Source organism: Lampris incognitus, chromosome 3, assembly GCF_029633865.1.
Source record: "Lampris incognitus isolate fLamInc1 chromosome 3, fLamInc1.hap2, whole genome shotgun sequence".
In the NCBI taxonomy this organism is placed as follows: domain Eukaryota; kingdom Metazoa; phylum Chordata; class Actinopteri; order Lampriformes; family Lampridae; genus Lampris; species Lampris incognitus.
The window spans coordinates 108,147,856-108,210,355 of NC_079213.1; the positions used below are offsets into that span (position 1 = coordinate 108,147,856).

Here is a 62,500-nt window from a genome sequence, read left to right on the forward strand (position 1 = left end):
GGTGACCTCAAAACGGCTGCAAGCCACAGCTCCAGAGAGCCACCGGCCCCGCAGCAATATACAGACTCAGTCTCCACATCCCAAAATAGCTGCCTGTGAAAGCTGTAAATATTTACATCCTTGTGGTGCCGACAGCGTGACTACAAATGGGCACACATATTTGGCAATTTCGGAACTCGTGTCATATTCAGGATGCAAAGTATGGTGGAGCCACGGTGCGCTTGGCTCCTCGTCGAAAGAAAGAATCACCCCTGAAAATGTGATTTGGGGGGACTTTGGGCACGGTTTTACCATGAGCATTTCTATATTGTTTTCGAGCAATGAATTATGCAGCAAGTGAATTTTTTGGATTAAAAACTCTCGAGTTTAACGGGGGGTTGATTCATCTTGATCTAAGTGCTGATCCAGTTGTGCTATTCGCACTACGCTGTTCACGACAGCCTATGGCTAAGTTCTTGGTGTGTGTGTGAGTGAGCGTGTTCTGTATATTTTGATATTTGTATATGCTGCACCGATTCCTGTATAACTGCACTAATACCTGTTGATATGCACGTTTATGAATGTTTTGATTGTATTGTCACTTTATGTAAAGCACGTTGTGTTGCCTGTGTATGAAATGTGCTACATAAATAAGGTTTGAGTTGATGATCACCATCCAAACATGGTGGTGCTTTAACAGACTGGCCATAAGAGAAGAATTTCTCTACAAGTGCATTGCCTTCGCAATTGACTGATCCATTTATTTCCCCAATAATGATTGTGCTCTGTTCTCTTTGGCCATGTTGTGTTATTGTTGAGGCTTGCTTGTTTCTGGGCCTAAGCGTAGACACAGACAAAAGGTAGTAAGGAGGAAAAATGGGTTTAATGAAGGATAAAGGGGGAATGGTTGCTGTGGTGGAGACGAGGGGCAGGCAGAGGGCAGGCAGGCAGATGAGTGAGCGAGCGGGCGGGCTGGCAGGCTAAAGTGGCATGGGCAGATAAGGAGGCATGCCGGGGAAGAGTGCACAGGGAATCAGCAGCATCTGATGGAACAATCTGGCGATGAGTTGGTGAAGAGCCGGGGTTCTTATACTGCTAGGTCGATGAGTCCAGGTGTGGAGGTGAAGCAGGAGCCAGGAGAGAGAGGGAGAGCCACACTCACTGACTGACAAGGGAGGTGGAGGCAGGGAACAGAAACACAAGGGAAACCTGGAGTCACGGCTGGAGCTGTGACAGTACCCCCCCCCCCTCAAGGGATGGCTCTCTCACGCCTCTCCAGGTGAGTCGAGGCAGAGAAAACCAAAAGGAGGGGTCAGTCCTAGCAGGGTGGGTGGAGCGCATCTGGAGGCAGGATTCAGGGAGCAGAACCAAGGCAATGGATGTCTTTTTTTATGTAACCAAATTTTATTTAACAATCCGCACGTATTATAAAGATTCATATTTTTCTTTTAAAACAATATCCCCCCATTATCCCCCTTAGCCCCCCAACAGTCCCCCTCCCTGCTCATAAAAACAAGATAGGGATACATAAAATCTGTAAGTACAATATCTAACAATAATAGTAATTGAATAAATTAGCTAAATACAGACACAAAATAATTGTAAAGCTAAATAATAAAAAAAGGAGTGGGCAACTGGTATTATACAAAGTCAACCTAATCCAAACCCAATCATGTCAACTTAGCCTAAAGCACTGCCTGCACCCCACAAAGTCACAGTCCAAGCTGTATGTACCCGTAAACTGTTACATCTGCACACACATATTTACCCGCTCATATGTACACCTAATGACCTATGTTCACAAAACTATATGCGTATGCATGCATACCCCACCCCCAGAACAATCCACAGTTATCTATACATCCAATCTTACTTCCAACAATGGGTATAGAATTGCATTGTCTCGAAGCGAGAGGGGAGAGGCTACCATTGTTTGTAAAAAATTTCAGCTGAGCCACAGACAGCAAATTTGATCTTTTCCGATTTCAAAAATGACATTAGGTCCCACAGCCAGGACGTGTTTAAGGGGAGTGAACTATATTTCCATGAGAATTTCACAACAGGCAATTAAAGAAGCAAAGGAGAGTATGTTAGCTTGTTTGGCAGTCATTCTAACACCCTCATCAGGGACACCAACGATAGCAACCTGAGGCGATGGGTCCAGAGTCAGTTCCAATATCTCCGATAACGTCAAAAAAAGACCTCCAGTATTCCACCAAGCTCGGGCATGACCAGAACATATGAGTCTGCTGGTGCCTGAGAGCATCTGTCACAAATATCAGAGAGGTTTGTATAGATCTTTGATAAGCTAGCTTTACTAAGATGGATCCTATGAAACACTTTGAACTGAATGAGGCTAAGCCTCGCACAGAAAGAGGATGAGTTTATTGCATCTAATGCAATGTCCCACCATTCATCCGAAAAAATGATGACCCAGTTCAGTTTCCCAATCTATCTTGATCTTATGCAGAGCAGGGGGAGTCACTGCTGATAAAAAATCCATCCATCCATCCATCCATTATCTGAACCGCTTATCCTGCTCTCAGGGTCACGGTGATGCTGGAGCCTATTCCAGCAGTCATTGGGTGGCAAGCAGGAGACACCCTGGACAGGTCACAAGGCCATCCCAAGCCCCCCCCCCCCCCCCACACACACACACATTCATACCTAGGGACAATTTAGTACGGCCAGTTCACCTGACCTACATGTCTTTGGACTGTGGGAGGAAACCGGAGCCCCTGGAGGAAACCCACGCAGACACGGGGAGAACGTGCAAACTCCACACAGAGGACGACCCGGGATGACCCACCAAGATTGGACTACCCTGGGGCTTATTGCTGTGAGGCGACCACGTTAACCACTGTGCCACTGTGCCGCCCCTGATAAAAAGTCATATATGAAATAAATGTGGCCTTTTGACAAATCAGTCACTGCAAGAAGATAGTCATGCTCGAGGCCGGTGGAGCCTGCAGAAATTCTAAGGTGTTGGATTTAGCAAAGTTATGATTTAGCAAAGTTACGAATTTGGAGATACCTAATCAAACCAGAGTGCTGAACGTGGAGCGTAATTGTGCAAAGCTAGCAAACAGGCAATCAACATAAAGGTCACTCAGGCAGGATAGGCCTTGTCTGTGCCAGGCGACAAGTCTTGAATCAATCTTGGTTGGTAGAAATAATTGATTGTAACAAGTAGGTGTATCTAGGGCAGAGAAGTCCAGCTGAACTTTTGACTCATTTGTTGCCGGATTTTCAAAGTGGTAATAACCATGGGGTTAGAGGAGTGCTGTCTACGTTTAAGTGGAAGGCTGCTACACACCAGAGCTTTTAAGGACGAGGAGTGAAAAGAGTTAGCTTCTAGTTGGATCCAGTTATCTGTATCCGAGAACGAGAGCGCAATTTTATGCATGTTAGTTGCCCAGTAATATGATTGAAAATTCAGTTGACTGGGCCCCCCCTGTGACCTCCCCCTCTGGAGCAGAGATTTAGAAATTCTTGGGGTTTTACCCCCCATATAAAATTTGAAATGATTGAATCCAATTGATGAAAAATGTGCTTAGGTAGAAAAATGAGTAAACATTGAAATAAGTATAAATATCTGGGGAGCACATTCATTTTAATGGATTGTTTTCTACCTGCTAGAGAGAGGGGTAACGCTGTTCCATCTCTGCAGATCAGTTTTCACTTTAAAGCTGTAAGACTTTCCTCACATAGGAAGTGGATGGTGCTAATAATATTAATTCCTAAGTATTTGGTTGGGGTATTCCCTGGGCCAACTAATTAATTGGAAAACATTCGCTTTTCTGTATATTTAATTTGTACTCAGAGAAAGTTCCAAAGGATTCGAGAGTGGCTAAAATACTATGTAGAATGGAACGTATTGGACCAGAAACATAAAGGAGCAGATCATCTGCGTACAATGATACTTTGTGCTCGACTCCACCTCTTTTAATACCTGAAAACTTATTAGCTTTAAGAGCAATTGATAGAGGTTGAATAACAATGGCAAAGAGGAGGGGGGGGGGTCGGGCAACCTTGGCATGTCCTGTGTGAGAGGGGAAAGAATTGTGATCGCTGATTGTTAATACATACACAGGCCTGTGGGGAAGCATACAGTAAGCGTATCCAGGATGTAAATTTCTCTCCGAACCCAAATTGCTTTAATGTGAAGTATAGATGACGCCACTCATCTCAATAGAAGGCTTTTTCCTGCATTGAGAGATATAGCCATATCAGAATCGGACAGGGGCGCTGGGGGGTGAGTGATGTTAAGGAGTCTCCTTATGTTTGTGTAGGAATGACAGTTTTTAATTAACCCTGTTTGGTCAGTGGAGATAATAGAGGGCAAAATACTCTCAATTCTACATGCAAGGACTTTCTTCTACAGTGAGAAGTGAAATGGGCCAATAAGAAGAACATAAATTAGAATCTTAATCCTTTTTAAGGATCAGTGAAATAGAGGCTTGGCTAAGTGTTTGCGGTAGTGTACCTTGTTGGAGAGAATCCGCAAACATTTCTAAGAGCAAAGGCGCTAACTCATTGGAAAACTTTCTATAAAATGCCACAGGGTAACCGTACGGTCCCGGAGACTTCCCACTCGGCATTAACTTGATGGCATCAGTTATTTTGCCAAGATTTAGCAGTGTCTCCCATTTTTCTAGCGTTCCAGACTTAATTGAGGAACACTGAACCCATTGAAGAAATTTAACATGTTAACGTCATCTTCAGGTGAGTCAGATTTGTATAGATCAGGCTCTGAAAGGCTCATTAATTTCAGAGGGGTTACTTGTCAGTGAACCTAAATTATTGGTTATTTGAAAAATGTGTTGTGAGGCCATCCTGCCCTTCAACTGATACGCGAGACGACATCCTGCCTTTTCCCCATGTTCATACAATTTCCCCTCTGCTTTAAGCAGCATTTTTTTCTGCATACCTAGTGGACAAAAGACCGAGCGCAGTCTGGAAACCAAGTCTCTTCTTGAACAGCTCAGGAGACTGCAACATGGAACATTGGCGGTCCAGATCAGCTATTCCTTCTATAAGCTCGTGTTGTTCATTTCGTGCCTTGTTAGTATGAGCAGTGAATGAGATTATCTTGCCTCAAGAGTTTCCCATAATATAGATGGTCTGGTATCTTCAGTTTTATTAGTCTCCAGAAAGAGCCCAATAGATGGAGTGATAAGATTAAACAATGTGGCATCAGACAGAGGCATGGAATCCAGCCTCCAGGAAGGACTATGAAGCGTGGAATCCAGTCTTCAGGAATGACTAAAATATAAGTCAAGTATCTCAGGGGAGTGGTCCGAATTAACTGCAGATGAGTATTCAGCTGAGGCCACAGAGGGAAGAAGTGCCTTACCTATCTATGCAGGAGTAAGAGTTATGGACATGTGAATAAAAAGAATAGTGTCTATCAGCTGGATGAGAAAATCTCCATGGGTCGACACAGCCACACTGATCCATAAAGGTAGCCAGAGCTTGTGACGTCACGGGTCCGTTCAAGCCCCTTACGTTCCAAGGAACCATTTTAATGGAGCCTCCCACTCTCACCGATCTGTTTGGGTTATTTGCTATAATAACAATCTGATAGCGATCTGGTCCGGCTGAGAAGCTGAATATATGCGTAAACCCAGTACAGCGCTGCAGCAAGAAGATAGTGACAGATGCATGTTGACACGGTGGTGACAGATGTGTGTTGACACGGCTGACTTGGATGTAAAAGGAAGCAACGACAAGAGAAAGGAAAAAAAGTCCCCCCCTGCCCCACACTCACACACATATGCTCATCTTCCAACCTACGATGAGCTGCAGGTAAAGCTACTTACTAACCTCCGGGATAACTGAGTGAGAGCGCTAATGAGCTGGCATATGAACGATTAACACACACCGCCAGGTTTCAAAGGGGAACAGGAACACAGCAGAGTAGCACGAGAATGTCAGAAAATGACAAAAGGTGGCTGACGTAGCAAAGCTGTCACAAGAAAATAAGCCAGACTAATCAAGACTGACACGGTGCCTTTCATATACGTGTAACCGGGTTAGAAATACCATACATGACGATAAAGTTGGTGTTCAAGACAAAGCTAATTAAGGTTAAACGATGCGTCATTAATGTGGTTAAAAAACACTTCCATAAAAGGAGTGAAACACTTGTTTCTGTATAGATGTGATGGAAGGATTAAGTAAACATAGCCTGATAATGAGCGTTATTATAAAGGGACTCGAGACAATAAAACGTTTATGTAGGTAAAAGAGAAACAGGACCACGTTATCAAAGCATTATTTGTTGTACAGTAAGTTAAGGGGCGGCACGGTGGCGCAGCGGTTAGCACGGTCGCCTCACAGCAAGAAGGTCCTGGGTTCGAGCCCTGGGGTAGTCCAACCTTGGTGGGTCGTCCCGGGTCGTCCCCTGTGTGGAGTTTGCATGTTCTCCCCGTGTCTGCGTCCTCCAGGGGCTCCGGTTTCCTCCCACAGTCTAAAGACATGTAGGTCTGGTGAATTGGCTGTACTAAATTGTCCCTGTGTGTGTGTGTGTGTGTGTGTGTGTGTGTGTGTGTGTGTGTGTGTTTAACTATCCTAATGTGGACCAAATGTCCTCATTAGGATAGAAAAACCAGAAACCACCTACCTTGTGTGGATATTTCAGAGGTCATCACAAGTAAAAGAGTGTATTTTAGGGTTAGGACTTGGTGTTAGGGTTAGGTTAAGGTTAGGGTAAGGGTAAGGGTTAGGACTTGGTGTTAGGGTTAGGTTAAGGTTAGGGTAAGGGTAAGGCATGTAGTTTGCGTGGTTACGGTTAGGGTTAAGGGTTAAGAAATGAATGTAGTCAATGAGGGGTCCTCATAAGGATAATGAAACGAGTGTGTGTGTGTGTGTGTGTGTGTGTGTGTGTGTGTGTGTGTGTGTGTGGGCCCTGTGATGGCCCGGCGGCCTGTCCAGGGTGTCTCCCCCGCCTGCCGCCCAGTGACTGCTGGAATAGGCTCCAGCATCCCCGTGACCCTGAGAGCAGGATAAGCGGTTAAGATAATGGATGGATGGGTGGACATTAAGTTAAGCGAATTAAAGAACCCAGGGCCCTTCCCCGATTAGACGAGGGATAAGTGGGCTACGTAAATGGAGGCACCGCCGGGATAGGATGTGTCTTGGGTTTCCAGTTGCACTTGGTTAGGGTAAATAACTTTATGACCACAGCCGTTTATAACAGAATCCAGGAAACATGCAGAGTCACACTGTGCTTGTAAACAAGTTGAAGAACTGGTGTTGAGGAGAGGCACTAGATGAGAGTCACGCATTACTGGTGATTGTCCCAGAGAACACAGAGATTGTGCAAATAGAAGACACATTGCAGACTATAAAGTGTCCTGGCTGTGTACAAGTCAAGGGAAGAACATTGAGTGAAATGTCAAGTGGAGTACTAGTGCTGTGCGAGTGCAGAGATAAAGCGACTGACTCGAGTGTCCCGGCGGAAGTGCTATCACCAGAAGGATCGACAGCATGGCCAGTCTTCATTGTAACTGAATGTTTGGGCGCTGAGGAAGACTTGAGCAGTAAATTGAATGCTCTGCTACAGGCTGAGGGAGAGTCTATGGATGATGTGCAGGTCTAAGGACAAGATGTTGTGCTGCTGTAAAGCCCCTTTAGGCAAATGTGTAATTTGTGATATTGGGCTATACAAATAAAATTGACTTGACTTTGCTCACGGCACCACAGCCAGCCTCCTCCTCCACAGAGTTCAGCCTTCTTCGTGCCATGGGTGACCTGTTACCCAAAACCAGCAAACCATCTATAGAGAGTGGAGGATATCGCCGCCTGCGAATCTTTTCAGGTACTGTGCCCACTCCAGCGGGGGACGAACTATTTGACCATTGGTTGGAGCAAGCGTGCCTGATAATTGAAGAGAGCGATGGCTCCCCAAAAGATAAAAGGAGGAGAATACTGGAAAGCTTAAAGGGGCCAGCATTAGAAGTGATAAAAGCAGTGCGCCTGTCCGACCCTGACGTTACTCCAGGAAAGTGCTCAGAGGCTCTCGAAAGTGCATTTGGACTTGGACTGGCAGAGTCGGGAGGTGATTTGTATTTCGCTTTCAGACTACAGCAGCAACAGCCTGGGGGAAAACTGTCTGATTTCTTGAGGAGACTTAGAGCGTTGCCTGTCAAAAGTAGTACAAAGAGGTGGTCTCCCAGCCAGGGGTATGGATAGAGCCCGGGCTGAGCCACGATTTAGAGGTGCAGTAAGTGCTGACTTGATGTTAATTCAACTACGGCTGACAGAAAGGAGGACTAATCCTCCAACCTTCCTTGAACTACTGCTGGAAATTTGCACAAAAGAGGAATATGAAGCTTCCAGGGGAAAACTAAAGCAAGCAGTGTGCCCAGTCCAGGCCATGCTTCAGGTGGAACACAAACAGTCAGAGATACAAAGGCCGAGAGCTGAGATTAAGGACATAAAATCAATGTTTGCAGCACTTGCCACCCATCCTCATCAAGACACCGAGGAGAGGAACGGAAAACTGCCAGTTAGCCTAGGACTAGTTTGGATTCTGACGTGGTAGCCCTAAAAAAACAAGTGAAACAGTTACAACGAAAGGTAAACTCAAAAGTGTCCCATCAGGCTGGAACTCCACCAACGATAACGACCATAAACACTCCAAACAGACCCGCGACTGACGCAGAAGGATCCTTCTGTTACCGCTGTGGGCTAAATGGGCACATAGCAGGGAGATGCAGAAATCCCGAGAACCAAAACAAAATAATTCAGAAGCTTATCCAAGCTCTCCAAAAAAAGCCAAAGCCAACAACCCACAGCCTCCTAATGATGCTGCACCAGAGGAAATGACGTGTACAGTTAGGAAGAGCGCAGTGCACACGTCTGAGCCGGTGGGCATACCAGAGGGCATAATAGGGCCGCCATCCTCGGGACCACTGAAAGTGAATGGGCACCTGTGTGGTGCACTATTAGACAGCGGCTCTCAGGTTAGCATAAGCTTGGTATCCTGAAGCCATATGTGAGGTTACAAGACATTTTCCTTAACGTGATGAAAAAAGAAAAAAAGAGGACGTGTCTGTGAATGCTGTCATTCATCCTGGTCATGGTTATCCAAAGGAATTGAATCGAGTGACTAGAGACCAAGCTAGTCTAGTCAGAAAGGCACGAACTGAGGAAGCCTCTTGGATGAGAGGCGAAATGTCTTCACGGATATATACCAAGTCCAGTTGCACTCGATTCAACTCCTTTGGATAAAAAAGAGGACATATGTATATGGACAACTATTATTCAGACTTATTTAACCATTTTTCCCCCAAACAAACCTGCTTTGTTGTGATGTTACTGAGCAAAAAGAGTTTTATTGGTGGCGACAGTTTCATTCTCAGAACCGGGTGAAACGCTTCTGGTTTACAGACACTTGATGAGCATCTCTGCTTTGCATGTTGTAGTTTCTCTGCTTTATTCTCTCCATTATCAATTATCTCCAGTGTTTTTTTTCCATTTATTTATTAATTTTACATCAAAGACTCCACAGAGAAGGTAGGTTGTCATTCTCCATAACATTTACAGCTTTTTGGAGAAAATAAGTGAGGTCAAATGTTAAATTTCACATCTTCTAATTAGTTGAATGGTTGTTCATAAGGAGAACGGATTTGGTGAAAAGTATTATCATTATGTCATGTCTGTCTGTAAAATAGGGTCAGAAACCTCGACAAAGATATATTTGCGATTGTCTCTGCAGCCCGAAAAGTTGGTGAAAATATTTCCCCCCAAACTACTTTCAGTTGAAAAAACAAACAAACAAAATAAATAAATAAATAAAACAGCTGTGAAGCTGTCTTGGTAGAAATTTTCATCCCAGATAGCAAAATTTCTGTGGCCCGGACCCGTCCCACACTGACACTTTCATCCGGCCCACATACCGCCTGCAGTGATGGCACTTGGGCGGTCTGCTCCTGTTTGCCAGATCTGGGCCAGAACCAAGCCATAGCAATGCTGCATGTGCCACATATTTGCCAAAGGTGGCCCATATTTGTTTTGCGATATTTGGGCCATGTTCACCATTTACCACACGGGCCACTTCAGGGTCACATCCAGATCACATGTTGCCCAGAGCACCGCATCTTCGCCAAAAAAAGGCCCACATTTGATTTGGCATATTTGGGCCATATTTGCTATTATATATGTGGGCCACTTCAGGCTCACATCCATTTTGTCAGGGGCCAGAAGAAGGCCGTCAGTGCCGCATTATCGCCTGAAGTGGCCCACATCCAGATGCTATCTGGGATCCCTGCTGCTCCGCCGGTCCTCCTCTGGTTTGTGATGTAGAATTCATGGTCGTCTGAAATAAAGAGGAATGAAACACACACACACACACACACACACACACACACACACACACACACACACACACACACACACACACACAGAGGAAAGAATAAACTTGTTTAGCTGATGCTGAGGGGAGGGTTGTGAATTCTCATATTTTTCACCACAGAGGTTATTTGAAATGGAGGACTTGGCTTCCTCACAGTCACAGACTTCCTCACCTCCAACTTACTACCCGCGGACCAAGCAGGTCCACAGCATGATCAATTTCAAACGGCACCTCCAACAGGTTTACTTTAAACCGGAGATGTCAGCGATACGACCCGCCAGCTGGTTTCAGCCGGCCTCCGAGATGTTTTGGGTGGAAAGGGGAAAAAAATAAGGTGTCTGGGTAGCATAGCGGCCTATTCTGTTGCCTACCAACACAGGGTTGGCGGTTTGAATCCCCGCGTTACCCCCGGCTTGGTCAGGCGTCCCTACATACACAATTGGTTGTATCTACGGGTGAAAAGCCGGCTGTGGGTATGTGTCTTGGTCGCTGCACTAGCGCCTCCTCTGGTCGGTCGGGAGGAACTGGGGGGAACAGCGTGATCCTCCTACGCGCTACGTCCCCCCGGTGAAACTCCTCACTGTCAGGTGAAAAGAAGCGGCTGGCGACTCCACATGTATCGGAGGAGGCATGTGGTAGTCTGCAGCCCTCCCCGGATTGGCAGAGGGGGCGGAGCAGTGACCGGGACAGCTCGGAAGAGTGGGGCAGTTGGCCGGATACACCTGGGGAGAAAAAGGGGGGAGGGGATTATCCAAATACTCGCATCCAGTTATTATCAACTATGTACAATAAGCAAAGTAAGAGGTCTCCATGATGTGATACATGAATTAAAAGTAGCACTACAAACAATCTCCATCCACAGGAAGTAGGGAAAACCACGAGCTGCTGCATTTGCACGTGTTGGTCTGGAATCCTTCTATCAACGCCTGACACCGAATTACACAAAGATGACAGCCTTTGCATCAAAGAGCCTTTGTATGTTGGGACAACATATCTATGCAAGCGGGCTCTCTCTCGGCGATGGACATCAACAAGTCCAAACTGCACAATCGGTGTCAACGCCGACAGGCTGGTGAAAGTCAGAAAGTGCCAGCTGTCAACCAGCAAGTGAAAATGTAAGTAGCCTCTTTCTTTCCCAAACTCAGTTGCATTTATATTGCAGGCCACAAAGCCCACTGGAAGAACCACTCCTCCCCTCCCTCCCTCCCTCCCCCTCTCAAGTCTTCTTCTTTCTTTTTCCCATCCCCACTGTAGCGCACTGGATTCTACATATACTGATCCCAGGGCAGCTGGATTGACCACGGTATCTGAGCCAGCTGTTCTAGACAAATGTGTAATTAATAAATTACTCAGATATTCATGTAGTTATCGTTTTTAATAGTTGTATTAAGTGCATTCTGTGGCGCTTATGATGGGCTATCTGTTGATCTTCTCTACTTGAAATGTGTTCTTGTCAATATGTTGCATGGATAGAGAGGAATGCTTTCTGTCTGACTTCTATTTGTTGTCTTTCTTCTGCCCTATGTAATTTTATATTGTGTGTTATTTTCGTGTGCCAACAACGCAATTTCTCATTGATTGGTATCTGGAGGCCTTCTTGAATGAGTTCAAGTAATAAGTCCACAAGCAGCCTAAATATCCATGGTGTTGAGTCAAACTGATTTTAGCAAAACTAATCCGGCCCCCATGAGGCCTTATGTGAATAAATTCGCCCACCACCTAATATGAGTCTGACGAAACTGCAAGATGGCTACATACAGATGAGTGACATCTCATCTCATCTCATCTCATCTCATCTCATCTCATCTCATCTCATCTCATCTCATCTGACCATCAGCCGCTTCTTCGGGGTAGGGTCACAGTGGCAGCAAGCTAAGTAAGGAAGTGCAGACGTCACTCTCCCCAGCAATGCCCTCTAGCTCCTCCTGGGGGATCCCAAGACGTTCCCAGGCCAGATTGGACATGTAGTCCCTCCAGCAAGTTTTGGGTCTACCCTGGGGTCTCCTCCCAGAAAACCTCCAAAGGAAGCCCAGGAGGCATCCTAATCAGATGCCCAAACCACCTCAACTGGCTCCTTTTGACACGAAGGAGCAGTGGCTCTACTCTGAGCTCCCTCTGGGTGTGCGAGCTCCTCACCCTATCTCTAAGGCTGAGCCCAGACACCCTACAGAGGAAACTCATTTCAGACACTTGTATCTGCGCTCTCACCCTTTCAGTCACTATCCAAAGCTCATGACCATAGGTGAGGGTTGAAACGAAGATTGACTGGTAAATTGAGAGCTTTGCCTTCCGGCTCAGCTCCTTCTTCGCCACAACGGTCCGGTACAACGTCCGCATTACTGCTGATGCTGCACCAATCTGCCTGTCAATCTCCCGCTCCATCCTACCCTCACTTGTGAACAAGACCCCGAGATACTTGAACTCCTTCACTTGAGGCAACAACTCATCCTCAACCCGGAGGGAGCAATCCACCATTTCCTTGTAGAGAACCATGGCCTCAGACTTGGAGGTGCTGACTCTCATCCCGGCCATTTCACACTCAGCTGCAAACCGCCCCAGTGCATGTTGGAGGTGGTGTTCTGATGAAGCCAACAAAACCACATCATCTGCAAAGAGCAGAGACGCAATTCTGAGGTTCCCAAAATGGACACACTCCTCACCTTGGCTGCGCCTTGAGATCCTGTCTATGAATATCACAAACAGAATCAGAGACAAGGGACAACCTTGGTTGAGTCCGACATCCACCGAAAACATGTTTGACTTTATGCCAAAAATACGGACACAGCTCTCAGTTTGGTTACACAAGGGCCGGATGGCTTGTAGCAACTGCTCCAGTACCCCATACTCCCGCAGTACCCCTCACAAGTGCCCCGGGATACACGGTTGTAAGCCTTCTCCGAATCCACAAAACACATGTAGACTGGCTAGTCAAACTCCCATGCCTCCTTCAGCACTTCTGCAAGGGTAAAGAGTTGGTCCCTTGTTCCACGGCCAGGACGGAATCCGCATTGTTCCTCCTGGATCCGAGGTTCAACAATCGGTCGGAGCCTCCTTTCCAGCACCCTAGATTAGACTTTCCCAGGGAGGCTGAGCAGTGTGATGCCTCAAAAATTGGAGCACACCCTCCGGTCATGTATATACCTATTTGAATGATAAATGAATCATTGAACATTTAAAAAATTTTTTTTATAATCTGGCTCTTATTTTCATAGTTAAAACACGTGTAACACTCATATTCTGTGGCACCATAAGACGCCGTTGTAAAGCTGAGTGCAGCGGTGGTCCCAAATCCAAGATCTCCAAAATGAAGCCGGTCAATAAATTATTACTGATTTAAATTGTAACCCTAACCGAACCCTAAAATAACCCTAACCGATATGCACAATGTCAAAAACTATAATAATAAGACTCCGATTGTAAAAAAAAAGAAAAGAAAAAAAGGGATCATCCTTAACTCTTGAAACATAGAAAAAGCCAGTACCAACAACCTGTGTCATGTTATATTAGACATAAATAATGAAGAAATCAATGCAAGCTCTAGTTCTTATGAGGGATGAAATTCTTTGCACCTGATGTCAGATCATCGCTCATTCCAGTGCCTGTCCCATTATGGTTTGGATGGGCACGCTTTATACAGCACAATACAGCTTAGTGAAGTGAAATAATTGTAAAAGCCCAATGTTGATTAATGTACATGTATGAATGTTGGTTAATTTACATTGTCTCTCCCCAAATAAACGTTTGAAAAAAATGATAGTAAATGCAATCAGAATTGTCGTCCGATGCAGATTATAAAAGGGGCAAGCAACCATTGTGGAGAGAGCAATCCAAAACCATGGCCCAGAAAATAGACACAACAGATAACGTCTTTTCCCCCCAGAAAGATTGTGTATGATAGAGAAGTGCTAGCTGGGAAGATAGTAGTAAAACCCTCTCGCATTTTGAGGGGGTTGGTACAGCGGAATTGATTTGAAAAGCAGATAAAGGCAAGAGAATGGCAGATGTGAGCTGTTTCGAGAGTTTTCAGAAAATGAAAAATGAGTGACAAGACGAATGAGAAAAGTAAACGCCAAGTTGGGTGATGGCCAGGTTGCTGCAGGGAATGGTGAGCCAAGCAAGTGTCTGTAAGCTGCTAAATCAAGAGGCATGGGTTGGAGTACAGAGCTCAACCACGGCTCAGAGGAGGACTGGGCAATAAGTCAATATTGCCGTTTGTTGTCATTCGATGGTACTATACTAAGATCAAATTTGGTTTTTGTCATATCGTGAGAGACACAATGTTGTCATCAAAATTAATGATAGTGAGAGCTAATAACATTTTTCAGAAAATGAGGTCTGAAAATGAGTTTTGGTTTGATATTACACTTGACATTACCAAACAGTTCAGTGTGATGAACCTCAGTTGGGTTCTTAAACACGGTATTTTGCAGATCCAAGTGGATATTGTGATGTATGACGATACTGTGTAAAATCCCCAGTGATTGCGATAATATCAGGGCTTACGGCCATACCACGCTGATAACGCCTGATCTCGTCCAATCTCAGAAGCTAAGCAAGGTTGGGCCTGGTTAGTACTTGGACCAACCTTGGACCGCCTGGGAATACCAGGTGCTGTAAGCTTTGGCGCCACGGTGGCCCAGTGGTTAGCACTGTTCCCTCACAGCAAGAAGGTCCTGGGTTTGAACCCCAGGACGTCCCAGGTCCTTTCTGTGTGGAGTGTGCATGTTCTCCGCGTGTCTGTGTGGGTTTCCTCCGGGTGCTCCGGTTCCTCCCACCATCAAGAAGACATGCATATTAGGGTTAATACTCCTGTTTGTGCCCCTGAGCAAAACAATGGAAAGAGGAACTGGAGTTGGTCCCCGGGTGCTGCAGCTGCCCACTGCTCCTATACAATAGGATGGGTTAAATGCAGAGAACAAATTCATTGTAAGAACACAATGACAAAATAAAGTGGCTTCCTTTCGTTTCTTCTCCATAATATTTTCCATATCGCCCATTGAATAACAATATTTATACCGCACAATGAAGACAATCTGGCTCCATTATTTTTGTTGGGTTGTAAAGGCTGAAACGAGCGTGTGGGTACTTAAGATGGGGAAAGACAAAGTTGAACAAGGCATCAAGCTAAAATAAAACACATGAATGAAATCTGGTGTCTGAGACTGAGGCTGGAATGTGGCCAAAACAATCTTATCTGACAAGAAGATGAGGCAAAAGAGAAACGAACAGGCACATTTCAAAACGTATAGTATAGATAGATAGATAGATAGATAGATAGATAGATAGATAGATAGATAGATAGATAGATAGATAGATAGATAGATAGATAGATAGATAGATAGATAGATAGATAGATAGATAGATAGATAGATAGATAGATAGATAGATAGATAGATAGATAGACAAAGAGATAGATATACAGATAGATAGATAGATAGATAGATGATAGATAGATAGATAGATAGATAGATAGATAGATAGATAGATAGATAGATAGATAGATAGATAGATAGATAGATAGATAGATAGATAGATAGATAGATATAGACATACAGACAGAAAGTTAGATAGATAGATAAATATAGACATACAGACAAAAATTTAGATAGCTAGCTAGCTAACTAGATAGATAAATAGATAGATAGATAGATAGATAGATAGATAGATAGATAGATAGATAGATAGATAGATAGATAGATAGATAGATAGATAGATAGATAGATAGATAGATAGATAGATAGATAGATGGATATAGACATACAGACAGAAAGTTAGATAGATAGATAGATAGATATAGACATACAGACAAAAAGTTAGATAGCTAGCTAGCTAACTAGATAGATAGATAGATAGATAGATAGATAGATAGATAGATAGATAGATAGATAGATAGATAGATAGATAGATAGATAGATAGATAGATAGATAGATAGATAGATAGATAGATAGATAGATAGATAGATAGATAGATAGAAGTCAACAGATATCTATTATGGCCTGTCGCTGGCACAAGTAAGAAAGCTGGCTTACCGGCTTGCAGCCACCCACAGTATTGAAGTCCCCTTAAAATGGTCAGAGCTTCAGCAAGCCAGCCTCGACTGGTTCAGTGCCTTTCTGAAGAGGCACCCCATTCTCGTCTGTCTGCAAGCCAGAAGCTAGCAGCGTTGCTGGAACAACGAGTTTCAATAAAGAAAATGTAGGTTGTTTTTTTTTAACAACCTTGACCTTGTAATGCAGAGGCACAAACTTCAACCCCAGTGACCAGGGCCGTCGCAGGGGGGTGCCAGGCCCGGTGCAAACTTGATGTGTGAGGCCCTGCTCATTGTCATAAATGCACATGGATCCCAGCCACACGCATACAACTAGTATATTCAAGTTCTACTGCCCGTGTAATCTCGGTGCCATGTATTTTTAAAAAGTAGACTAATACATCATCGTGCACATAGTCTCAGCTATGACTTTTTACTATGATAGTCTTCCAAAGGAAAACAAATATTGGCTTTATATCATTAAGTAAGTTCAGCTGTCACTTTAGTTTGGCGGCCTGTCCAGGGTGTCTCCCCGCCTGCCGCCCAATGACTGCTGGGATAGGCTCCAGCATCCCCGCGACCCTGACAGCAGGATAAGCAGTTTGGATAATGGATGGATGGATGTTGAAGTATGACGGTATGTTTACGATTCAACATTTCAGGTCTATAGCCTGCATTTCATTCAGATTTTAGTCATTACGTGCATCCTACAGCCACGGTCACATGGACCCGCTAGCTTTGGACCCTTGCTCAGTCACCACATCTCTGAAAGTGTTGACACATTCATCCATTCGTGCAGCCAGCATTGTTTCCCCCCTCTCCTTCTTCCTCGCAGTGATCAGCGAGATGGCGCACGCACTACACAACATCGAAAATGACAACCACCTGAATAATTTGTTAGATTTTTTTCATGTGACCTTAACTATGCATAATGGAATTGACACACAGGCATCTAATTTTAGAAGCATGTTGGGTCAGGAACAGTCATAAAACAATTATGTATTTAAAAAAAGCCAAAGCTGCAGGATTGCAGGCCAGGCGCAAGGCCCTGCGCAGTCGCACACGTCGCACAGCCCATGTGACGGTTCGGAGCCATCTGGAATATGGACGAAACGGGAGTGACCACAGTCCATAGAACAAATAGAGTTGTAGCAAACAAATCGGGCCCCTCACCTCTGCAGAGCAAGGGACACTCGTGACCCTTGCGTGTGCAGTTTCTGCAACAGGGAACAGCATTCTGCCATATCTCATATTCCCTAGGCTGAACATCAGGGACCATTTCATAATAAATGGTCCTTGTCAGGCTGGGTGAAGGAGGAACGCTGCTTTGAATTTCCAAAGCACTTCGATGCATCCGCAAAGTTTTCAAAGGAGAGCCCATGCCTCCTCCTGCTCAACAAATATGAGTCGCATCTGTTAGTCAGTAGCCAACTATGCCAAGGAGAACGGCGCTGCTCCCATCAGCTGCAGCCACTTGACCGCACTGTGTACGGGCCTCTGAAGAGGCACTTAAATACAGCTTGTGATGGGGGGATGCTGACAAACCCGGGCAAAACCTTGTCCGTCTATGATATGCCTGGGATTGTCGCCACGGCACATCCAGCAGCTGCAACCCAGGCAAATATTCAGGCAGGGATCAGAGCAACAGGGGGTGTTCCCTTTTAACACGGACGGCTTTCCTGGCAAGGATTTTTGCCCCGTGCTACTTTACAGACTGGGCAAACCCAACCCCCCTGGGCTGCACTGTCACATGAACAATGCTGTGCTTGGACCCAGCAGCACTGGGAGGGTTTCCCCTGAGGAGCTGCGGCCTTTCCCCAAGGCTGGGCCTAGGAAAGTGGGAGGTGCTGTGAGGAGGAAAGGGAAAACGACAATTCTGACAGACACACCCGTGAAGAAAGATCTGGAGGAGGAGAAAGAAAATGCAAAAGAGAGTCTCTTAAAAAAAAGCCAAAATAAAAAAAAAACCCATCCAAAAGCAGCAAGAAACCACCCCAAAGCCCCAAAGCCCAAAGCCCCTGCTGCTAAAAAAAAAGGAGGTGTAAGTCATCATCAAAGCCAGAGAAGGAACAGTGTCTTGAGTGAGTCGAACCCTTCTCCAACAGCCAGCCAGGGGAATTCTGGATTCAGTGTTACGTGTAAAAAAATGGGCACACGAGTTGTGCACTCCCTGGCGTCACTCCCAGTCCAGTACCACTGCCAGAACTGTGATTCCTGTCTCTTAGAGTCAGATTTAGATCAGTCACACAAACTGGCCCAATCCCAGTACCCCCCCCCCCAGCCCTCCACCTAGTTTTGGAGTGCCCTCTACTGGGTGGTGGCCTTTCAAAACAGAGCTATACAGCTACACAAGGGGTAGTTTGAAATCTTTACCTAGGAAACAGGATTACCCCTTGTTACATCATTATCATCATCTTGGAATTTTATTAGATGACGGGTTTGTTCAGGAATCCCTGGAATTTTACAACACGGCTATGACATTATAGTACTGTACTATACATTCTATACTAAAGCCTGTTGCTCGCTACCATTATCCACTATTATAGAGACAAATCTGACCAAATTTGCAGGACAGAACAAGACAGATTAAGCTATTGACAATAGCCAGGAAGCATGTTTACATATTTCAGCGTCGTCCTGCCCACAGACATTTCTGTCCTGCACTCATATCAGACGAGCGGGGAAGTGCAGAACATTTTCTGCTGGATCATTTTTCAAACTTCGTACTCGGGACACGGAAATAACTACTGTCACTCACAAATTGTCGTTTAGACACACACACACATACACACACATGCACACGCACACACACACACACACACGCAGAAAGGGGGATAGAGAGACAAGGAGAGATAACAGTAGGCCGTAGGTTCATGGCTGTGCATTTTAAAACTAAACGCACACTGTCACATTACAGGGGCAATGTGCATCGTACAAACCATGCTATAATGGGTTTCTTATTAGCTTCATGAGTTTAATGTTTAAATATTTTTACTCAAATTCTACATTTTTTTAACAATAATTGTTTTGAACGACATTTTTTTTAACAATAAATTGTTTAATGTCAAATGTTTTAACAATAGTTTTCTTTTTCATGAACTTGTAACTGTTAATGTATTTTTGGTTGGGGTATTTTGAGCGCTTTAAAACTTATTTTGAACGATTAAAATCAATGTTTATATTGTTAGTTAGTTATTGTTATTTTGAATGGTCAATGGCAAAAGTAATTAGACACCCCTACTGATGAATTGCTTGAAAATGTTGTTTGGTTTTAAGAATGGGCAGATGTATTCTATTACATGTTTATGTTTTCTGGTTCGTGTTTGAATTAAATGTTCAAATTGTATCTATTGGTTGCTTCGTTATTTGTAACTATAGCGTTTTAACATTATGCACAGCATGACTCTAATCACGAATCACCTAATTAAAAAAACGTGTACAGTAAAACATTTATTTATAGCTGAGACCTAAAGCTCTCACGTGCTGCTGGTTAGAATATATTGTAGCGAATTCGGCCAGAATTCGCTACAATATATTCTAACATAAATGATGCCAGAGAAATATGGCAGAGAGTAAAAAGTGTGCCAACCAACCCTGGTTTCCCCAAGTTGTTCATAGTGTGAATGCGTTTACCACAGGTGTGCCCGGATGTGCCTGTGCCATCTAAATCATAATCATTAAAATGGATGAGTTAGCTACCAATTGAAAAAAAATCATTTATCATTTCTAACACTATTGTAATTAATTGGAAAACTCGACGCGACCAGCAAAAGTAAAACAATTCTTGTTCCTTGCGTCTTGTTTACCTTATGACGATGATTGGTCAGATCGTTTGAGTGGCAGTGCATTTAGCAAATGCCAGATCGCGAGCAGCCCCGCCTCTTTCACTCTGTATAGCCCGCGCATACGCCCATTTCACGCCGCGGCCATCTTGGATTTGAAAAAACCAAGTGGTGGGAATTTAGCCACGCCCCCTTCTTACTCAATCGGAAATCAATGCAGCCGGGGCCAGCAGCAGCAAACATGGTTTGGACTACCAACCTCGAGCACCTACCGTCATTTACCACAATATGAAAACCAAGCTGGATCTTTTCTTTTTCCAGTACTTTCTGCCTCTCCTGTGCCAGTGAGGAGAGACACACACACACACACACAGGGCTGTATTCAAAGAAGCTGTTTAATCACAATAAAATAAAAAATAAGATACATTTCATTTTTATACTGTACATTCAATATTTATACATTAGATTTTCCCATCTACCATATTTTCATTCTTTGTCCTTTAACTTTAACAAAACTGTTGGTTCATTTTAAACTAAAATATGTTTGGTCAACTGTCATTCTGTTGTAGCAATAAACTGGAACTGGCTACCAACTCAAATCACCAATTGTTTACTAAACTAAGATAGTGATTGCTCATCTCAAGGTGTGGGCTAAAAATGGGACTGTACTGAAATGAAGTTAAATATGTTTCAATCTATCTAAGGTTTGTGTGCACTATTTTCTTGTCAGCTGAATTTAACAAAGGTTTAAAGCAGTGGTCCCTGAAAATGTGTTAGGAGAGCACACACAGTCCACAGTTGGTTGACTGTTCCACTTAGTGAAAGGGGTATGACTCCATCAAAAATGTGGTACTCCTTTATGCATCTTATTGACCGTTCGACGTGTATTCTCAAGCCAGCAGTACTCTGTGTGTCTGTGAGCTCATCACAGCTAAACTGTCCACTTGGGCCTAAAAATGCAGGGATGACAAGTTTTACATCTATTTCATCGAGCAGGTCTTTGATAAGGAAGCCCTTATTGGCCATGACCTCATCACCTAACTCTAAGAGGTCCAGAACACCTGACCTCTTAGTCATCTCCTTATCAGAAATACATCCTGTGTATAGATTACTTACCAGGCTAACTGACCCTGAGGGAGTGATCCCAATTAGGGATTTCAGTGTAGTGTTACTTTTATAACGGGAGTATGTCATGGTGTTCAAAACCTTCGAACTAGCTGTCTCGATGCGGATCTCTGTGCAGTCTAGTATCACTCTTGTGTTTGGGTAGAATTCCCTGAATACTGGTGGCATTAGCTCATCTACTGCTGCTCTACTAGGCTATATTGGGGGGGGGGTCCCTAACATAAAGAGCAAATAGTTGGCCCACGTCGTACAGTTCCTGCTGACTGTGGCCGGCGACACATTGAATCATACAGATGAATCCAGAGCAAAAAAGCCCTGCCTCACACAGCACAAGAATAGGATAAACTGATCAATCAGCGATACATGCTCTGCATGGAAGCCAGACACAGAAATGTGTTCTAGGTTATGGCTGTTCCTTTGCATTTGAGTCCATCGCACCACGGACTCTGCAGTAGGCTGTAAAGCTAGGAAGAGTGCTTTGAGGGTGTGGTAATCCTTAAAACCAGTGTAAAACCTGATCAGATTGGGCGCACACTGGAAGCGTTCTAGACCAAAACGTTCACTTTTCAGCTTTTTATTTTCGTCCTCCAGGAAAGCGATGCGTTTCTTTACTGCGTCAAGCTGGTCTTCCACAGAAAGGGGCTTCACGTCGTAGTCATGATCAGGTAGAGTCGCCCAAACCTCACTGGACACATGAGGATATGTCATATATGTGGGAAGCAATATAAATCCACACATTTTCCTGTTATCAAGATGATGTGTCAGAACAGAGCTATCCACTATAGAAAGATTAGTGAATATATATATATATATATATATATATATATATATATATACACACACACACATATATACAGATTTATCTCTTTCCCTTCTTTGATAGGAGTTGCAGGATGGTACAAAGCAGTACGACATGTTGCTTCCAGCAGTGTTTTCAATTAAGTAAGAAGGGGGCGTGGCTAAATTCCCACCGCTTGGTTTTTTTTAATCCAAGATGGCCGCAGCGTGAAATGGGCGTATTGCACAGAGGAACAGAAGCCTACTTCCGCTAGCCAGGTACTTGTAATGTAGGTTAAGACAAGACTTCCGGTCAAAATGGCGACGTGAGCGGTTGACCCTTTTACAAGCTCCGAGACCCCCCCCCTTACAGCATGAAAAACTACTTTTGCGCTGAAAAACATCGGTTTACATCGGATCACTATTGGGCAACATGCGGACGGAAGTGGGAGAGACACAGAGCCGGGTTCGCTTGTTGCGACTGAAAAAGACGACGGCTGTACCGGTGGCTAGCTAAGCTAAGTAACTGGCTAAGTTAACTAGCTGGCACAAACAAAACTAAAAAATAATGATAATAATAATGAAAATGAAATCATGGCGAAACAAAACAGTTTGCTTAAGTTTGTCCCAGAAGACGTGAGGAGCAGGAGGAGGAAAGTTCAGCTCACGTTCAGACTGTCAGTCATCCAACTGACAGCTGACTGTCAGTTGGATAAAAACGGGTATCAGGGCGTCAGTGATGACGTACAGACTGAACTCTGACCCCGCTGTCTGGAAAAGAACTGACCGAATCTCGCTGGACCATAAGGAAACAACACCAAGACCCGCCGTGTCCTGCTGTAATCATCAAAAGTAAGCTAATTTACAATTCAGGACTGTAGTAGCCTATTTCAGTATTAGTGTATATTGGATGTAGTTTTTGTTGGGTGTACAATTGGATTTTATGCTGATGTGGTTCATGTGGCCGCCGTGCCAGGCTATGCTATGCTATGCTATTGTAAACTACTAATAAGACACGTTAGCCCCTAGCTAACGAGTCTGACCCCTTTAGCCGAGCGGTTAGTGACGTCGCCTTGTGGTGCAGTACACCCCGTATCGAATCCCGCACCGGGCAAGAAAATAACCGGTTACATTGGTGGCAGCGGTGGGATCCGGAAGTGTGCAGATCCTTAGAAGTCTCTTCGGAGCGCGGGAACAACAAAGCGCGGGGGCGCGCTTCCGGGAGAGGGTGACGACTGTAAACTACTAATAAGGTCTGACCCTTTAGCCGAGCGGTTAGTGACGTCGCCTTGTGGTGCAGTACAACTCGTATCGAATCCCGCACCGGACAAGAAAATAACCGGTTACAATATGCTATGCTATGCTATGCTGTTAGCGTATGTCTTGGTGCGTGTAACGTTGCCTGTGATGACGCATTAGGCTTGTATGATTTAAACTCTCGTGCGTTCAGGCAAATACAGGTGTAATGGGCAATTTGGGTTAACACGTGCGTTTCAGAACCCATCAAGTATGTTTGCACTTGGACGGGCTAGGCCCGCCCGATTTCCTCTGTGCCCACCCACGCTGTGATTTCCGCCTACGCCGTCGCCACAGAGAGACCAAGGAAATGTCAAGTCCATCAACATGTGATCATGCTGGCAGGCGTTCCGTTTCAAACAAAAGCGAGGCCAAGCGACCAGAAAGGTTGGCTGCACTTCTGCGGTGTAAGAAAGAGAAAAGAAAGGAGGTAGAATGGGAGTTATCAGGCGGATAATTGCACCCCGGCACCTCTTGAGAGTTTAGTGTAAATTGGTTACGTGGCCTCATTGTGTAAAGAGAAAGGTGAGGTGAATGTGCTGGAACATGCATGTTCAGCTTGTACTCAGAGATTGGTCGTTGTAGTTGTTGGGGAGAACACAGGGTCAGCACGGAGTGTCGAGTACGAAGAAAGAGAGGGAGAGAGGTCAAGTCCAGGGTCAAGTTCATGGGAATGCCAAGTGCATTCACCAGTGCAAGGGATTGGTCTCTTGTGTGCAGCTCTGCACCAAATCAAACGACATGAGCACAACATTCTTCTTGAAGGCGAAAAAATATATAACAAGGTGTTTTAAATTGACACGACCGCCCCAGTGACCTGCTAATTAAATAGCAAACCGTAGCTGGTTAAACAGGCCAGCGTTTTCCAGAATCCTGGTCACATTCTTTGAGAAAGCTTCACCACACCCGAGAATTTTTTTCGAAGCCCCCCTTTCACCGCCATCGTTTAATCAACACAGTGCGACACTGGGTATAAGTAGGCCCTATGCTGCGTGGCTTTGAGCAAAAAGCAAGGCCCCGAATTTACACACCGCCGGGCGAGGGTGGATTTGAATACTATTTCTTTGCCATTAGAGAACTGACAACTATGCATCCCCCTGTGTCAGAAAGCAGCAGCTGCCACTGATAAAGTCAAGTCTCGTGGCTACTATAGTTTCAACACGCACACAAACGCACAGAAACAATCACCACCTTCGTGTCAGTTCTGCAGTTCTGTGGAAAGAAAAGTCAAGGCTGATGGAAATTCCTTACTTACTCACAGGAGATGTATCACTGCATTTGCATTTGCAGTAGCACACAGCATTGTCGACAAGGTTAACATAAAATACAAATGAGGCCTCAAGGCAAGGCCCACATTCTACCTGGTCCAGGATGGCGAAGACATGGCTGAGGCTTCGATCATAAATGTCTATATGCAAACAAATGTCCTTTGTGCTTCTTCCTACCACTGTCTTCTTTAGGACAATGGCTAGTTGCTCATCTTAATGCAGGGGTCCCCATTTACTTTTCATAGCGGGCCGCTTTTAGGGCCACTTTTAAAACCACGGGCCACTCAACCTCCAGCAGCATGTTGTTCGTTAGTTTGTTTTGGTGTCGATACGTTGCAGGTATTATAATTTAAACGGAGATTTTTCATCTATTTTTCGATATATTACTAGTCTTACTTTTACTAAGAAATTAACTTTTTTTCTGTTTGGTAGGGAAATAAAAAAATTCTTCCTTCTGGCATTTCTCCAAAAATTCTCGCAGGACCATAAATCAACCAGTCACGGGCCGGACGTGGCCCGCGGGCCGCCTATTGGGGACCCCTGTCTGAATGGTTCCTGTCAGGTAGGGTTTCCCTGGTGAAAGGGATATGGCATATGTTGTGTTTTACGTCTTCACCGTAGCAGCCAAATGTGGAAGGAAATATCAGGTTGCAGCAGTCGGGGTTTCCATCCAAATGTGTCACACATTTTAACCGAAATTTCAGAAAATCGGTGAAAGTGAATACGAATGTATGCGTGTTTCCATCCGCTTCTTAGCTTATCAAGACAAGCAGTAGGTGGCGCTAATTCTCCAGTCAGAAGGAGGAGCTGATAGCCGTAACCAGACGTCTTTCGCCCAGAATTTCATCCGGTGTGACAAAACACCAGAAGCTGGCTTTAGCTTTGCCCTTGTCCAACATTTGTTCCTGCAGCTCTTGATACACGGGGGCGTTTCGTTGCTGTTTCCCCACCTAATATGGCGTTTGTGTTTGTTTCTTATATTTATTCAAGCATAGGCGGAAATCCGGGGGGGGGACACACAACCCCCCCCAGCCTGGGAAAAATATGATATCCCCCCCCCCCCCAATATTTCACCCCTGGTTACAGCACTACTCTTGGCGTCCCCCTCAGGAATCGCGCTTGAGGAACTGTCATGTCACTGTCCCCTCCAGAGTTGATATCAGATCTTCGCCCCTGTATTCAAGGGACGTTGCGGCCTCCTCATCGGTCCACACACGTCTGATGTTTTCGTCTGCCGTAATTTCCTCGTCTCTCCAGTGGAGCGGAAGCCTGAGTGACATTCAAGTCAGGTGATTTCTGTACGTCGTTTATTCACTGAATGTTTCCGTTGCACTTTTATCGATACACCAACTTTTCCACCTCCCCAAGTGTACAAACGTTTTTTGTGCAGTATTTCGAGATTTAAAAAAGTTTTTTTTTTAGTATTTCCACTCAGATTTTGTTATGCACAAATTGAAAATGCGCATAAAAACAGGTGAATGGAAACGCAACTAGTGAGATAGAAAAAAAGTAGCCAAGATGTTGGGGCTAACAAGCAGAAATGGCAGAACAAGCTGATTAAAGACCCTAAACTGACATAAACATCAGTACAGTAGCCTGCTATACTCAGGTTTAACCGCAATGTGTGTTTTTGTCCGGCAGTAGGAAAAGGTACTGACTGACATAAGGGCACTGACCATTTATTTAGTCTCCACCTCATTTCAGATGGATCTTTGGGATTTGGAGATATCACAGGCCAATGCAAATACCCACCCACTCACTACACACACACAAGCAATCTTCAGGATTGTAGCTTTACTGATTTAGCTGCTGTTCTACTGCAGATGCTTGTGGAGAGAAAGGGGGTAATTAGAAACAGCATCGATTGAACGGAGATCATTCGGACATTTTGTTTATGTGATGACGATGATGTGCAGCGCCAGTGTTGCAAACTGTTTGCACAAGCCAATATGCTGGCATGCAAATTTCACATGTGTACAGAGGATTTTAAAAGCTGCTCTTTTTAGGGCCTACTGTGCTCCACTCTATACAGCCCACTTGTGGCGCAATTATAGCCAAGCAAAAAGGAAAAAGCTGCAGGTAGCGTGTAATGATGCGTTCAGAATCTTGCTCAAGCTTCCAAGATGGACATGTGCAAGTCATATGTTTGTGACTAGTGATGATGTTCCCACTTTTCATACTGTGTTGAGGTATTTTATGTACAAATTCATGTGTCGATTAATTGATTCTAAGCTTGTAATTATAATGGTTTTAACTGAGCCTACACAAAGTGACACAAGGTACTCCTCTTGTTTCTGGAAACATTGGAGCAAGTGTCTGAATAGGTTTTAATCATTGTGGACTTGTGAGCTGCTGTTTTAGATATATTTTTGTGTTGTTGCCCTGTGTTATATTTTTGTTTGTTTTTTTTTAAATATGGACCTATGTGTCTGAATAAAGTAAGATTTGATTGATTGATGGTTACGTGTTTAAAAAAGAAAGGACTCGTGCAATGCTATGTCTACATCTAATTATTGATTTAACCTACTAATTTAATCTACTACATCTAAAATATGTGTAATTTGCTGTATGCTTTCATATACAGTTTTATTTTTAGTTGATTATCTAGGTCTCGTTAACTGTTAAATTGGGTTTTTTTTCCTCATATGTTCCACAAGCAATGCCGGTTGTCTTTAAAGTTTGGCATCTTTGCTTGGAGGATCTATAAATAATAATTATGATAGCGTGAACTTGTTTTTCAAGTAGTAACTCCAGAACATGTTGAGCATTATTGCTTCCGGTAACCAGTCAAGTATGAAATCTACCATAAGAGACGTTAAACATGCACTTGAACACTTGAATTTTAATGTCATTTCAGAGTTTTTATCATAATGGAAAAAAGGAAATTGCAGTTTACACAAGGAAGCCCCCAAAATAGGCTGAGGGATATGTTGATAGTCTCGCCCTGGTGCACCCGTAAGCTGTGAAATGATCGCTCGCTGGTTTAAATCTGGTTCATCCTGTTGCCCATTGTTACTGTGTTCCCTTGATTATATGACTGACCTTGACTATCAGATTTCATGTTGTGGCTGCAGTGTTAATCCATCTAGCTTTTTTTTGACTGACAAAGAGGTACGTTTGCTGTGCCTCTGCCGAAACACAGACACCCAGGTATTAAAGCGTATCTGGAGTACTCTAATATGTCTGGCAACTCTATGAATTATGAGACAACGTGAATGGACGTGGAATGAGATTCTCTAGCATTTGGGACAGTGACTACAGACGGCGAGGGGGTTTCCCATCAGGCCTGGCGAGCCAGTCGCCATTCGGGCATGTGTGATTCGATCAAACGTTATCTGATGAGACAGAGAGACAACCCACATTTAATCAGACTAAGAGGTCACTTTGCTCATTGGCCTTTCAAATCAAATCTCCGGAGAGAGCTATCCTCCGCGGAGCGTTATAGCCTCTGCTCGAGCAGTGATTTTATTTATTCATGTTTATGTGAGGTTAAGATTGAGTTTAGGATTAAACAATGTTCTGTTATTAGTTATTTTAAAAATGGAGAATATTGTTAGTCAATGTATAGTCATTATATGGGTTTTGGCCACTTTGTTTTAGTTCCCGAGGAGAGTTCCTGGTGGGAGCTTTTTCGGTGGGGGACGCACGCGAGAGAGAGTGGGCGAGGTTGAAGCGAGTGGTAAGCAGAGTTGCTACTGTTCCAGACTGTGCCGTTTGGCCGGAGAAATAATAAAGAAGTCAACGGAACCCGATCGTAATCGAGTCCGAGTGATTTATCTCCCCCCCCCCCCCCCGGAGACTGTGACGGAGACTATACGTGTATATATAGTGTCCCACCATAGGATTGCATTTCTATTTCAAAGGAATTTCACACTGAGTGCAATATTGGAGGAAATCTGTGCAATATCAAAGAAAATGAGTCTTTCTGAGTTCACGGAGAACAGCAAATGGTTTCATGGTCCAGCATTTGATTTGAGTTCTCAAGGCTAATACGGTATCTGTTATCAGCTGTGACATGAGTGACTCTCCCACCTCAACAGTTAGGGTTAAGAGAGGGTTGACACGATGAATAAAGGTTTAAGGAGATGTGCAAATTTAAGCATACAGCACAAACAAGCACTGTGATCGACCGCTGAAATGGCCCAAACCCCCCCCAAAAAACAGCTGGACTCACAATGCTCTTTAGCTAGCCATCAAGGGGCTGATCTTTTCCTAGGAAAGCTGTTAAGGTTGGTGAATTGACTAATAGTGACAACAAATACAGTAACAGTGGTTAAATTAAGTCTGGGTTAAGGTTAGGTAAAGGTTAAATTTAGGATTAAGGTTAGGTAGTGGTTTCTGTACTTCTTAAGACGTAATACTAATGTTGATAACTTGCCTCAGCAAGAACAAGCTCTGGGGGAGTAGAACAACTCTATCTGATTGTTTATATGCGTAAAAGCAACTGAAAAAAAACCCACACCCTCTAATCAGTCTGTGAAAGAAATTATTGTTATTTTTATTTTATTATTTTTATTAATTTAATTTTTATCTTTATTATCGTCTTTAACCCTGCTTTGAATTGTATTACTTGTTATAGGGACGGGGTTATGGGGGGGGTAGGGTGAAAATGTTTGCTGCACTGTGCTATTACTTGTTTTGATGAAATTTGCAAACAAAATTCAATAAATATATTGCTTAAAAAAAAAGGTTAGGTAGTGGTTAAATTAGGTATTAAATTTAGGTAGCAGTTAAATTTCGGGTTAAGGTTAGGATTTGGGTCCGGATTAATTACTGGTTAAGGCCGGGCTGGGGATACTGAGCACTCTCAATCAATCAATCAATCAATCAATCACTCAATAAATTTTATTGAACACATTAAAGAAAACATAAGCAATAAAAACAAATTTAAAAAAATCATCGGCAGACATACACGTGACAAATAGACAACTCAAATAATACCAATCACGTTCAGAAGGGGTAAGAAGAAGTTGAGAACTTTTCTAGTCCTACCCCCTTATACTATTCATGCATTGATAATAGAAAATGAAAGTTCAGTTTACAGACATCAGTGTCAGTCGTATCAAACTTATCAACCCATTTGGACAAAACAAAACACAAATTGGCAGTGCTCCATCTCATAATCGTTAAATATTTTGATTCTGTAGTCTTTTCAGTTCAGATAAAGCACCACATGCTTTCAACTCATCACTGCAGTTATTCCACAAACTGACTCCCTTGGTTTGATCCTTGCCTCGACCAAAATAAATTGGTATTGATATTAATGCTGATAAGTGATATTGCTGTCTTTGTCTAATTATGTTTTCTTGGAGAAAAATATGCCTGGAAGAGATGTCAGTTCCACCTTTGCCTGGCGGACCAACAACCACTTCCTTCTGACCGGTAGGAGCATTCAAGCATCAAAAACGCCTTTAAGTCATTTTCAGAGACTTGCAAAATTGAACCGTGTGTTCGCTTACACACAATCACCAGCCTTCGAACAAAAGTGATAACATCTTACAAAGGGTGAAAGCCATCGATGTTATTAGGATGTAGCGTGAGTTCAAAAAAGGAGAGATGCAGTAAGTGTTGGTCCTTGTGGCATATCGGCACTGTATTGAGCTAACACTCAGACAGATGGATCATAACATCAGCAGAGCAGCCCCAGTGCCATTGGGCTGGTGAGTCATCCCAGTGATTCAGTTTTCTTCCTCTAATGTCCCCTGCATGCGGCATTAAGAAACTAGCACCCACTCATTAGACACAGGCTGTCACGGAGGCGTATGGGATTCCAAGAGGCTGGATCGATGGCAGCTGCTGGTAAGTAGGAGGACACGTGGGGCATAATGTCATAAGGCGGAGAGAGGTGAAGTACACCCTAACATGGGTCAAAGTGGTGCATAATGTATTGTCTGGGAAATATCAATGAATATGCCCACACACTGATCAACGAGCGCCGTTACGGTTGGGAGAGTTTCCTCTCATTGGATGTTAAACAGTGGCAGGCCTGCAGTATGGGAGTCCTCTGATAAAGATGTAATACAGATTGAATGCAAGTGATTTTTACAAGGAAAGATACGACTAGATAGGCTGTCGAAGTGTTGACCGGTGATTCTCAGTCTGTGGGTAGAGATCCTCCAGTAGGTCGCCAGATAATTTTCTGAACATACACAAAAAAAGGTGTTTTTAAAAAAAATGGATGGATTTGAATGACCACCAGATAGTAGAGTCACCACTGTAAACAGCAATGCCTTCTCAGTGGGGATATGAATGGTGTATAGAATATGAACAGTTCGCCATTGGGAGGCTATGTACAGTGATGATGTTATCGTCATCACCGCCCTCATAGAATGTGAATCCAGGAGCAGGTTGCAGTAATTTTTCTAGCATGTTGTACAGCCTCCAGAATTATATATATATATATATATATATATATATATATATATATATATATATATATATATATATATATATATATATATATATATATATATATATATATATATATATATATATAGCATTTTTGTCCCCCAGAAACTGTCAATGGTGTTGATAGAAGTGCTCAACTAATGAGGAGCGGAATATATATATATATACACTACCGTTCAAAAGTTTGGGATCACCCAAAAAATTTCGTGTTTTCCATGAAAAGTCACACTTATTCACCACCATATGTTGTGAAATGAATAGAAAATAGAGTCAAGACATTGACAAGGTTAGAAATAATGATTTGTATTTGAAATAAGATTTATTTTACATCAAACTTTGCTTTCGTCAAAGAATCCTCCATTTGCAGCAATTACAGCATTGCAGACCTTTGGCATTCTACCTGTTAATTTGTTGAGGTAATCTGGAGAAATTGCACCCCACGCTTCCAGAAGCAGCTCCCACAAGTTGGATTGGTTGGATGGGCACTTCTTTGAGCAGATTGAGTTTCTGGAGCATCACATTTGTGGGGTCAATTAAACGCTCAAAATGGCCAGAAAAAGAGAACTTTCATCTGAAACTCGACAGTCTATTCTTGTTCTTAGAAATGAAGGCTATTCCATGCGAGAAATTGCTAAGAAATTGAAGATTTCCTACACCGGTGTGTACTACTCCCTTCAGAGGACAGCACAAACAGGCTCTAACAGGTACTATTTAATGAAGATGCCAGTTGGGGACCTGTGAGGCGTCTGTTTCTCAAACTAGAGACTCTAATGTACTTATCTTCTTGCTCAGTTGTGCAACGCGGCCTCCCACTTCTTTTTCTACTCTGGTTAGAGCCTGTTTGTGCTGTCCTCTGAAGGGAGTAGTACACACCGGTGTAGGAAATCTTCAATTTCTTAGCAATTTCTCGCATGGAATAGCCTTCATTTCTAAGAACAAGAATAGACTGTCGAGTTTCAGATGAAAGTTCTCTTTTTCTGGCCATTTTGAGCGTTTAATTGACCCCACAAATGTGATGCTCCAGAAACTCAATCTGCTCAAAGAAGTGCCCATCCAACCAATCCAACTTGTGGGAGCTGCTTCTGGAAGCGTGGGGTGCAATTTCTCCAGATTACCTCAACAAATTAACAGGTAGAATGCCAAAGGTCTTCAATGCTGTAATTGCTGCAAATGGAGGATTCTTTGACGAAAGCAAAGTTTGATGTAAAAAAAATCTTATTTCAAATACAAATCATTATTTCTAACCTTGTCAATGTCTTGACTCTATTTTCTATTCATTTCACAACATATGGTGGTGAATAAGTGTGACTTTTCATGGAAAACACAAAATTGTTTGGGTGATCCCAAACTTTTGAACGGTAGTGTATATATATATATATATGTACTTTTTTGTGGCTTTTTTTGTAGTGACCAGGACACATACCCACATCTGGCTTCCCACCCGCAGTCATGGCCAGTTGTGTCTGTAGGGATGCCCAACCAAGCAGTAGTTAACACGGGGATTCGAACCAGCAATCCCCGTGGTAGTAGGCAACGGAATAGACCGCTACGCCACCCGGACCACCCATAATATCAAAATTTTTCAACTGACTGTTGTTACCCTTTAAATAACTCAGAAGACGGCATAAAGGAATATTTCTGTTGTGTATATTTTTCTTAAGAGAGGAGAGACCCAAGTGAAAGAGTGAGCATGCATGTGTGTGATGTGTGCGCATGTGCACGTGTGTGTGTGTGTAGAGCAGTGGTTCTCAACCTTTTTGGGGTCCTGGACCCCCTGCGTATTATTGATCTACCCTGAGGACCCCTCCACCTGATCTTGGGGGAGGGGGGTTGCAATTTGATAGAAACAGTAGAAACTGCATTTTAAATTGCATTATAGCATTTATTCACTCTTTGGGGCAAAAATAAGAGCTTTCAGTGGTAACTTAGATTTAGTTAACAAAACAGAATTCTTATGCAGTAACTTTCAGATATATGTAACAACACAGAATATGTATTCAGTAACTTTCAGATATATGTAACAAAACAGAATATGTATTCAGTAACTTTCAGATATATGTAACAACACAGAATATGTATTCAGTAACTTTCAGATATATGTAACAAAACAGAATATGTATTCAGTAACTTTCAGATATATGTAACAAAACAGAATATGTATTCAGTAACTTTCAGATATATGTAACAACACAGAATATGTATTCAGTAACTTTCAGATATATGTAACAAAACAGAATATGTATTCAGTAACTTTCAGATATATGTAACAAAACAGAATATGTATTCAGTAACTTTCAGATATATGTAACAAAACAGAATATGTATTCAGTAACTTTCAGATATATGTAACAAAACAGAATTCTTACGCAGTAACTTTCAGATATATGTAACAACACAGAATATGTATTCAGTAACTTTCAGATATATGTAACAAAACAGAATATGTATTCAGTAACTTTCAGATATATGTAACAAAACAGAATATGTATTCAGTAACTTTCAGATATATGTAACAAAACAGAATATGTATTCAGTAACTTTCAGATATATGTAACAAAACAGAATATGTATTCAGTAACTTTCAGATATATGTAACAAAACAGAATTCTTACGCAGTAACTTTCAGATATATGTAACAAAACAGAATTCTTATGCAGTAACTTTCAGATATATTTAACAACACAGAATATGTATTCAGTAACTTTCAGATATATGTAACAAAACAGAATATGTATTCAGTAACTTTCAGATATATGTAACAAAACAGAATTCTTATGCAGTAACTTTCAGATATATGTAACAACACAGAATATGTATTCAGTAACTTTCAGATATATGTAACAAAACAGAATATGTATTCAGTAACTTTCAGATATATGTAACAAAACAGAATATGTATTCAGTAACTTTCAGATATATGTAACAAAACAGAATATGTATTCAGTAACTTTCAGATATATGTAACAACACAGAATATGTATTCAGTAACTTTCAGATATATGTAACAAAACAGAATTCTTATGCAGTAACTTTCAGATATATGTAACAAAACAGAATATGTATTCAGTAACTTTCAGATATATGTAACAAAACAGAATTCTTACGCAGTAACTTTCAGATATATGTAACAAAACAGAATTCTTACGCAGTAACTTTCAGATATATGTAACAACACAGAATATGTATTCAGTAACTTTCAGATATATGTAACAAAACAGAATATGTATTCAGTAACTTTCAGATATATGTAACAAAACAGAATATGTATTCAGTAACTTTCAGATGTATGTAACAAAACAGAATATGTATTCAGTAACTTTCAGATATATGTAACAAAACAGAATTCTTATGCAGTAACTTTCAGATATATGTAACAAAACAGAATATGTATTCAGTAACTTTCAGATATATGTAACAAAACAGAATTCTTATGCAGTAACTTTCAGATATATGTAACAAAACAGAATTCTTATGCAGTAACTTTCAGATATATGTAACAACACAGAATATGTATTCAGTAACTTTCAGATATATGTAACAAAACAGAATATGTATTCAGTAACTTTCAGATATATGTAACAAAACAGAATTCTTATGCAGTAACTTTCAGATATATGTAACAACACAGAATATGTATTCAGTAACTTTCAGATATATGTAACAAAACAGAATATGTATTCAGTAACTTTCAGATATATGTAACAAAACAGAATTCTTACGCAGTAACTTTCAGATATATGTAACAAAACAGAATATGTATTCAGTAACTTTCAGATATATGTAACAAAACAGAATATGTATTCAGTAACTTTCAGATATATGTACCAACAGAATTTTTATGCAGTAACTTTTAACAATGCAAACGGGAGCGAGATCTCTTATTAAAATACAATAAATTACACTTGTGAAACAGATGTAATTAGAGAAAAAAGTCCTGTTACCCTTTATAGTTTAGGTAGATAAAGGTCTCAGTCACATTTGAGTAAAATAATCCTATTTCTATACATGTCATAGGATCTTTTTTTTTTAAAGATATTTTATTTTCACGGACCCCTTGCAATTACACCACGGACCACTAGGGGTCCGCGGACCCCCGGTTGAGAAACACTGGTGTGGAACACGTCATTCTGCCCCCCGCCCATGGATCTCTCTCCCACAAGACATTCACAACACTGACTCTCTTTCAGCCTTCAAATCCCATCTCAAAACTCACCTTTTCAACTTGGCATATTCAGTCTGATCCACGCTTCATTGAGTTTTGCACAGATGATGATTTTATAATTATCTGTTGTGTTAACTTTTTATTGTCTACCCTGCTTTGTTTTGATTTATGCTGTCTGACACAGTGCTGCTTGTTTTTTAACTGTGTTCTGTAAGGTGCCCTTGAGTGCTCTGAAAGGCGCGCGCAAATAACATGTATTGTTATCATATTATTATTAGGTTTGAGAACCACTATTGTGAGGACTTGGTTAAATTTTATCCATAGATTTTAGCTGATGCTAGCCAGTTTTGAAAGCCCTTGTAGATTGTAGGGCGATACCGTATTTTGTGACAAACACTGTGATTTTTGTTGTTTTTACCCCGATGCCGTGTGTTGATTTTGCAGACGATGAGCATTTGGCTAGCGTGTTGCTTAGGCAAGGCAAAGTTACCAGACTCAAAGTGGTGGTGGGGGGGGGGGGGGAGCGATCCTGGGTGCAAATTAGCAAGAGCCAGCTATATTTTGAAAACGTGCCGCGAGGAAATCCTGCTCCCGACCTCTGTCCAAGAGCCTCGTGAACGCACAAACGGCTCAACAGCAAGAAAGGAGCGGCTTGCAAAGAACTCTCCTGATTGGCTGATAAGGAGCGGGTACAGAGAAGATTCGCTTGCCGTGTTAGCAACGTCTAGGGCGGCCACAGAGACCGGATTTTGTTTTTCCTTCTCCGTGCATGTACTCACTCGATAGCCGTCGGGATGTAGGAAGAGTTTGACTGAATATTTTAAAAAAAGCTGATGGGCACTTCAACCACAAGGAAGTCATGCTCATGTTTCTTTTATTGCTACAAGCCAACGTTCATGAATAATGCTCTAGTTTCCGTTTCTTACTCTGTTAGGTTTTACCCCTTTCCCCTGCGACTGTATCCGGCCAATTACCCTACCGAGCCGTCCCAGTTGCTGTTGCGCCCCTTTTGCTCACCCGGGGAGGGCTACAGACTACCACACGCTTCCCCAGATACATGTGGAGCCACCAGCCGCTTCTTTTCACCTGGCAGTGAGGAGTTTCACCGGGGGGATGTAGCGCATTGGGAGGATCACGCTATTCCCCCCGCGGTTACCCCTTCTCCCTGAACAGGCGCCCCGATCGATCAGAGGAGGCGCTAGTGCGGCGACCAGGACACGTACCCACATCTGGCTTCCCTCCCGCTGACACGGCCAATTGTGTTTGTAGGGATGCCCGACCAAGCCGGAGGTAACAGGGGGAATCGAACCGGCGGTTCCCGTGTTGGTAGGCAACGGAATACACCGCCACGCCACCCGGACGCCCCCTGTAGGGTTTTTAGTATGAGAACAGACATCACGATCAAAGGAGCTCCAGACATAACCCTCGAACACTTCGCGATATGTCAGAGGAAACATTACAGCATAAATACATCAATTACTTCCGCTGCTGCCCCGCCACATCATCATACTCCTCATCCATCTCAACCGAATTATAGCTGTGTTCCTCTCAGAAGAGACAGCATATACACAACACGACCTAAGCAAAGGGCAATTGGGCTTTTTGCCATTGTTTACACTGTGAAGTGTTGATAGTGTGATTGAGGACCATTTCCTCTTTGGCACTGAGAAAAAGAACTGTCGCCAGCTGCTCCCTCTCAGCACAGCTATGACCCTAAACCACGTTAAATAAGGTGCAACTACAACTGGAATAAGAAAATAAAGATAGAAAAAAAAATTAAGGGGAACGTTTTCTTGAAATACACCATTTACGTGCAAGTACTTGCTCTTGCTTAGTGTTTGTAATATCCCACAGTTTTTTGTGCTCCATAAATTTGTGTCTTTTTACTTTAACACATACATACCCTTTTTCCCACTGGCCAAAAAACCCGCTAACATCCACCTTTTTACAGGGTTTTTTGCAGGTTTTTTTGGCCAGGGGGTGATATAATATAGACAAAGAAGGCAAATAGCTTCATTGCAGTTTTGATCAGGTGTCATCAGTCCTGATATTGAGGAGAGATTGAGTTTGCAGGTCGTGGAGAGCCTGGAGAGGTGGAGGTATGCACTGGGGAGAAGGGGAATGAAAGTCAGTAGGAGCAAGACGGAGTACCTATGCGTGAATGAGAGGGAGGACGGTGGAGTGGTGAGGATGCAAGGAGTGGAGGTGATGAAGGCGTATGAGTTTAAATACTTGGGGGTCAACTGTCCAAAGTAATGGGGAGTGCAGGAGAGAGGTGAAGAAGAGAGTGCAGGCAGGGTGGAGTGGGTGGAGAAGAGTGTCAGGAGTGATTTGTGACAGAAGGGTACCAGCAAGAGTTAAAGGGAAGGTTTACAAGATGGTAGTGAGACCAGCTATGTTGTATGGTTTGGAGACAGTGGCACTGATGAAAAGACAGGAGGTGGAGCTGGAGGTGGCAGAGTTGAAGATGCTAAGATTTTCATTTGGGAGTGACAAAGAAAAACAGGATGAGGAACGATTATATTAGAGGGACCGCTCAGGTTGGACGGTTTGGAGACAAAGCAAGAGAGGCAAGATTGAGATGGTTTGGACATGTGTGGAGGAGAGATGGTGGTTATATTGGGAGAAGGATGCTGAATATGGAGCTGCCAGGGAAGAGGAGAAGAGGAAGGCCAAAGAGGAGGTTTAAGGATGTGGTGAGGGAGGACATGCAGGTGGCTGGTGTGTCGGAGGAAGATGCAGAGGACAGGAAGAAATGGATGAACCGCTGTGGCGACCCCTAATGGGAGCAGCCGGAAGTAGTAGTAGTAATAGTAGTAGTAGTAGTAGTAGTCGTCGTCGTCTCTCCTGATATCAGGATCAGGATAATTCAGAGGCACACCAAATGAGGGCAGAATTTGTTTTGTCTTTTGTGGCAGTTTTGATGGATGGCAATCCAGCTGGGATCAAAATGCCATCTATCATAGTGTTTGAATTTTTGTTACTGTGTGTGGACTCACCAGTTTGTACTCTTTTTGGTAACTCACTTATTAGTTCTGGTCTTTTTAAAAAAAAAATATATATATATAGTATATATATAAAATGCATCCTTCCATTGTCTGTATGGGCTTAATTCAATTCAGGATCATGGGGGGTTGGAGTCTATCCCAACAGGCATTGGGTGGATAAGCAGGCAGACACCCTGGACAGGTCAACAGTCCATCACTGGACATACACATACAATCACTAACACACCATTCACGTTATATGAGCAATTTACAGATTCCAGTTCATTTAAGACAACTGTCTTCGGACTGTGGGAGGACACCAGAGTACCTGGAGCAAACCCGTGTGAACATGGGGAGAAGATGCAAATTCCACACTGATGGAGGAATCAAACCCAGCGTGCTAGACAAGAAACCACTGTGACGATAAGAAATGTCAGTAAAATAATTTTGAACACCAACCCTAACCTTATAACTGCCCCCCCCCCCCGCCTCCATATGGCCCCTGAGGTTGTACAGGAATATTTCTGTTAGGTGTGATGTGGCTTGCGAGTCCATGTCGTTGGGCACCAAGAGTACGCGAGACTGAAATGAAATCCGTATCATATCAAGATTTGATCTGAGTCCAAAAAACCCCCAATTCCAAATGTATGCACATCGCAGCGATAGCTGGAGAGGGTGTCTGCCTCGTTTTCATGCAGCCCTGCACGCTTGTTAACCAGACACAGGGATAGATGGGAATTCTCCATTCCACGTGCGAATCACCTACTAAATAAGTCACAAGCTATGCGCGCCGGATGCTCAGCTCTGTTTCGTGATGCTCCACTTTTGAGTCAAGTCTGCGGTCTATAAATAAAGACGCCTCTTTCAGGTCAGTAAGCAACAGTCACACTCCATCTTCTCAGCCTTTGCGTTGCAGCGGTCCGTTGTCTTGACCTGCTCAGACCCACTGAGGCGTGAGTCATACGTCACGACTATAAAAACGGGCTCTCGTGTGCTGACCTAGGATGACCTTTGAGGTGCTGGTCAGAATATTTATTTGCAAAATGTGTCGGGAGCTCTCGCGGTCCTCTCACAAATCTGTATCCAGACTGTTAGTGGTGTTGTCGGTGTACCGGGTGGAGCGGTTTTATATTTATTGAGATTACACTAAGCGGATATGAGCAAGTAGAGAAAGCTCCACTACAAACAGTTACGACAACGTTGGCATTTGAAATCTGTGTTCAACCCTGTTTCTTGTTTGGGGAGTGGTGACTCTGACCGCGTCCGCATGCACTCCTCTACGTACTACTTACTAATATGGGTGGTCCTTCCCTCTTCACATAGAAGGCCTCCTTGACGCCCCGTTCAAACCTATCCTATCAAGGATGTGCACCTCCTCATCCTGGATCGCCGCTTTGCCGTGGCGGAGAAGCTTGCATGTACCAATGATCCCAAGAGCGATGCCATGCAGCATTGCACGATGGAGGGGGTGGCGATTCCTGCGGTCTGTCGAGACTGAAGATGAGCGACGAAATGTTGCACACCACTTGGATGAAGAATGATGAAACATTTCTCATGGGAATGTTGTGTCCGGATGAACCGAGTCACCTTTCCGTGATATTCGGATTCAAATTACTCAAAGGGTATGATTTAAAAAAAAAAAAAAAGAAGGTATTTTGGACCCCATTTGTTTTGCCTTTCTGCCAGCAAGATTGCTTAAAAACAACTGGATTGATTTCACCAGATTTGGGAAGCAGATGTGAACGGTCGATGAGCTTTTCAGTGTATGATCTGAGATATTGATTTATTTTTTTTTCCCGATGAAATCGCAGTTCATCAAACTGTCCGGCCTTGGCGAGGGTTTGTGCGCTCTGTTTTTGCTTATCGTCGATAATTGGCCGTATCCCCATCCCTATGGCTTCAAGTGGAACTTGACCTAACTTCGATCACCTTCGAACCCCGAGCGGCTGGGCCACGTGTGAATCTGTCGGGACTCGGTGACCCCGGATCCATCTCGGCACGCCGCTCAAGTGCTCCTACTATACCTTCGCATCGTCACGAGCTCGTCATGCTAGTTCTGGTTCTTATAGGTCAGGCGTGACTACGCATCCATCTTCCCGCTTATTTACATGCTTCATCATTCTCCATTCCACAGGAGGGTGAGGCTAACACTTGGGTTTTATTGAACGTCCCCGTGTACTGTACTTCGCAGTAAATGCTTACGCAGGCAAGGAACTGCAGCTGCTGAGATTCTCTTCCTGTCAGCCACGCAAACACACACACACACCAAGTTGAATACCCCAGCTGATGAGTTAGCAGGTAATAGTCTACACCCAGTCTGCAGCTGCATGTGTTTAAGGTTAGGCTGAATAAAGTGTTGGCTGACCGTGGTGTCCTATTGCTGTGCTGTTTGTGCAGGGGAGGCTGCGCCGCGTTCGAGTCGAGTTCGACCCCGCATAGGAGCTCTTCCTCCCAAATAGAAACCGTGAACGCCGTTCATCCAGAGGCCTGCCGCGTGTGGATTCTGCATTTCCTGTACGGGGTTCGAGTGTCGTCGTATTCGTGAATTGCCGCGCTCCGCTTTCATTTGTCCACTTCATGAAGCAGTCGATACAGACCCACTTTTCCTCTCCCTGAAATGCGTTGACCTTAACCGGCGGTACTGTAACTGCTTGTCACAAAGCGAACGTGTGACTGTGTATAAATCCAGCCGTTATCCGAACCGCTTATCCTGCTCTCAGGGTCGCGGGGATGCTGGCGCCTATCCCGGCAGTCACTGGGCGGCAGGCGGGGAGACACCCTGGACAGGCCGCCAGACCGGCCCTGTGTGTCGACACACACACCCGCACCCACACCCACACACATTCACACCTAGGGAGAATTTAGTCACCTGACCTACATGTCTGGACTGTGGGAGGAAACCGGCGCCCCCGGAGGAAACCCACACAGACACGGGGAGACCATGCAAACTCCACACAGAGGACGACCCGGGACGACCCACCAAGGTTGGACTACCCCGGGGCTCGAACCCGGGACCTTCTTGCTGTGAGGCGACCGCGCTAACCGCTGCCCAACCGTGCCGCCCCTGTTTAGATAGCCTACATCTTGGGGAAAAATGAACAGTTCACCAGCGTGTGACTGCTGTTACAAAGGCTTCTTCACTTTGTCTGGTCTGGGACTGCCCCAAGGTTTACAGTTTCTGGCAAGTTATATATATATAATATATATATATTTTATTCTCTGCACGGCCGTTAAGCAGACCCCGGGGCCCTCAGCCGTCCTGGGGGGTGGGTCTCCTTCACAGTCTATACACTGCTGGTTAAGAGGTGCTGTGCTGTTTCTGCAGTTACACACTCAAACTGTCCTGAATCGGTGCGTCAGTTTTTGACTGCCACCTCAAAGTTCAGTCTGCTTCAGTTTTCATTATGAGGAAGTGTGTGTGTGTCTGTGTTTGTTGTGTTTACAATACCGTGATTTGTTGATTGATTGCATATAAAAATAAACTGCATGGTTAATCAATGAAAGCATTGAATTAAAGTAGTGGTGCAAATTGAGCATGTAACCAAAAGTTGGCAAGACTCGTGTATAAACTAAATAATATGTGACCTACTTTTTGATGGCGAGTGGAGGTATTGACCGAGCAACTTCCGAAATATTTGTCTGATTTAGTTGATTGAAAAAAAGAAAAGAAAATGATATTAATAAAAAGACAATAAAGACTTACCTTACTTTGCATGTGCAAATTTCCGGAGGGACAGCACAACAGCTGCTGACAGTTGAAATGTTGTGTGTGGTGCCACTCCAACAGTTTATATTGTGCAGATGGTGTCTTAAATCTACAACAGCTATAAAGCTGACTCAGTTGATCAAGAACGTTGCTCACAGCAACAATTTATTTACTAATATACAGAGCTGTACAGTATAGTATAGTACAGTATAGAATCGTATAGTATACAATCGTGTAGTATAGTACAGTATAGTATAGTATGCAATCGTATACTATAGTACAGTATAGTATAGAATCGTATAGTATAGTGTACACTCATAGTATAGTATAGTATAGTATACAATCTTATACTATAGTATAGTATTGTATACAATCATATAGTATAGTATAGAATCGTATAGTAGTATAGTATAGTACAGTATATAATAGTATAGAATCGTATAGTATAGAATCGTATATTATAGTACAGTATAGTATATTATGCAATCGTATAGTATAGTATAGAATCGTATAGTATAGTATACACTCGTATAGTATAGTATAGTATACAATCTTATACTATAGTATAGAATCATATAGTATACAATCATATAGTATAGTATACAATCGTATAGTATGGTATAGTATAGTATAGTATAACAGCCTGACGTTGCTCTCTGGGAGCTGCCACTGAGCTGGCACACCGGGTTCATACCAGTTCTATACTGTGTAAGCAGCGACCTCTGGTGTCCAAACGGAGAAACAACACCGCTACCTTGCCAGATATGAATCACCTGTAGATCGATGATTAATCTGTCAATTAATCACAGTGTTTAATCTTGCTAAATATGTATATATATATTAAATTTATGTTGTTGTTGTTGTTGCTTTCCCCCCTGTGGAGCTGAGAGGGCGCACGCTTCAATAAATCATCATCGTTATCGTTATTGTCGCGCTTTAGGATAATAATGACGCTGTTCTCGAGGACGATCATCGCGATCGTTAATCACAGTGGCGATGAAGATCCTCGGGGTCCCTTCTGGCTCGGAGACATCACAGATGGGAGACCTCCGGCAGGTTATTCGCTCTTTCCGCCCCTTCGTCTGCTCGGGGCTTTTTCGCTCGTAGCACCGTGTACAAGCCCCTGACTGTGAGCAGCAGGGCGATGGCGGCAAAGTAGGAGGCGTAGACCAAGAACTGGCAAGGAAAGGGGGGAATTACTTGCAATGGAGACGAGTGTCTCTCTGAGATGCAGAAAAAACATACACATTCATCAGAATAATCAATTCGTGAATTCACCCAGTCCATTTATTCTGCTTCTGTTTTTCATACTCTGCTATGCACTTTATGATTGTGTGTTTGTGTGTGTGTGTGTGTGTGTGTGTGTGTGTGTGGTTCAGTACCTGTGAGGTGATGGTTAGCTGCAGGGACTCGGTATTAATGACGACGCCTGTTAGGGTGCTCCTTAGGACCGTACCCACGAAGCTGTTCATGCCAAACACTAACGCATAGCGCTCCCTGCTGAGCATCTTGGCTATCTGAAATCTGGGGCACAACAGGCTTGCGTTCAGGACTCGGTCGAGGGTTTGCCTCTTCCTGCTTTAAGCTGGCCTAAGCAGGGGCAGGTCAACGGCAATGAGTATCCTGCGTTGAAGCAACAGCCGTGAGCGACACTGGTAATCTCAGTGGTGACATTTTGAGAAAATACAGATTATTTACAAATCCTTACTCTTTACTAATTGCTTACACCCCTTTTGGATGCCGAGTGGCTCGACTGGTGAATTCGCGCTTAAAGAGCGACCGAGCGTAGGTCCTTTTCATCGGTTCTGGCTGTGGTTTTGGATTTCCCCTTCATTTTCACGTCCATTCTCGACTACCATAATTTCCGCGACATCACGCGACACAACATTTGACGTTCTGAAACATGTGAAATGACTCGTATTTGCTCAAAGTGCGAAACGCCACCGTGCAATTTGGCTCGAGCTGCATACAGCATGCGTCCTTACGTGCATATTGTGATGAGCTGCATGTAGAGGGCTTTGAAGGTGATGTAACAAGCGTAGGACATCCAGATGTGGTTGGTCAGATCCATCAGGAACAACGCCCCCGCTATCAGGACCGTGAAAACCCCCAGGGTGAGCTCTCCCCATTTGGACCAGTCCAGAGAGACGTGTCCCACAGCGATGGAGGCTGCTGCTCCTGTGAGAGAACATGGTGCATCTGTAAAGTCTCAGCCGCTCGCGTCGGGTCACAAGAGTGCAGCTAAACAGCAATCTGCTACAACAAGGAGTTGCTCAGCTCAGGCAAACTCAGCTACTATGTGCTGGTTAGGTTGTTGGATTTCCTTTGTGCCTTGTGCGAAGAAGGGGAAAAAAAGTCATTAGACAATACTTATCTTCTTGGGCTCACCCTCCAAAGGTGCCGCCGGCTACTCTTTTAAGGTTCTTTTGGGCCAAATGCCGTTCACCTGCAGAATACCTTCTACCGCACTGGTGCCAGGCAGCCTCCGTCCAAGAGGGTGCTGAGGCCGAGCACCACATCTTGACCTGAACGAAATTAATGTGAACTGACCTGTTCTGATCTGAATCGAAACGATCTCAACTCAGCTCAACCGGTCTTTGTTTTATTATGCACAGTTATGCAAAGTTATCCCCGGTTTGCAGTTTTAACATATGGCGGCTTAATTAAGTGAGCTTATGATACGAGTTTCAGTTTCGATAGAACATATTCTGGAGTTGTGATGGACAAAGTTATGTTGGGGTTTATATATATATATATACATATATAAACATTTGAGCTTTTTTCCTATACCGAAGGTTTCATTGCAACATCCTGTGGACACATATCTATATCTATATATGCAATATGCAGAGAGAGAGAGAGAGAGAGAGAGAGAGAGAGAGAGAGAGAGAGAGAGAGAGAGAGAGAGAGAGAGAGAGAGAGAGAGAGAGAGAGAGAGAGAGAGAGAGAGAGAGAGAGAGAGAGAGAGAGAAAGCAGTATATGCTGTGAGGTTTCATATATTTCAAAGCCTTTAATCCTGACCTCGATCATTCAGCCGTGTGAAGATCAACCGCAGCAAAGTCAAAACAAACAAGAATAGCAAATTGAAAAAGAAATGTTGTGGAAACGTCGTGTCTGCCATCTGCCATTTTCAGATGGGCCTCAGAAGACGGGGTTTATATAAGAACTGCATGCAGCGAGGTGCAAGCCAAGACCTTTGGATGCCAGAGCACTGTTATCATCGTTGTTGTTATTGTTAGTAGTACTAGTAGTAATAGTACTACTAGTACTATAGTAGTAGTTAAACATTACATTACTTTACAGTCATCTGGCCGACACTTTTATCCAAAGCGACTTACAATAAGTGCATTTAAGGGAGGAAATCAGGAGAACTACTGGTCATCAGAGGTCATAAGTGCATCTTCTCTCTAAACAAGCATCTATCTTTTTTGTTTCAGCCACATTATGGCTGAAACAAAGGCTCATCTAATCAAATCCAATTATCTGAGGTTCATCTAATCAAATCCAATTATCTGAAATAAACAAGTCTATACTTTTCTGTGGTAAAAAGAGCTCTTCGAAATGTGAAAAATGTGAAAGTTGTTTTTTTTTCTTAACCAATGAATATTTCCCAGTGTAAAGGCTTTCTGTTCTCGCCACGGTTCTTACCCTAAATGTCAATGACGTCACTATTTCTGAACGTATAGGTGCACATGTCAACCACAAGATGGTGCTGTGTCCGGCTGGTTACACTGCTTCTCTGCCCTTCGGCAGTTAATAGCTTGCGCTCCAGATTACAATGGGGGGGGGGGGGGGGGACGATGAACTGGGGAGGAAAGTGAATAGGTCCAGATTTATGCACGTTTTAATCAAGTTTACCATTGAGAGATTTCCTCTTTCCTCTCTATTCATTAGTTGGTCTTTTCCTCCTCCTCCTCCTCCTCCTCCTCCTCCTCCCTTTCCCTTTCTGTCCGTCTTTCTTTGACAACACAATATGCAATTCACCACATATTTATTGTGTTTATGCCCCCCCCCCCCCTCTCTCTCTCTCTCACGCTGTCTGGGATTATTGCTGCTGTGTTTGGCCGGACCCTCCGAGCCAGTGAGATTCAGCAGCGGTAAACTGAGCGAATGAAGAATACATAACAACAAAAGAAATTGCGTATTTGTCGCAGGGGTACGAGGAATAACTGAACTGAATCCTTGTTTCCAATGCCGCTGAAATTTTAATTTCACCTATTACTCCGTACGACTACCGCGATGCGAACAGATCGCTGGCTTTAAACGACACGGCATAAACACTGCAGGTGTCTTTATCAATTCCTACCGATCAGCCCCAACAGCCCTGCAGTGAGTCAACACAGTTGGTCACTCTGTTTCCCTGGGATCCGCTTAATCAGGTCCCCCCGGTGCTGATTACTGCAGCAGGATGGACACGAAGGGAGACTAAATCGCGCTGTCTCGTTTCCACAAAAAAGGTCAGCCGAGGCCTTATCGGGGTCAGCAAAGGTCAACCTTGCTGGGTTTAGACGCAGTGGACAGCGCTTCCCGTTCGGGTCACGCAGCGCCGCGATTAATGCAAGGCTACAGCTAAGTGCAGATCGTACACTATCTGTGCACGTTGTCTCATTAGAAAGATAACGCAAGCCGTAGACAAGTGTAGCATCGTGCATCATGTAGCATCGTTTAGACCTAATGCAAATAACTGTCATTGAAGCCCGCGAGGTGGCGGGAGGTGGTTGGACACCGCGGAGCAAAAAAAGGGGAATCGTTTACACATGAACTAAAATAAACGTTTGATGTGCAAATGGCCTGTAATGACTGTTCTTGAAACCAGCCAAACACGGTCCGCAGGTCAAGGCGTGCCGCACCTCCCGACGTGCTGGAGCCCTACAAAACAATGCCGCCGCGCTCTTGATCTGCCTCGAATACACACTCATTTTGATCTTAACACTAATGCGCGTCTTAAAAATAGCGTTTTTGTAGCTGTGGGACATTTCCTTATTAACAGGCTGAATATGGTAATATCTGTATTTTCGTTGTAGCTGTTTTTTTGGGGGGGGGGGGCTGGGGGTGGGGTGGGGGGTGTTTTCAGGGCTGTTTAGGTGGTGAGGTTTGCAAAAGTCAATAACACAACTCTTTGGGGAAATCTGTGACACGGGCCCCACAGCTTGACTGCGTGTTGAGCGGAAGCACTTGCACGTGAAAGACATACAGCTGGATGTGATTTACAAATGGTAATCGCCTCTGGTTTCGGGGGACTACAGGAATGTATCTGCACCATAATCAATAACGGAGCGCTGGCTAGATGGCAGCAGCTGCTCTAGCCATCTGGGGATGAGAGCAGGCAATTAAACAGACTAATTAATGCTGATCTTATTGTCTGGTGTGCATTGGGGATTGGGAAAAACTGATAGATTTTTTTTCTTTTTTTTATATTGGATGTTCTAAAACCCATAAAATTAAATGGCAATAATGGGAAGGGTATTGATGGCCGCGGTGGACGTTCTGAGTCTAACCTATTGGATTTTCCAAATAACTCCTTTTTGGTGTTGGAGAGGCAGTGCAGCAGCAGCAGCCCACCAATGTATAAAAGAGACGTTGAAATAACAGAGAAAACGTGCACATGTGGGTTTATTATTAGATGTTTTTTTTCATTTCTGAATTCTTTGTGAATAATCAATTTACAAATTGCAATAGATAGCACATTCCAACGAGGGCTAAAGCAGCCATGAGAAATGTAATGAAATCACTGCAAAATACCTGCAGTGATAGAATAGAGCAAGGCTTGCAAAGTACAATTTTTACGACCAAATGAGCCGTCTTAGTTGTTATTTGATGCCCTGCCTCTGAAAAAACACTTGGCAGATGCTCGCAGTCTCCAGTGAGCTGATGACAACAAGCTGCATCTACTCAGGATGTTTAAAGATGGCAGATGTCGTGTAAACAAACTCAATATATTATTATTATTTTATTTTTTAATTCTCCCCAATTGTATCCGGCCAATTACCCCACTCTTCCGAGCCGCCTCTCCACCCACTCTGCCGATCCGGGATGGGGTGGGGGGGGCTGCAGACTACCACGTGCCTCCTCCGATACATGTGGAGTCGCCAGCCGCTTCCTCTCACCCGGCAGTGAGGAGTTTCCCCAGGGGGACGTAGCGCGTGGGAGGATCACGCTATTCCCCCCAGTTCCCCCTCCCGAACAGGCGTCCTGACTGACCAGAGGAGGCGCCAGTGCTACGCTACCGGACACCCTTTGTTATTATTATTAAATGTTCAGTGTTATGTACTACCGCTCTATTTGGAATAAGATTGTCTTGCTTGCCTTGATTTGTTGTTGTCATGGACACTGCGGAATGACAGCGATCAGGATTCACGTGGAATTACACGCGCCACCTTTAAAGAAGACTTAATGGCGCCACAGTTTACCTGATAACGTGGAAATTGCCTCCACCCCTCCGTTGTAGGCCGTGAAGTTATGCTGGGGCTGGGTATAAACCCAGAGGATCTGGACGTAGCCTACTACCTGGTAGAAACCACAGCTGCCCGTGGCGGCCCATATGCAGAAGAACAGCACGGCCGTTGAGGCGTAGCACTCCCTACAATCCGACGCCAGCCTTCTCATGGCGCCTCCGACTCGTCGAGCCCTGGTTTTGCTCTTTTGCACCCAGCCGGCAAAACCGCGGCGCCCCGATTCGGAAGGAGCGTCTTCGCCCGAGCCGCCCTGCCGCGCGTTACGCGTCTCCCTCGTCAGTAAGCTAGTCGCGGGCGTGGGCAGAAAAGACGAGGTCAACAGCGCCACGCAGACGGAGGCTAGGGTTACGCCGGCCAAACAGTATAGGGACACCTCACCGTAAGACAGAAGCAGTTGACCCAGCAGGCCGCCAACCGCGTTGCCCGCCAGCGCGGCCCCCCTGGCGTAGCTGGTGACTCTCTGGTAGTGGCACGGTTGTACCACGCTGTAAATGTATGAGAAGTAGGCGACGTCTGCAGCCGTGGCGAAGCCGTAAACGAAGAAGGCCCACTGAGCGGAGAAGAGCCCCGAGCCAACGAGTATCAGTAGAAATGACAAGACGCAGCTGAGCCCCTGGAGGACGATAACGGGCTTGTACCTGAGCAGGTCTGTCACCAGGAAGACTGGGACGAGGAAGAAGAGGTTGGAGTAGGTCCACACAGGGTACACCTCCCTGGTGACCTGTGTGGGGGAGACACAAAGAGAAGGCGGTGTGACGATGTGCTGTAAACCTCGTTATAGCAGCATTTTCCAGACACTCTCGTCCATGGTGTCTTAAAGAAAAACGGCATGTTTTAACCTAATCCCTGTTTTCCTATTTCCTATAGTTTCTCTCGGAGTAACTGAGAGCAAAAATCCCATCTCTCATTGTATATACACTGCAAAATAGGGCAAGCTTACCGAGGTATTTTATCTTATTTTAAGTCTTATAATGCTTAATATAAGCTATTGCTAGTCAACGTTTCTTTCTACGTGGGCAGACATTGCTTGTTTCAACAAGGTGTTTTGTGGTTATAAGAGTTGTTCAGACTTTTTCAGTAAAAAAGGAAAAGAAACAGTCCAATAATTCACTTGAATTAGAATAACCCGTCTTTCTTAGCGCAGACGTCTTGAATCAAACCCTTTCGTCGTGAAACAAGTGCACTTTCTTGAAACAAGCAATGACGGGGTAAGAAAGTTGTACTAGCAATATCTTGAAATACACATAGGAGACTTAAAACAAGATAAGCTACCTTGAGAAGCTGGTCTTTGTTTTTTGTTTCTGCAGCGTTGCTCAGTATTGCACCTGTCCGGTGGTGAAGTTCTTGTAAGTCCCTATGAGAAACTCTGTCAGGAAGGGCTCCACAGGCCTCATCATGGAGCAGAAGCCATAGACACACAGCAGCAGCGTGGGGCCCACCCAGCCTGCACAGTGGGGCTCGCAGTGGCCTGCACCGTGGGGCCCGCCGCCGCACTTCCAGCTCCAACAGAAACCCATTGTGTCGGTCTTGCTCCCCGAGGAGGTCTCGCTGCGCCCGGCAAGAGCGCGGTCTAATTTAGGCAGTTTAATCTGTTGAGATATGGAAACCTTAGATAAGACCAAGGTGAGACGGGCTGTGAGTGTGAAGGGCTGTGCTTTGTCATTGTTGTTTCATTCTGCTGAAGTTTCCCTGGCTCCTGGGCAATGGGGGGAAATGTGCAACTGTGAGGCTGGTGGGGGGAAATACATTAAAATGAAATATGAGGTAGCGAGGCCCCAGGCTTTTGGAAGGTTATAATAAATATTGTCTCCTGTTCTGTCTTCATACAAAAACTCCCCCGATTCAATAGATACTGCAGGGGTGGTGTGTGTGTGTGTGTGTGTTGGTGTGCACATGCATGAGTGTGTATGTACAGTATGTATGCATGCACGTGAATGTGATCCATGTGTGTAGCTAATCTGTGTAGCTTCTACCACCCTTGGAAAGTTATACCATTACATTAGCCTCTTACACCAGAAAAACTACAAATTAGTGTACTGAATTATTTCCTTCATTCTTTAGTCTGGCAATAAAATATAGGTGGCGCACACTCAGCCCTTCATTAAATCTCCTCAGTTCGCTTTAGCAGAATGATGGTTTTAACCAGTCTTAATGTCCAACAGATCTTTGTGCCTTCGTGTGCAACACGTTTAGTGTCTGCCGTGACGTTGGGTTCACAAGTTGAAAGTCTGTTTGGAGTTCATTAAAAAATGCTCTGCAAAGAATGCTAATGCTTGACAGCGACCCTAAATAACTTGCTTTGTGTTTTCTTTCCCCCCATGCTGAGAATGAAGTAAGCTTGGCAATCATCCCCGCAAGATTTACTGTAGTCTGTACTTCTCAAATGTTCTGTAGCGAATTATGTGCCGTGAGCGGGCGTCAACAAAGCCGTTTGTGCCGCCTTTGCCGGACTCCACTTGGCAACTTAATTCTCATTCCCAAGGTCGACAGAGGGGAAACAATTTTTTTATTCATGAATGTCAATCGCAGTTAAACATTTCCAATGTTAAATCCTTTTGACTGACTTATGATGAAAATGTGCGAGAGCAAACAAAGGTAATTTTGTGTGCGGTGTTAAGTGTTCAGCATAGATTTGGGGGGCGAACCTGCTCTATTCAAACGATTCTCTCCAGTGCGAAACGAAAACCTTAAGCTGCACCGTGGCACAGGTAAATTGAAAAGCCTTTTCAGTCGCTTTTCTAAAAGTGTTGCAGTACAATACATCACGAACCAGCTCCCTGCATCCAGCAACCGCTCTGCTGTGCTCCGCGGTGCATGACCGAACGGCGGCCGGTTGTCGATCATCACCCCGATGTTTCTTGCAGATCTGTAGGGCATAATTTTCAATGTACTGAGCTTGATGGACATTTCCTTGGGGATTGAGGATTTGGCAGGCATAGCTAGCGCCTCAGTTTTGGACAAGTTCAGCTGGGTGTACTGCTCCCTCATCCAAGAAGACGTGTCAGTGAGGAAACCAGCAACTCACAAAGGCACCTCTGTATTTCCGGGGGGGGGGGGGGGAGAGTTGGGTGTCATCTAGGGGTTCACACCAATATCGATTATGTGTTCGTTATGGCAGCCGATAACCGATATTTGGAGCCGATATTCAGTTGCAGTACATGTAAAGAATTTTGTGCTAAAATGTACAGCGACACAAACCCCAACAAAAGGCTGCCGTTAAATGAATGTACGTTTGATGGAATTTTGTGTAAAACGACATATCTGGAAAAAATAAAGTGCAGGATGTCCAAGGCACTGGATAACAAGCCGAGTGGGATTCTTTTTTCATTAAAAATAAACAGCTTCCAAAACATGAAGATTGAATGTATTAAACAGCGCGGACAGCAGGAAGTAAACTTTGATCAAACTGAATAATTATAATATTAAAATAATGCCGCATAAATTGGTTAAAGTGCTCCTAGCAGGCTCTGACTGAACTGAATGGGGGAAAAAAAATGTCCATTAGTGTCATTACTTTTCCTTTCTCTTATCTTTAAAGTGATAGTTCGGGTATTTTGAAGTGGGGTTGCATGGGGTACGTATCAATAGTGAGTATTTTACTACCTGCAGTAGATGGGAGTCTGTTCGCTCCCAGTTTAGAGATTCAGCAAGAGTAGCCAGCACGGAAGTTGAGGAATGGGACCCAGACAAAACCCTCCCATGTGTTTTTCTTTTCTTCTCTTTTTTTTCCACGATTCAATTATATGCAAATTTGGAACATTCGTTGACAGCCCTACCAGTTTACCAAAGAGTTGACCTTTGCTCTCTCCCTTTATGAATGTTTATGAGGTTTTTAAAAGCAACTGTCATGTGTTTTGAAGGAATGATGTTACCAATGCTGAGAAGGTTTAAAGACTTGCAAAATTTCAGAAATGCCTTGAAAAATGTTCAGGTGAGTTCCAGCTATATAAAGGTTGCAGCTTCATTGTGCAGTTTATTTTCATAACCTTGCACCTGTGCAGCGAAATTTGATTGCTGCATTTATTGGCGTGTCTAATAGATTTTACTCCTGATAATGCTGTAGTTATGCTTTTGAACACACACCCTGACCATTCCTGCTTGCCGTTTTTCTACAAGTTTCCCCTTTCTCCTCTTTTCACATCTCTCCTCTTCATGTGATTGTTTCAAAACCCTTTTTCTGTGTGTAAGGAAATAATAAACATTTTCAATATGTGATTTAAAAAAAACAACATCGGCTTGGCCGATAAAAATATGCCGATAACGATAATATGAAAAAGGACAAATATCTAAGCCGATAATTGGCCAGACCGATAATTGGTCAATCCCTAGTGTCATCAACATGATAGGAAGAACTGTGGCCCCAGCACTGAGCCTTGCGGGCATGCCTGTTGTGGCTTCTGTTTGGATATCATGTTCTCCCTGTGTTTACATGGCTTTGTGGGGCGGTATGGCTCAGGAGGTAGAGCGGGTTGTCCGATAATCGGAAGGTCGCTGGTTCAATTCCCGGCTCCTCATGAGAGCATGTCAAAGTGTCCTTGAATAAGACACTGAATCTCTAACTGCTCCTGATGAACAGGTTGGTGCCTTGCATGGCAGCCTCCACCATCTGTATGAATGTATGGGTGAATGTGAGGCATACACTGTAAAGCGCTTTGAGTGGTCAGTAAACTAGAAAAGCGCTATATAAATGCAGTCCATTTATATGTGCTCCAGTTTTCCCCCATATTAAAAAAAATAAGGACATATTGAGTAGCTAATGTTGCAAATTATTTACATCATATCCTGACTGATGGTTAACCTTGATGCTGTAAAACAGATGTTTCCACACCAGGTCAACAGAGCTGAAGTTAGCTCATCTACAACCATGGTTTTGGCTAACCAACAACCAAGAAAAGCAAGAAGACACATCAGAGACATTTAAAGACTTATATGAAAAGATTAATTTGTTGAAGCACATTAAAGGCAATAGAGCACATCTAACTTGCATGCCTGTCGATGGTATTTCTGCGGTATCCTACCTCGAATGAAACCGCATGGTCAAGACTAGGCGATACGAGAGAGGCTGAGGGAGAAGAGTGGTGGGGGTGCAGAAAAATATATTTTGGCAGTTTTCTTACCAATGTGGATTATGATTCAAATTTAAAAGGGGGGGGGGAGTAAGGAACGTCTTATAACAGCATACATTTTCAGATGTACTCGTGAACGTAAATGTCAGTTTGCGAGTGTGTGAGTTAGAAGTCGGGTTTATGGGGTACTTGGCATCTAAAATCTGCATGTCGGGTCAGTTGGAGAGTCTAAATTTTCCACAGATATAAATGGTGTGTGAGTGAGTGTTTGTCTGAGTGTCGGCCCCTGTGGTGGACCGATACCATATCCATGGTTATCCAAAGGAGTTGAATCAAGTGCAAACTGGACTTGGTCTATATCTGTGAAGATGTTTCGCCTCTCATCCAAGAGGCTTCCTCAGTTCGTGCCTTTCTGACTAGACCAAGCTGGCTAGACCAAGTTCAGACTAGCTTGGTCTAGCCAGAAAGGTACGAACTGAGGAAGCCTCTTGGATGAGAGGCGAAACGTCTTCACACATATACAGTGCTGCTTGAAAGTTTTGAACCCTCCAGACAGGGTCACTGTTTTTGTAAAAAACATTAAGATAAGCTTATTACACATACATCCAAATCCCAATTTGTAAAGCACACCTTCCAAATAATGGACACACACACAAAAAGAGATATATTTTCATTATTTAATTCAACAAAGGTGGTTTATTTCACAAAAACTGAAAATTTAACATGTGCAAAAGTATGTGAACCCTTGTATTAGTAGCTTGTGGCTCCTCCTTTTGAGGCCATTACTTCAACCAAACGTCTTCTGTAACCACTAACCAGTCACTCGCATCTGCTTATGGGGCTTTTTCCCCACTCCTCCTTGCAGAACTCAGCCAGTTGAGAGAGGTTGGAGGGACATCTGGTATGTACCAACTTCTTCAGGTCTCGCCACAACATTTCAATTGGATTAAGATCCGGACTTTGACTGGGCCAATCCAGAGTACGAATCCTCTTTCTCTGAAGCCATTCCTTTGTAGTTTTGCTGGAATGCTTTGGGTCATTGTCTTGTTGCATAATCCATTTTCATCCCAGCTTCAACTCCCTGACTGATGGCAGGAGATTCTGGTCAAGAATTTGTTGATATGCCGGAGAATTCATGGTTCCTTGGATAATATGGAGTCGTCCAGGTCCAGAAGCAGAAAAGCAGCCCCAGACCTTCACATTTCCACCACCATGCTTCACTGTTGGGAGGAGGTTCTTTTCTTCATATGCAGTGTTGGCTTTTCTCCAAACATGCTGGTTTTGATTGTGACCAAATAATTCTATTTTGGACTCGTCTGTTCAGAGAATGGACTTCCAGATGGCCTCTGGTTTGTCCAAGTGCTCTCTGGCAAAGTTGAAACGGGCAGCTTTGTTCTTTTTTGAGAGCAGAGGCTTCCTTCTAGCAACCCTCCCATGAATGTCATGGCTATTCAAGTTTCGTCTGATTGTAGACGCATGCACATTTGTCCCAGATGCTACCAGAGAGGTCTGCAACTCTCTAGAGGTGATGTGTGGGTTGGCCTTTACCTGATTTATTATTTTTCTGGTGCTTCTGGGTGATAGTTTTGATGGGCGTCCACTTCTAGGCAGAGTTGCTGTCATGTTGAAGGCCCTCCATTTGTAAATTATTTGTCTTACAGTGGATGGATGGAGCTGGAATCTTTTGGAGATGGTCTTATAGCCCTCCCCAGACTGATGGGCTATCACTACCCTCTTCTTCATGTCCTCGGATATCTCCTTTGCTCTCGGCATTGTTGATTTGTATGGGACCACAGTGGTTTGGTTGGTTTCCTCTCTCTTTTAATTAGTGCAGGCTAAACCCTTTCCCAAGGATGTCTCATTTCATTGGTCTGCTTAAATGATTAATTAAGCACCCAAATGTGTTTCACCTGAGTCTGTTTCCTGCTTGATTTAAGCAATGCAGCTGGGGGTTCACTTACTCTTGCACATACACTAATTCCATGTTTCATGTAGTTTTTGGGCTACTAAAACAAGTCCCACTAAACAAGTACATGCAACTGATAAACATATATCTGACATTTCATACATAAAAACTGGTGATGTTAGAATAAGAAGATCAGGGTAAAACAACAGAAACATCTAAACTGCTCAAGGGGTTCACATACTTTCAAGCAGCACTGTATACCAAGTCCAGTTGCACTTGATTCAACTCCTTTTGATAACCATGACCTGGATGAATGAGAACATTCACAGACATATCCATGGTGTTTCTCAGCCATCTGCAAAAAGTATGCTGGAGAAAATACTGGCACTCAAAAAGGACTATATCATTGTTTCAATGTCCACTTTCAGTGGAGGGATGTCAAAATGCCAAAAGACCTTAACTATAACACAATAAGGGAATTTCTGCTTCAACGTCGATATCCTTTACCACCGTCTTCACAGATCTCACACAATAAACTATTTCTCATTATCTTTTATTCCCGCCGTGGCATTGAAAAAGATGATGAAATATGAAGCTGTTCTGTATAGTATATTGCGAGAGATGACAAAGAAAGACAACAAAGAAAAAATGCAACACCATTGTTTGTGCCAAGAGCGAGGCATCTATACAGCGAATGCTCTGGACCCGATTTTGCTTTGACATCTTTGCCTCGTGCATTTACAGCAGACACAGATGGTCTTTGTTCTCGCCTTCGGGGAGCCAGACTTCAGTCTCTTTTTTCCCCCCTCAGAAACATTTTTCAAGTCTATGTTCTCCTAAGACGGGCCTCAGTCATCACATTTTCACTTCTTTTTTTTTTTGGTTGTGTATAAAGTTAATGGATGAAGAGTGTTAGGAGGTCCCAGAATGCCTTCAGAGATGCTTGTAGGAGAGTGGGTTCCTCACCGGCAGATCAGGCTCATGCCAGAGGAAAGGAGGGGGCCAAATGGAGGTGAACCTGTAGGACAGTGGCACTAAACTCGTGTGCAGATTTTCTCCCGGCTAAGACACCGAATAGTTTGTATTTCATTAGGGGAAATACTTTAATGAGTAAGCTCTGACGTACCCTGGTTGACCAAATGTCTGAACAAGGCCTTTTAATTTACATGAGGCAGATGTTTTTTTAAAAAAAAATCATTTATTTATTTGTGCTAAATCACCGCTAACGGTGTCGGGGGTCTTCACAGTCACATTGGACAACACACTTAATTCTTAGACTCTTGCTGCAGATGAGGAAAACAGGAAAAAAAAAATCTTTGCGAATTAACAATGGTGGGACATCAGAGGAGGCGTCCGTCTTCCAGGATGGATGGGTGTGCAGTAGGTGCAAAAGTGGGATTTAGAAATGAAAGACTTCATGGAAAAAACACTTAATGGCTGTGTCATCCAGGAATGAGCCATGTCAAAACGAGATGCAAACATGTAGATTTGAAAATGTGTCGCGGCTCACCCAGTTGGCCTCTGCAGCTGTCTTCATGATGACAATTCATTATTTCATCAACACGAAACAACGCCAGAGCCTCCTCCATCTAGAAGGACATGCTTTTTTTTTTGGGACCCCCCTCCTCCCCTTTTTCACCCCAATTGTATCCGGCCGGTCACCCCACCCCTCCGAGCCGTCTCGGTCACTGCTCCACCCCCTCTGCCGGGCCGAGGAGGGCTGCAGACTACCACACGCCTCCTCCGATACACGGGGAGTCTCCAGCCGCTGCTTTTCACCTGACAGTGAGGAGTTTCACCAGGGGGACGTAGCTCGTGGGAGGATCACGCTATATCCCCCCAGTAACAGGCGCCCCGACCGACCAGGGGAGGCGCTAGTGCAGCGACCAGGACACATACCCATACCTGTCTTCCCACCCACAGACACGGCCAGTTGTGTCTGTAGGGACCCCCGACCAAGCTGGAGGTAACACGGGGATTCAAACCGCCGATCCCTGCGTTGGTAGGCAACGGAATAGACCGCCACGCCACCCCGGATGCCCCCAGAAGGGCATTCTTCTTCGTTGCTAAAGACAAACCTTTGCAACTAATCCATCATAGTATGAGTCATTGTCCTGGATATGACCTTGTATCAGCTGCATGAGCCTGTTTGTTCCCTCTTGTAGAGAAATTACAACATGTGATGCAAACCAGGCACCTGGTTCTGGTGTGAGTACCAAGGCTCTTATGAACTGTTATGTCAGTGCCATGGAGGGTGTCTTGACAGGCTGCATCACATCGAGGTCTGGCAACCTCCTGCAGACTACCTCAGAGCACTGTAAAAGGCAGCAGCAAAAATCACTGGCGTGGAACTGCCCCAAATTCTTAATATTTACTCCACTCGCTGCAAAGGGAAAGCCCAAAACATCGTTAAGGACACCAGCCACCCCGCTCATGTTCTGTTCTGGCTCCCTCCGTCTAAAAAGCTTTACTGGAGCATCAAATCACACACCACCCGTCTCCGTAATAGTTTCCTTCCACAGGCAGTCGGGCGGCTGAACAGCCGACGCACCCACATCCACCTCACATTGTTGTGCTCTCCTGCACCCCATGTTGTGTGGATAATGTATGAAGTCGTGTGTACATAGTCTGTGTAGGTCTGTAGGGTTTTTTTTTTAGGGTGTGTGTGTCCATTGTGTCCGTCGTGTTAAGGCAGAGACAGCCGGAGGATTCCGATACACATGACAATAAGGTTGAACTTGAACCTGAACCTGAGCTAAGACCGCCTGGAGCCGAGTCTCAGTTCCTCTGTTCTCATGTCCAGTCACGATAGTCCACCTCAAGAGAAAGGCCTCTGCAACCGGGAGCCTGATTTAAAACAACATTGGTTTGAGTGCGTGTTATTGAGGTGTTTGTGAAGCTCAAATGTGTGTGTGTGTGTGTGTGTGTGTGTGTGTGTGTGTGTGTGTGTGTGTGTGTGTGTGCGTGCAGTGGTATGGCTGCTGTACAGAATTCATACTGTTCTAGGCTGATAAGACATGAGGCGTTAGATGTCTTTTCTTTCTTTCTTTCTGTCTTTCTTTACCTCTCTCCTTTGTGGTAGTTGTTGGTTTTATGTGACAATAATTTGCACTCATTGTGTAGGACAGAATGGCATTGTCATTGAAAATCAATCCCCAGTTACAAAATAATGAATACAGGCAAACAAATGGAAACACATGCTCTCTCTGTCTCTGTCTCTCTCTGTCTCTGTCTCTCTCTCTCTGTCTCTCTCTCTGTCTCTGTCCGTCTCTCTCTGTCTCTCTCTGTCTCTCTCTGTCTCTCTCTCTCTCTCTGTCTCTCTCTCTGTCTGTCTCTCTGTCTCTGTCTTTGTCTCTCTCTGTCTCTGTCTCTCTCTGTCTCTCTCTGTCTCTCTCTGTCTCCGTCTCTCTCTCTGTCTCTCTCTGTCTCTCTCTCTGTCTCTCTCTGTCTCTGTCTCTCTGTCTCCGTCTCTCTCTCTGTCTCTGTCTCTCTCCGTCTCTCTCTCTGTCTCTCTCTGTCTCCGTCTCTCTCTGTCTCCGTCTCTCTCTGTCTCTCTCCGTCTCCGTCTCTCTATCTGTCTCTCTCTGTCTCTCTCCATCTCCGTCTCTCTATCTGTCTCTCTCTGTCTCTCTCTGTCTCTCTCTGTCTCTCTCTGTCTCTCTCCGTCTCTCTTTCTGTCTCTCTCCGTCTCTCTCTGTCTCTCTCCGTCTCCTTCTCTCTCTCTGTCTCTCTCTACATGGTCAAGGCCAGGATAAAGGAAGCTTTCAGTTATTTATTACTAGGCAATGAAAGATTTGGACAAATTCACAACCATGTGGTGGTGTTATGGGGGGGGGGGGTTGCTGTGTTGAACCACAGAGGACAAGCTGGGTTTTGCTGCAGAGCTCGCATAAAAGAGGTACTTACCTGTTTTTTTTGTTTTGTTTGTTTTTTAATGTTTTGAGTTGTTGTTGAATGATTATTTTTGGGATTGTTAAAAGACGCCTGTTGAGTGTTTGTAATTTGACAAATGTCTATATTTTAAAAAAAGATTTCAAGTCTGTTTTTTAATCATTTTTTTGTTAAATAAAGACTTGTTTTAAATTCAGTTCTCACACTCCATCTCTCTCGCTCTGTCTCTTTGTCTGTCTCTGTCTCTTTGTCTGTCTCTGTCTCTCTCGCTCTTTCTCTTTGTCTGTCTCTGTCTGTCTGTCTCTGTCTCTGTCTCTCTCGCTCTGTCTCTTTGTCTGTCTCTGTCTGTCGGTCTCTGTCTTGCTCTCTGTCTCTTTCTCTGTCTGTCTGTCTCTCTGTCTCTGTCTCGCTCTGTCTCTTTGTCTGTCTGTGTGTGTCTCTCTCTCCCTGTCTCTCTGTCTCTCTCGCTCTGTCTCTGTCTGTCTGTCTCTTCCTCTGTCTCTGTCTCTTTCTCTGTCTGTCTGTCTCTCTGTCTCTGTCTCTGTCTCGCTCTGTCTCTTTGTCTGTCTGTGTGTCTCTCTCTCTCCCTGTCTCCCTGTCTCTCTCGCTCTGTCTCTTTGTCTGTCTCTGTCTCTGTCTGTCTGTCTCTCCCTCTGTCTCTGTCTTGCTCTCTGTCTCTCTGTCTCTTTCTCTGTCTGTCTGTCTCTCTGTCTCTGTCTCGCTCTGTCTCTTTGTCTGTCTGTGTGTCTCTCTCTCTCCCTGTCTCTCTGTCTCTCTCGCTCTCTCTCTCTCGGAGCGGAAGTGCAAGTGAGGATGGAGTAGCAGCGTGTTGCTTCGGTATAAACGAATTTCTAAAGCGAGCTTTTTTTCTATCCGTCTTGTCCTTTTTTCATGTGCTTTTTTTTTTCTTTACCGCCCTCAGCGGGGCAATATGGCCGCTGTGGGAGGTGGGTGGACGGCGTTTGAAAAGTTGACACGCTGGCACGCGATTAAAGTGACTCCGGTGGTCAAATGCTCGGGTGGAGGGGTGCTGCCTCGCGGTGGGCGGACATGTGGGATGTGGAAGCATCAAATCAGCATCCAGGATGAACAGTGCTGTGGTCATGTTCCCCGATACTGTTGATAAAGCCACCCAGGTGGTGGACAGCGGTGTGGTGGTTAAGGACACGTTGACTCCCGTTCTGCCGCCGGCTAATCCTGCCACGAGAGTCACCATTTCTAATGTCCCCCCCCCCCCCCCGTTCATGAGGAATGCCGCTTTAGAGAAGGAGCTTGCAAGGTACGGACAGCTAGTGTCCCCTATAAAAATGGTCCCTACGGGTTGCAAGTCTCCTCACTTGAGACACGTTGTGTCCCATAGGAGACAAGGCTTCTTGATTCTGAGAGATGATGCGGAGGATTTGGATCCGAAGCTTAAGTTCAGGATCGACGAGCTTGACTACATTGTGTTTGTTCCATCCGGCATGATGAAATGTTTTGGCTGTGGGTCTGAGGGGCATTTAATAAGGTCTTGTCCCGGCAGGAGTGAGGGTAGGTCTGATCCTCAAGGGCCGCCTTCTTCTCCCGATGAGCGGCGCATCTCTGGCTGAAGACGGCGCTGCCGAGTCGGCACAGGGCAGGCAGGAGGCCGGGGAGCGAGGGGCAGGAGAAATAGACCAGGTGGTGGAACAGAAAGAGACCGAGGCTGGAGAACACAAGGACGACGGACGGACTGAGCAGGCAGGGGAGGAAGGTGGGCAGGCTGAGCAGGTTAAAAAAGATGATCACGACGAGGAGGTGACAGGACTTGAACAGGTGGAAGCTGATGGAAATGAAAACGGTGAGAACGGAGAGTGTAGCAAATGGGCCGGGCGAGATATGAATAGTGGTCGGAAGAAGCAAATACAGCAGACTCCTATTAGAGTGGCAGAGTCTGTACTTGAGGAAGAGGAAGAGATGTTGTTGGGTGGTGAAATAAAGTTAAAAAAAGTATACTAAAAGCAAGCCCACAGAGAGAAGACGGGAAAATGTAATAGCAAAGAGGGTTTCAAAAGGTAAAAAGCCGTCCTCCTCTTCATCTGAGGAGGACGCAGAAGAAAATGACTGTGGGTTAGTTTCCACTCCTCGTACACAGGCGGACACTGAAGGGAGCTATGCTTTCCTGAAAATCGGGAAGTTTTTACAGGTCACCAAGGGTTTGAGGGTGGTCAAGGTGGGAAATTACTTTCCAGACTTGCAGCTTTTTGTTGACTCAGTCAAATGTTTTATGAAACACGCAAGAGATTTGGAAGTAAACACGTTTACTGACCAGGAAATCTTCAGACTGGAAAAAAACTTGCACAGAAAGTGAACTTGCAACTCCTCGATGATGCTTAAGACGAATTTGGTCGACGAGTGTGTTGCACTGGGCGAGCTTCCTCTTACTGCTGCTGCAGGAGCCACTGATTCATGGAGCCAGGCTGGTAGTCCACGGCTGGTGCTCTCCAGGACTTTCCCAGAAACTGGTCTCCACCACGAGCATCACCCTACAGAGCAGAGCTTCTACACACACGTGGCCTTTTTTCCAGAACTGGGGGTGGTATTGTGCATAGTGGGAGGTGATGAAGATCTGTTTTTCTTTTTTTAATTTGTGTAATGAGGGAAAGTCCTGGCTGTATTACTGGCTTTGTTTCATTTTGTGTCTTTGGTATGTAAATTGTGTAAACTCAACATCCATTGCACGTTGTCCGTCTTGGGAGAGAGATCCCTCCTCTGTTGCTCTCCCTGAGATTTCTTCCTATTTTTTCTCCCTGTTAAAGGTTTTTTCTTTAGGGAGTTGTTCCTCATCCGATGCGAGGGTCTAAGGACAGGATGTTGTGTTGCTGCAAGCCCCGAGGCAAATTTTTGTTTTGTGTTGGGCTGTTTTATTTTGACTTTCTGTTTTTGCACATACTTGTTTAGGCTGCTCAATGGTATTTTTTTCCTGAAACTTTTGTTGTTGTTGTATATGAGCTGGATTATAAAGCGATGATTGTGTTTGAGTATCAGCTGTTGGACTGTAATGTATTCTGAATTAATGTACTGTAGCGAATTCGGGGGGCAGCCCGGGAACCGCCACAGCCAGGACGCGAACCCGTATAGTACCTTTTTAAAATCAAATCTCTATCTCTCTGCCTCTCTCTGTCTGTCTCTCTGTCTGTCTCTCTGTCTTGTTTCGCTCTCTGTCTCTGTCTGTCTGTCTATCTGTCTGTCTGTCGCTCTCTGTCTGTCTGTTTGTCTGTCTATCTATCTGTCTTGTCTCGCTCTCTGTCTGTCTGTCTGTCTGTCTGTCTGTCTGTCTGTCT

The 62,500-nt window shown here is 44.1% G+C and overlaps 1 protein-coding gene and 1 pseudogene across 1 annotated transcript; one reads left to right on the forward strand and one right to left on the reverse strand.

Moving 5' to 3' along the window:
* The first annotated feature begins 14,836 nt into the window (after positions 1 to 14,836).
* LOC130110862 (5S ribosomal RNA) lies at positions 14,837 to 14,959 on the forward strand (annotated as a pseudogene).
* Positions 14,960 to 42,911: 27,952 nt separating this feature from the next.
* LOC130109952 (thiamine transporter 2-like) lies at positions 42,912 to 49,852 on the reverse strand. The gene is made up of 5 exons (XM_056276917.1): positions 49,661 to 49,852; positions 48,291 to 49,056; positions 43,865 to 44,057; positions 43,262 to 43,403; positions 42,912 to 43,055 (listed from the first exon to the last, which is right to left on the reverse strand). Exons 1-5 carry the CDS (start codon positions 49,850 to 49,852, stop codon positions 42,912 to 42,914), a joined length of 1,437 nt encoding a protein of 478 aa, XP_056132892.1.
* Between the last annotated feature and the right edge of the window lie 12,648 nt (positions 49,853 to 62,500).

What these genes read in the sequence shown, in the direction of transcription:
- LOC130109952 (XM_056276917.1), bottom strand. Translation starts at nt 49,852, where the DNA reads ATGGGTTTCTGTTGGAGCTGGAAGTGCGGCGGCGGGCCCCACGGTGCA. An exon ending in AGAACTTCACCACCGGACAG is followed by an intron (nt 49,057 to 49,660) that starts GTGCAATACTGA and finishes TCCCCCACACAG; the next exon opens with GTCACCAGGGAGGTGTACCC. An exon ending in CAGCTCATCACAATATGCAC is followed by an intron (nt 43,404 to 43,864) that starts GTAAGGACGCAT and finishes GTTGTGCCCCAG; the next exon opens with ATTTCAGATAGCCAAGATGC.